General features: G+C 37.4%; 2 protein-coding genes across 3 annotated transcripts; one reads left to right on the top strand and one right to left on the bottom strand.

The window, feature by feature from the left end:
- Positions 1-14,793: 14,793 nt before the first annotated feature.
- Positions 14,794-37,327, top strand: CHFR (checkpoint with forkhead and ring finger domains). 2 transcript variants are annotated; one of them, XM_072415705.1, is made up of 18 exons: positions 14,794-14,917; positions 16,686-16,818; positions 18,319-18,418; positions 19,648-19,757; positions 21,490-21,549; positions 22,133-22,300; positions 22,966-23,121; positions 23,500-23,650; positions 24,854-25,008; positions 25,522-25,684; positions 26,605-26,744; positions 27,340-27,459; positions 27,673-27,756; positions 31,421-31,491; positions 32,386-32,473; positions 33,547-33,654; positions 35,349-35,421; positions 36,934-37,327. In XM_072415705.1, exons 2-18 carry the CDS (start codon positions 16,698-16,700, stop codon positions 36,974-36,976), a joined length of 1,911 nt encoding a protein of 636 aa, XP_072271806.1. In that variant the 5' UTR covers positions 14,794-14,917; positions 16,686-16,697; the 3' UTR covers positions 36,977-37,327. The 2 variants fall into 2 exon arrangements, with proteins under 2 accessions (XP_072271806.1, XP_072271807.1); XM_072415706.1 differs by lacking the exons at positions 14,794-14,917; positions 16,686-16,818; positions 18,319-18,418 and having other exon boundaries at positions 19,658-19,757; positions 21,479-21,549.
- Positions 37,328-40,016: 2,689 nt separating this feature from the next.
- On the bottom strand, positions 40,017-67,269 carry LOC140333797 (uncharacterized). Its single transcript, XM_072415704.1, has 7 exons — positions 66,926-67,269; positions 54,612-55,558; positions 48,362-48,428; positions 47,509-47,605; positions 45,597-45,739; positions 43,044-43,277; positions 40,017-42,582 (listed from the first exon to the last, which is right to left on the bottom strand). The coding sequence occupies exons 1-7, from the start codon at positions 67,115-67,117 to the stop codon at positions 41,917-41,919; spliced, it is 2,346 nt and encodes a 781-aa protein (XP_072271805.1). The 5' UTR covers positions 67,118-67,269; the 3' UTR covers positions 40,017-41,916.
- Positions 67,270-72,089: the final 4,820 nt, after the last annotated feature.

Here is a 72,089-nt window from a genome sequence, read left to right as displayed (position 1 = left end):
AGGTAAAAGAAGAACAAGAAAAAAACAAAAACGAACAGAAAAGTACAAAACCGTAACAATATACATAAATATTATAAATTGTGTTCTCTAGTACACCACAGTACTAGTGAAATCTATAAAGAAAGGAGACTCTCATCAGATAAGGGCAAAAGAAAAGACAAGAAGAAAGGAGTGGATCCTGGGGATATCATACATTTTGGGGTACAGTTATTGCTATTTAAGCATCATGTCCCCCCTGATGGGGGTAATTAACAGTGTCTTGGAACTTGTTAGATTGGCATAGCAGATAGAACTTTCAAGGCACCCCGATTGCTGGAATCTTGTCAACCTGAATATAAAGCCAGGCTGTACGGTGTTCCATTATTTGAACATCCTTAATCCAGGAGTATCCAGTAAAGGTCAGAGAGTCTTGTGTCAGGAGGGGTCAGAGGGGGGAAGTTGACTGCCTGTTTCTGGCAATGAGACAACTGGATGCAAGACACGTTTTTCTAACCTAGCCTATTGTTCCTGGCATTGTTGAGCCTGGCTCAGTGGTGTCAGATTCCAAATATGGTATTATTATTAATATTATTATACAGTATTTATATAGCGCCATCATATTACGCAGCGCTGTACATAGTCCACAGTCATGTCACTAACTGTCCCTCAAAGGAGCTCACAATCTAATGTCCCTATCATAGTCATATGTCATTATTGTGGTCTAAGGTCAATTGTTAGGGAGAAGCCAATTAACCTCACTGCATGTTTTTGGGATGTGGGAGGAAACTGGAGTACCCGGAGGAAACCCACGCAGACACAGGGAGAACCTGCAAACTCCATGCAGATAATGTCCTGGCTGGGGATCGAACCAGGGACCTAGCGCTGCAAAGGCCAGAGTGCTAACCCCTGAGCCACCGTGCTGCCCATATTGGTTTTGCTAGATTGGCTCTTGTTTTTTAAATAATGACCTCAATAACTAATAGAACATGAAAATTAAGCAAAATTAAACTAGATATGCCTACATATACAAAATTAAATGTTTAAAATACTTAATGTCAATATATTCTATATTCAGTATATTTACAAAACTAATCACAAAGAAGTCATTGAAATACTCAGTTTGTATGATTTCCTTTTATACTGATGATCAGGACAATCACGTTGAAGGCTCCAGCAGTAGTCTGCCATCATGTGTCTATCCCATCTGCCCTGATACATTTCTTCCATCACCTTTGTATCCCGATGGAACCTCTTTACTTGTTCCCCACAGAAATTGCCAAGGTTTTCTGGAATTTTTTGGAAATGGCTTTGGGGATAGTGTACTTTTGTGCTCATAGTAGCACCCACATGCCAGCCACCATCAGATTTTTTTTTTCTTACAGCACGAAAAAAAAAAAAATGCTAATACCAAATATAGTGACAGAAAGGAAGACATTTAGGTTCTGACTGGATGAAGAGTTGTAAACAAAGATGATGTGAACTCATTTGTGAAATTCATTCAGCCAATCATGCAAGAGGTCAGCTGAGGACAGCTGTCCTTGGCCTCCCTAGCTGAATGAAATGGCAGGAGCTCCATCCACATATACAGATTTCACATCATTATTTACATGCATCCAGGCAAGGGGCAGCCTTGCTCAACTGGCCGAACACATGACAGGAGCTCCACCACTGGCCATAGCTCCTGTCAATCTGCAGCAGAGCACACCCTACAATGGATGAAAAGCAGCCTTTGTTGGATAAATAGGTCATTGTAGATGCAATTTAGACATTACTAGATAAGTATATAGTTAAAAAAAATATAGTTTCCCTTTTTCCACTCACCCCCCTCATGTCTCTTTCAGTCCTCCCCTACCCCCAGCTGTTGGGGTAAAATCTAACACTCTTCTGATCCATTCAATTATACTTTATTGTACCTTGGTTTACTGTACCTAGATACATTTTTCTTAACATTGTTTTGGGTAATGCAGTACTAGTTGCCTTTTATATCAGGCAAGGAAGTATGTTATAAGGGGAAAGGATTGTTGTCTTGTTATACATTGTCATTTTTATCCTGGTAAATTATTATGACAAGTTTTGTGAACTTATATTATTATCCTTGTACCTTCTTTTTCTTACTAACTTGCCACTGTTAGAGACAAGTGGGAGTCTATTTATTGCCAAAAAGGAAGAGGACCACAAGCTTTTTTTGCCCTCTGACATTATTTTAGCAATCTGGATTCCAGAGAACTTTTTATAATTAGGATGGGGGGGGGGGGTACACATGCTTGCAGCCTCATTTCATATCCAGAAAGGTCCCAAACCTATTAAAAGGTCTTCGTCTGAATGGCCTACCATACCAGCTCTGATTGTATCAATGGAGATGCAAAGGATCCACACTATTCCATGACTTCTGCACAAGCCCTAGGAATGTCCAGACCCCTAGCCATGCTATATTCTACAATTACATTTTGGAAAATACAGTCTGCAGTCAGTGTATGTTGCCAAAAGTTAACAAACATACTGCTTTCCCATCAGGAGAATCCTGGATTTTTTGAGTGATGGTATATTGAAAGACAGGAACTTTTTGAAGAAATTAGTTGAAAATGAATCTTTCACCCCATAGCAGTTTCTACAGATAAACACTTTATCAATCACATAACTTGTAATCTGAATAACCTCGTACAACAAATATTGTGCCAGAAAGGCCTTCCAGTGAGCATAGTATATACTTTTTACTTAATGATTTTTCTGGAAACTTTTCTATGAAGTTTAGAAAGATATGGGGAAATGACCTCAAAACCCAATTCACAAACAGTGGCACAAAGCGTGCTTTTCGGTACATAAATGCTTTTTTAGCATCAAAATTTTGGAAACGTTTCACAATATTCTTACACATTGGTACTCTACCCCTGATAAACTTCATAGATGGTTCCCTGAGAGATTTGATATTTGCTGGAGATGCCTAAAGATTTTAGGAACCAGGGAACAGATTTGGTGTGAATTTTCAATAATTCAACATTTCTGGAAGCTTATGCAGCAATACAGCTATCGTATTCTTGGCTCCTTTATACCCTTCTCCATTACATTTTGTATAATAAATATACATAAGGCCTCCCTTACCTTACATTTATTAAATGCTGTTGAAGCCCTATTCCCTCTACATTGGAATTCCCAGACAATTCCTTTTTTAGATCCTGGTTTAACAAGGTCTAAGAAATATATCAAATGGAGAGCTGTAGACTCAGATGCTATAGATAACTTTAATCAAACTTGGTCAATTTGGGTATTATTGAAATACTCAGACTCTTATAAGAGTCCTATCAGACAGTCATAGACTATCCATAGGCTGAAAATCTTCCCCTCCACCACCCCTCATTCTATTTTTCTTTTGTTTTGCTTACATTTTTGCTCAAAATTGTTAATCCAGCTCTTTCTGTTGAGTTTCAACTCTGTATAACAATCCTACAAGAGTGTTGTACTGGTGACCAATGCCAATATAGCAAGGCTGTCCTCTTTAACATCTGTATCACATCAACTGATTTCCAAACTACATAATCGTGTGGATCTGGCCTAAGATTCTCAAAGAATTTTGCTGCCAGTGTCATTTGCATTTCCATGCCATTGTTTCTCAAGGGATCTTTGGAAAAATCTGTGCACCCCACCAAGCTACCACCTCCTGGGGCACCACCATGGTGCTTTACTATCCACCTGGTAAATAACAGAGATTGTGATCTTTGCTGTAGCTGACTTTACTGTTTGAAAACCCCAGAAATTACATTTCTCAGCAACACTACAGGTTACAGCACATTGTTGGTTTAATTCAAAAATTACCAAACTCATTACCAAGCATCTGGGTTTGTTTGTCACACACCACTGAATATTCCAATGGCCCTGGGGAACAATTTTGATCAAGTTTTTTGTTGACTTCGATTTTTAAGCTTATTTACTCTAAAATAGGTATGCTGATTCTAAAAGTGCAGTTGGTTTTCTTCTATCACATCAGTTTTTTTCTCTACCGCCTAAATTAATGCGATTACTGTAGCGTGGTTTTGTATGGGCTATTCATTTACAAGCAAGACATTGTGGTCAGAGGTTGTGCGCTGCTCTACATAGTGAATAAGCAACATTTATTTTTCTACTTACACACTTACTACTTACATTTCAGTGACTGTTACTTTTGTATAGTGAAAACGTCAGGATATAACAAGAAAAATAAATGTAACAGAGTATCCTAGTCTACCATCGGCTATAAGCCCAGTGGCTCATTCAGATGAAATCCTAGTGCCGGTTTTCGTTACACTTCCCTCTCTTGAAGAACATGATTATGGTGATGAACTAAGTGACAACAATGATGAAGAGCTTGAAATTGAAGAGGACTCTGTTCGTAAGGGATTTGATCAGCATGAGTTGAGTGATTTGGCACGTGATTTGGGACTATCAAAGAAGGCTTCAGAACTCCTAGCATCACGACTGCGTGAGAAAAACTTACTTTAAAAAGGAACGAAGGTATCGTACTTTCTGACCAGAGAAATTGCATTTCTGCAGTACTTTAGAACTGACAGTGGCTTTGTGTATTGCCATAACATACCTGGTTTAATAGAGGAATTGGGAATTCCAATCTATAACTCAACTGAATGGCGACTATTTATCAATAGCTCGAAGAGGAGCCTAAAGTGTGTCCTCCTTCACAATGGCAATATATTTGGGTCAGTCCCAATTGGCAATTTAGTTTCTCCTTGTGAAGAATATGCAGACATAAAGAGAGTCATTGAGTTGTTGCAATATCACCAAGATGTCCTTAAAATGGTATGCTTCCTACTTGGTCAGCAATGCGGATGCACCAAGTATCCCTGTTATCTGTGCATGTGGGACAGCAGAGCTCGTGAGAGGCATTGGGTGGAAAGGAATTGGCCTCCAAGATCTGCCAGGTGATCCAAACATTCTACATGAGCCGCTTGTTGATAGAAAGAATATTATATTCCCGCCTCTGTACATGAAACTGGGTCTAATGAAGCAGTTGGTTAAAGCTCTGCCAACTGAAGGAGACAGTTTCAAGTACCTCATTTTGGTACCTCAAAAATAAAGGCCAGTGTGTTTGATGGTGCACAGATTTGGCAGTTCATCAAAGATGAACAATTTATCAGGACAATGTTATAAGTCAAAAAGAACGCTTGGTTATCATTCAAAGCCATTGTCAAGGACTTTCTTGGAAAAACACAAGCAAATAATTACACAGAAATTGTCCAGAATCTCTTGGAGAGCTACAAAATGCTTGGTTGCAATATGAGCATCAAGGTGCATTTTCTGCATAGCCAACTTTCTAACTTCCCGGAAAACCTTGGTGCAGTCAGTGATGAGCAAGGTGAAAGATTCCATCAAGATTTGAAGGTCATGGAAGGACGGTATCAGGGCAGATGGGATTTTCATATGATGGCTGACTATTGTTGCAGCATCCGGCGGGATTGTCCTAACACTGAACAGTCCAGGAAAAGCTATAAGCGTAAATTTTTACCTTAACCGCTTATCCGATTAATTTTCAAATGTTTTACTGTAAAGAAAATGTCATAGAGTAACAATAAATTCTTTGTATGAACAAAATAAGTTTAAATAAACAGTACATTCAAGTTATTTTATTATTTTTTTATTGTATATAAAATTTGTATGTTTTTTGGCAAAATTGGAGGGTAGCCTGTATCGTAAAAACTGGATGTGATACCAAACTGGGGTCATTTCTGGATTTACCACCCAAAAATTGGTAAAAAAAACAAGTGTAAGATCTAAGTCAACAAAAAATGTGTGTCCCCAGTATTATTGCTTTGCAGAACCAACACCTTGTCCCAGCCCCAGCTGACTAGCACTGCCTGTTGCATGTAATATCTAAATACATTTATCTATACAGTATATATAACAGTTCAAGATTTTTGTCTAATTCTTCAATTTAGCTCTGAAAAGATGCTGATATGTGCATATATATTGTAATGATATATCCTCCACAATATACACAGTATTTTGTCACTGTTCCTAGTGCCTAAAAAGCAATGTTTGTATTGCTGTGAAACTCTCAAGAGAATAACTTTTTGGTTATTCCTTTTTTTTTTCTTTTTCTTCACATTATTAGATGTCTTCTTAGATGTTGGATTTCAGTTTTGTCAGCATAAGCTTCACTGATAAGTTTGTGATGCAGATGCTACAAACTGAAAAAAATAACCCGTATGCAATAGTAAACAACATTTCTCTGATTCTATGATTATAGATGTGTTCAATCAGTGGGAAAACGTCAGCATTCAACCAGCAATTTCTTTTGTTCTTTTTCTAGAAGAAAAAAGTCCACATCAAAATAATAATCATAAATGATTTTTTTTTTACTAGAAACCAGATCACTGTACAAATTATTTTGAAGCATGATTTAGATGCTGTGCTTTGCCTTCAAATCCCTACACAGGAATTGTCCCACTTACATTTCTGACCTGGTAAAAAAAAGTACTCCCCCAGCCGCTCTTTCTGCTCCTACAATGACCTACTAATGTCTTTCTTACTCATAACCTCATCAAACGCACGGATACAAGACTTCTGGTCGTCCTCGTCCTATTCAGCTTGCTCCTACCTTCTGCTCATTTAAAAGAGCACTCAAAATCCATTTTTGCAAACTTGCCTACCCATCTTCTTCTGTCTTTTGAAACCATCACTACTTCCCACTACTACATATCCCCCTCCTATTGTGTGTAAATTCCCCCACCTACTAGATTGTAAGCTCTTTGGGGCAGGGTCCTCTCCTCACTGTCCTATCACTGTCTGTATTCATCTTTCATTTGCAACCCCTGCTTAATGTACAGCGCTGTGTATTATGTTGGCGCTATATAAATCCTGTTTAATAATAATAGATGATTGTGTCTGTATTATCATTTTCTGATGTGTACTTTGCATAATGACCACAAGATGGCAGCAGCACTGCATAAGTGATTAATGCAAACTGGAAAGATGTTTTAAACTCATCAGCATTACAATTACAGATTGGAGGCTCATAGAAATATAGAAGAGAATGAAGCTGTATTTGGAAAGATGGACTGCTTCATTGAAATTGCCTCTCTTTCTTTCTAACACTTGGTTTCTGTCAATAACTAAGGTTGTAAACATCAAAACATACTGTACATACAAAATGTAATTAATCAAACAAAGTCAATACATACAAGTTTAAATGCAGTGATCAAGAATGAGTTTGATGATGAGATGTTTTGACCCATCAGAAAAAGGTTAAAAAAAGAACAGTTACTGGTTGGTGCTTTCCCGATGTCCAAAAGAGGGGCCATAAGAAATTAGGAGGTTAAGTCTGAGCAGAACATTTACTGCCTGACTAGAGGATTGCTGGCTAGGTTGTTATCCAGTTTTTATGTGATGAAGTGTTTTAATTATATTATTGTGGGCCTAGAATCTTTCTTTCATATTTTGTAGTAGATCACCCTGTTAACAGACTTCCTTTGCTTTTGAAGCAAAGTAGTAATCACTTTGTCTGACAACCCTTTGTTTTTAAGAATCCTCCAATAAGTAACCACGATAGTCACAGCTCCTGCAGATCAGATTGTAGGATATGATGTTGCAACAGGAAATTTTACCTGATTGGTATGAGTATCTGAGGTCCACCATCTTTCTGAAGAATCAAGAACCACACTCTACGTAGCTCAAGTGGGGTAATCAGGATGATTTTGCAATATTACATTATTTTATATTACTTGTAAAAGGACATGCTACCAGAACACATCTAAGCCTATTGGATTTCCTTATGGTTTCAGAGTACTCTGAATAGTGACAATAACATCTACTTGAGAAGGCCCCTAGCTGTGGACTGAGCTAAAACGCTTCTGAGCATTTGCCCCTCTTGTATCTGTTATCCTGTGAAGCAATGTTTATGTTATATTTTTAGGACAAGTTTTTTTTTGGGTCAACCCCACTTTGCTTGGACCAGAGAAGAACTGAGGTGGAATTCCACAAAGCTTGCCCTAAAAATGTAACTGCTAAATAAAAGTCTGACAGACAGTACTTAGCTCTGTTGTTGCAAGTACATTGGTATGGCTACAATTACCTTAGGCCCCTCCTGTATACTATTTCTCCTTCCCTCGCCTATTCCCCCTTCCTTCTCCTCTGCTCTCCCTCTTCTTTTGACCAGTTTTATCTTCCAACTTTCTATCTCATCAATAATCCCAGAGGACCTCTGGTAAACTTTCATTTCTCTGCAGTCATGAGATTTCACAATAAAGTTTCTCTATAAGTATCTGTATGCATACTGACTCAGGAACAATTGTATTATACCCATTGTTTATGTCACATGTTCAATATTGCCATGATTTTTTATGCTGTGTAAGCCAGTGCAGCTCTCACCTACTTGACGTTACCCCCCCCCCCCCCTCAAATTTAAATATGAGACATGGTGTTGTCCAACAGCACTAGCACGTGCTTTCAACAGAATTTTAGGTCTAAAGTATCAGTTCCCCTGCAATTTGCAGTTCTCTCTTGTGTGAAAAACCCAATGTGGATATTTTTCTCTGGAAACCTTCCAAGGATGAGCAGCCCCATGCCCTGGACTCTGTGGTAATATTCAGTTGTGTAAGGGAAATTCACAATCTTCCTTAACTGGGTAACCTCTTTTGGTTCACTATTTTAAGTGTTTTTATGATCTGAAGTGGCCTGTGGCACTTTTTATAGCTATTTTGTTTAGATTACCTTCTGAAGAGGTCTGGAATGAAAGTGATCCCAAACAACTCCCAGGATTGCAGATGTCATAAGCCCCTGCAGAGACAGAATTTTAGGTTTAGATTTTTACAGTTTACAAAGATGAAAATGTATAAAGAAAAGGTAACACCACAAGAACAAAGCGGCTTACAACACAGGAATGTACATACTTTAGAAATGGAGAAAAGCTTGTTTAGCAGATGCAGAAATGAAAACCTAGTGCAGCAATATAATTCATATCTTGCATGAATATACATTGTAGCTGCTGTGTGTGTGACTTCAGCAATGATATACAGTCCTCTGCTTCTTCATGAATGTATGGTGTAAGTGAAGGTAGTCTTGTCTCTGAAATATTATACCCATAATTGACCAGGAATATTTATCTTAAAGTGCAATTTTCTTCTATTACTTTAGTTCCTATTAGATTTAGTTTATCTTTTAAATCTGAAAGACCTTCTTTAAAGTCAGATAATTTATATAAGTACGTCTCTGTCCTAACTATGCTCTGTGATTGTAGGGGTTGGGGGGAGGGGGTTAAAAACGGTCTAGTCTGGTGCCAGCAACGAAGGCTTATGTGGTGTTTTCAAATATTCCATAACAGAACAGAAAGCCTGAAATATGGGTGTGATTTTGTGTTTTTGGGAGCACATAAGAACTGTAAGTGTTTGCCCCCCACAACCTTGTCAAGACATGGCTGACATAGACGTTTCTTCAATGTGCTAGATGACCTCAAACATTTCAAGTGACAACCTCAAATAGGGTGTCATGTTTTTGCCCTGTACAGTAGATTTGGCAGACCATTAAACCTCCCTCCCCCTTCCCAACACACACCAGGCCACTGTCCAAACCAAGGATGTGAAAAATGCCTTTCATGAGGAACCCTATGAGTAAAGTCGGGTTGGTATGGGGTATGAGGCTTGGATACAACACCGATCACTGGACTACAACTTGACAAACCCACTGACCCCCCCCCCCCCCCCCCCCCCCTCCCAGTCCAGGTAAATAATAATAATGAAAATGTAAATGGCACAGATTACTGATACTTTCTATTTATTCCCCCCCCCCCCCCCTTTCAAATTTTAGAAGAAGCAAGCAACTCAGTGTAACTTATTTAAAAAGCTAAATCTTATGGACAGGGGTACCTACCTTTTTTTTTTTCAACCCCTCATCAGAGTTTCTGTAGAATCAATAACCTTTCTACCTGGTCGTACCCCTATCTGATTTACAACCACCTTGATTCTTTGGTACCTATTAATAAAGAGGATGGATAATAAATTGATCTCTGCACACCACTGAAGACTCTTTACTTCACTTCACTTTAGTTGCAAACTCATTTTACCCACAGTAAAAAATAAACTTTCTGTGTCCCCTCCAATTACGTCCAAGTACTACTGACAAGGTATCACTTAGTGGCCATTATAATAAAAAAACTAAACAAAAACTCCCCTACATATCTTACATCATGCCTTATTCTGACGTATAACAGATGAAAAAGTAAGCCCACAAATACAAATAAAATGACAGGAAATACATTTTCAACAGAACTAGACTTGGTGAGAAAGAATTATGTTTGTAAGCAAAATTTCTTTACTTGTGTCAACAAATCAGAACTCATTCTAGCAAACTGTCTAACACACTTCCCCAAGAGATTCTCTCTTCTCACCCTGTGAGACTAAACAGGAAACCCTATGTCAGGCTCCACTAAATTAGCATCAACTTCTGCTTTGGAATCTGTGGTAGGAAAAATCTCACCCTTTTCCTCTCCTATTCATTCTTACACACTTTCATCCCCACCCCTAGGTGTGAAGAATCAGCCAGCCTTTCACTGGTGGCCTTCAAGCTGGATCCTCCTAGGTATTAATTACAAGCCCTAATTAGGGATACTATAGCAACATTTCAAATCCTCATTATTGGAAACATCCAGATACTATATTATTGGACATTAAATCCCATCCCTTCAGCTGCCGTATTAGTGAACTTGCCAATATGTATACACTACAGCAAGTAGTAACTGTGATCAGGAAGAGGAAGAGTCACTAAATTCCTTTAGGTAATAGGTGCAATATGGAATGGACAGAGGGGTGTGGGGTACACTATTGAATGGTCAGGGGGGTGCAGGGTACACTATTGAATGGTCAGGGGGGTGCAGGGTACACTATAGAATGGACAGAGGGGTTCAGGGTACAATATAGAATTGACAGAGGGTGCGGGGTACAATATGGACCAGAGCTGCTGAATTATAAACTCCAGGTATAAAGTAAGTGAAATCTTTACCACCAGCAGTTTCACTGAAGAATGAAGATGAAATCAAACCTACACCAAGGCCTAAATCTTTACCTAAATTGTTCTTCTTTTAAAACTAAATTAGGGGCAAAATAAAAATTATCTAGGTTCAAGTATCATTGTGTATTTAGTGTATTAGTGTATTTTGTCTTGAATCTTGGTGTTCTTTATCAATATCTACCCTTTACCTCTGTGCAAGTTTCCTTTAATAAAGGCCAGTCACTGCTGTTTCCTCTGTGGGAGTGCCTGGCCATGTGTCTGCCCCCCTGTAGTCAGTGGACCCCCCACTACTTTACTATCTCCACAGGCTATGCTCGACCCAAAGATGATTTGGATTCTTTTGGGATTGTAATTTATATCTTATATGTCTTTTGAGTATCATATTAACGTGAAAGTTTTTGTTCCTGCAGTTCAGCTTTAAATGAATATGTATCACAATGTAGTTCTAATGTATTCATCTATTTACCAAAAAATCTAATTTAGATACTGCAAATGTAGGGCTACCTATTTATTTAAAATTATAAACACGCAAAGTAAAGTAACCAGGACAAGACTGTTACATTGCAGTAAAAGCCCCCAAATTACTCATCCCATTAAGACATAACAAGTCATTCATTTCCAGGTAAAAGTACACAGGGAGTATGCAGTAAATGAGATCCAGGATTTTTGTAACTAGAGTAGCTATATCAGCTTCTACTGACTGGCACAGCGTAAAAATACAGTTAAGACAAATTAGTCAATGCAATACATTCCCATAACATTTCTTTCTTAGGAAGATTCAAGACAGCACCTAATGCAACAAATATGCAACATAAATGTATCCACTGCCTGGTCACAATAGATTGTCTTCAATGACACACAACCATCTGCTGACCATGGAGAAGATATACACTTTGTAGAATAAGATGTGACCCCTACCAGACTTTACATGTGAAACCTAACAATAACATCATGACTAAAGTGTCTAGAAAGAACGCTAAAAGGTTTTCTCACTCCCAGTGCAGAGATCTTATTAGACACTCTTCTAGTTTAGGTGATTGCAACAAAAAAAAAGGCTACTTTTAGAAATAGCAACTTTAGAGAAATCTTGTAGGCCAGTTTGAAGGCATCCAAAGCAAGAAATTAAAGTACCAAAGCCATTTTGGAAACCATGGTCATCTTGTATGCTTAAGACTCAGAACTGCCTAGAAGAACTGAACTCACAGGTCTCAGATGGCCCAGCAGGTCTCACTGAAAGCCATAATGGCAGAGATGTGACTCTTCAAGGTATTCAAACTAAGGCATGTGTGCAGGACCTTCTGAAAGAATTTCAAATTATGTGGTGTAGCCACTGCAAAATCAAGGGCCAGAGCAAAAAGTTAAAACTGTTGTAGGTAATAATAGTGTGTGCCTTCCTGGTTTTTAACTGGGTGTCAGCCACTCTCAGAGAACTGCCTAAATTAATTCACATTTGTCTCCTAATATCCATGCCATCAGGCATAGTTTATCTGGTTCCAAGTGGTGCACAGGACCTATTGAGAAGAAATCCAGGTGGGCTGGAACCCAAAAGGGATCCCTGATACTCAGCTGCCTTAGAAGTGGGTACTAGATCCACTTGGGCCAATATAGCACTATTGATAGATCCAACATCTCTCCAAACTTGTCTCAAAACTTGTATATTAGCCTTTTCTGACCCCAGACCTCGATGACATGCAAACCTTGAGACAAAGCTGACATGCCCAAATTTTACCCAGGACTATTTGTGGAGGGATTTGCTGCAAGTACTCTCCTTTTCCTTGATATAAAGGGCTGCAGTAGTATTTTCCATTCTCAGAAGACCTGGTTTGGCACAGATCATTTGTTGTAAGGCTATGAAGTCTTGAAAGGTCACCCTCAGTTGCAGGACATTGGAAACTAATAACCTCACTGAGCAGGACAATACTTACTGACTTCAACTTCCATTGTCCCCACCACCCACCTAAGAAGGAAAAGAAAATCAAAATTCTTCTTGACCACCAAAGATTGCTGTCTTTCATGCTGTACTAATAGAAATGTCATAGTTTAGATCAATGGTGGCCAACCTTTTCAGGCCAACATACCACTAAATTTAGCAGCTCCAGACTGCACATGTGTGGAGAGCCAGGTGTCATTTAAAGGGGAAGAAACTTCCCCTTTAGTGACGTCATGATGCCAGAACCCGCCCACTCTCCCATCACAGGTCTGAGCCTGCAATGGAAGAGTGGGCGGGTTGTGTCTAGGGACAATGCCCACTTCCCTGAGCCTGCAATCCATATGGGAGACGTGGTCCATGGCTCTGCCGGTGCATCCTTCCCCTGACCCCTCTTGGGGGCACACCGGCCAGAGCCGCGAACCACTGGTTGGTGACTGGTGGCTGGTTTAGACCTACTTTAGGTCCAAGAAACCCATCTGTAAGATATCTAACCTCCCATCACATCATGGGAACATCAGGACAATTGTGCCAACAACCCTGGAGGATTGAGATGAGTGACTCTCCCCACTCTTGTGAGGATAATGATCGCCAGGAGCTTCAACACTGGAAGTGATACCAAAGTCTCACCTGTATTTATCTTGTCTGCATCAGGTTTAGGGTATAAGAACCTATGATTAGGAAATGGAAGGTATTTGGTACCATAGGATACTCCCTGGATCTGGCCATTCCTCCAAACTGGAAAGAAGAGTGAAGGGTAAGTTTACCAAAGGGTAAATCCAGCAGAATGCCAGTACAACTCACCATCCTACAGAAAAGTATATATGTAGGTGTATATAGTTACCTACCCCCAGCTTCTGCATTCCTCTGTCCAGGGGTGAGGTGGGGTAGGCCCAGGTGGGAACGCAGTGACTTTTTTTTTTTCGAGAATGTGCATGCATGCCCACTCCTATTTTGCAAAAATTTTTTTGGTGTTCTGTTGCTCTGGGTGGTGTATCCCCCCCAGTGGGGTCGGGAGAGGGACCCTGCTGGGGGGACGCATCGGCCAGAGCTATGGACCATGTCTCCTGTAGGGATCTTAGGCTTGGGCGGTAAGTTGTCTCAACCCACCCAGTCCCACATCGTAGGCTCATACCTGTGATGGGAGAGTAGGTGGGTTCCGGTATCATGACGTCACTCAGGGTGAAGTCTCTTCTCATTTGAGTGACATATAGGAAGGGGTGTTATAGGGCTGGCATGGGCCGTGCCCCCCTCTTCTTTTTTTACAACTACACTCTTGGCTGAGTCCTTTAGAATACAGAGAAGGAAACTACAACAAGCAAACTCTCATGTCCATTACAAGAGCATCTTTCATCTGCTTTGTTCTATAGGACTCTCCCCAGAATTGCTGAGACATTGCTATCATTTGAGTTAAGCAGGGGGAAGACTGGACCGGTCATTGCTGCATCGGGGGAAGCCGCCATATTTGCTGCTGGTTCCATAGCGGACTTCCGGAGCACATGATCCTCTTTGGCCATTGGATGGGCGCTAATGAGGTAACTTCTACATGTGTGCATTGCCCCTGCACTGGCTATGTGTGTGGCCCCAAGCATCGTAGAGCTAAAACAAAAAGAGGCCAGGGACCAGGGCATTATTTATTTATGTTTTTACATTGCATGTTCTTGTATCAGCTTCACATTCTGCTGACTTGTTTCTTGAGTTTAGGACCACTTTAAGCGTCCCATATCCCAGTAGGTATGTTGGAACATTTTCAGTGGCAGCTCGCATTATTCTTAGCATGCAGGTTCCTTTTCCACCTCATACCAATCATTCAGGTACAACTAGGACAACCTGCTAGCATGCCCTCTTCAAAGATGGACTCTCCGCCTCCTTTGTAGACCCGCCCATTACACGAGGAGGGGCGGGGGTCGATTGGAGACGCCACGTTCCCAGCAGGCTCCACCCTCTGATCAGCTGACGCTGCCTGGCTTGTGTTGTGACAGGGAGGCGGCTGCGGATGAGACGGCGGAGGAGGCAGCAGAGCTGGTAATGTCTCCCGGGACAGGGGCCGGGGATGGGGCAGACTGGTGGCAGGACGCTGCTTCCGCTCTGGAGCTGTGATAAAGTGTCAGTGCTGTGTGAGGGGAGGACAGGCCCAGTGCAAGAGGCACAGCAGCACCTCCTCCCTATATACTAATGCCAAGGCGTATACACAGTGTGGCTGCCCCCTTATAAGAAGAGATGTCTGCCCTGTACACTGCCATTGTCCCGGCATTTCTAATACAATATGCCCCTTGTCACTTCCATCTGCTGCATGTTCTACATTGCTCGGAGCTCCAGATTCTGAGATATGTTTCTATATCTGTGATATGTGCTATTATAACTCTGATATAGGTTACTCTGATACATGTGTCCCTATAGCTCTGATATATATGATATTATAACTCTGATATATGTTATTATAGCTCGTATATGTGTTATTATAGTTCAGATATATGTGTTATAGCTCTGATATGTGTTGTGTTATTATAGCTCTGATATGTGTTGTGTTATTATAGCTGTGATATATGTGTCCCTATAGCCAGGAATTTGCTCCCCTAACTTTACATGTTGTCAGCCTGATCTGTTTGTAGCTTTTGTTTCCTGAGCTCTCCCATCCCCAGATCACTTTCTTCTCCTTGCTACGCCCGGTTTGCTATGTTTTTGTTCTGTCTTGTTTCTCTTCCCTATAACTACTCCTGATTGTCATTGTTTGGTAAGACTGGAATTTACAGACCTGATGTTTGCTAAGTTCTATTGGGAATGGATCAGGTGCCTGGCTGCAAAGTCATTTATTTCAACATAAAGGATCCTGATATCTTCAGATATTTCCATTGCCCTGATCAGCACAGATTGTATTATTTATTATTAGATATTATATATGTATTGTTCTTGTTTTTCCTTCCACATCTTATTTGCACCCAAGTAGTGCATTTCTTCTATTGTGCGCTGTGATTGTAGGTGCAGAGGTTAAATGTTCTTTTTGTTCAGGGCAGAAATGGAATCAAACTGCTCAGCACTACATTTTCCCACATACATAAGAACATTGCTAAATCCCTGCACCTCCCCAGCATGGACTCAAATTCCATGGCACCTCATCACCCAATCATACTCCCACATTCACAGCTGCCACCAACCCCCACTCCCAGACTGGAATAGCAAAACCTGGGAGGATAACACAACAGACAATGATGTCTTTGCATGCCTGCTGCCTAATGCATCCCTGGGCATACAACTAGTATAACTGATGGTGGAAAGCATGGAAAAATAACCTCACCATTGTATCCTTTGTGTCACCGACATCTTCTGTGCTTACTACGCTCTACTTGATTTTAGTCAGTGCTCATTTTTCTTTCATTTAATATACTAAACAATATGGATTTCTGTTTCAAGTGCTTAGATCCAAATGAAATGTAATAAAATAAACGGGTAGAAGAAACTTTCAAGAATGAAGCAGGGAATGTATTGTTCATCCTATGGCGTGCTGAAAAACAGCATCGTCTCATTGGTTAGCAAGCATACATTCACAATAGATATTGCAATATTTTCCCTTTGTTGCATTAGGCTTATGGCAGTGTTTCCTGCCAGCTAAGGGTTAATACTATTGTGCCTGTCTCTAGTACCTAGGATGTCAGTTCCATGGAATAATAGCTTGTACTCCAGTCTGCTTGCTACTGTTGTGTCTGGTTGGTGGGGAGGGGACCTCTCTAGTCTGATGCATAACTTTGCTTCTCCCTGCCCCCAACTCATTGTGGCTTTTTCCTGATTGTTTCAGATGTGAATTGAGATGGAAGGCTTAGGGGAGAAGAAGCCTTGGGGGAAGCTGAGCCCATTGCTTGGAGCGGAGACAGAGGCTGCTTCTGAGCTTTTCCTGTGTAAAAAGGAATGGACAATTGGAAGAAAGAAAGGTAATTGTGAAACAAATAAAACCCAGCGAAAAGGATATAAATGAACGGGTGCACAACAACTTTTTATATAGCAACTCTCCGCAATTTTCTATAAAGTATGTTGTCTTTTCTGAACCTGTATGGCTGCCTAAATGCAAACTAGCTAATTTCCTAAACCAGACAATCGGAATAAATTGTTGTCTAACCCCTTTTGCTTCTGTGATGAATCTGACAGCTGCTGTGACATGCAGAGGAGGCGTGGCCCTTGAATTCCTTCACATGTTTAATGAATGTTATCTCCTTACAAAAGGTTGTTTGTTTTTCTCAATAGAAAAGTAAAGAGATTAGTTTGTTACCATTTCACATGCAAATAGGACCTAGTGTTTTTAAAAGATTTGTGATGGCCATCTTGCATGTCATATTCTTTATTTTTCTTTATTATGGGTCCGTGCTATTATTTTCCGAAACACCCTGAGTTTTTATTATTTTTTTTTTATTGGCCCATCGCTCACCTTTTAGCAATTGCTAGAGAGCAGCTCTGAAATCCAACTAGGTCACATTTTACACAGGCTGACTGGATACAGGGACATCAATGTTGTCTGAGTTTTAGCCAATTGGGAAATTATTATCTAGGCATTGCTATGGAGCTGTGATATGAGAGAAAGAGATCAGGAATAGCTTACAGCAGCCGCAATTCACACATACAATATGATGGCAATGGCATGCTTTATTAAACATCTTACCCACATCTGTAAGCTTCTCTTCCAAGAACCTGACAAGAGGATCACAGCAAGATTCTGACTCATTTTACTTGCAGTCTATTTCTTTCTTTTCATGAGTGGGGACATTACACTGGCTTTTGACTGTCATGGCTCTCTAGAGCCACCTGAGTGGCTGCACAGTGGCCAATTTAGTGGCTAATCACAGGCTGGTTTATTGCACATTTAAATTTAGATGGACTTTAAAGCACGTTTCGGGGTAAATTAAGAAAAATATACACAGTGCATCTCTGCGTTGCATGCAAATTTGCCCATTTTTTTGTCTTTTTTAAAAAAAAATGCTTCATGTATAAAAAAGAACTTTTGATTAAAAAAAAGACAAATGACCAGACTTTTCAATTTTAGCTCACTTTCACTGCTTACCTATAATGGTATTGAGCTGTCATTTGTTAACAAGATTAACTAGGTATGTTCTGTTCAGCAGCTGAAAGTGCAATAATGATATGAAAGGTGCAGTAACTTATAGAAATCAGATTTTGGGTTTCTTATAGTCAAATCACTTACAGGTCAAGATTGAGTGCTTTGATTACTCCACTTTTCTTATCAAGCCTTCAATATGAACATCTGAAAACATCTATAAATAGCTTTATTAAGTGATTAACTAATGACAATGAACCACACCGAACCACAGAACTCCTTTAGTTGATTGAGGGAGAAAGTAATTTGAAAAAAAGTCCTATTTTGTATACTGAACACTGCTCTGTCATGTGTTATACGTCTCATCTGTTATGTATTCCTACAGGCTGTGACCTCTCATTCCCTGGAAACAAATTGATATCAGGAGAACACTGTAAAATCACAGTGGATGAACAGTCTGGCCTTGTTTCATTGGAAGACACTAGGTAACTCAGCATGGATTGCTTTTTGTAAATGAAAATGGTTTATTATGCTTTATTTATTTAGCGCCATTATATTACGCAGCGCTTTACAAAGTCCACAGTCATATTACTAGCTGTCCCTCAAAGGAGCTCACAATCTAATGTCCCTACCATAGTCATATGTCATTAATACAGTCTAAAGTCAATATAGTGGGAGGCCAATTAACCTAACTGCATGTTTTTGGAATGTGGGAGGAAATGGGAGTACCCAGAGGAAAACCCACACAAACACAGGGGGAACCTGCAAACTCCATGCAGATAGTGTCCTCACTGAGATTCGAACCTAGGACCTAGCCCTGCAAAGGCCAGAGTGCTAAGCTCTGAGCTACTGTGTTGCCCCTAGATAGTGAGATGGTTCAAGCAAGGGCCCCAAGAAACAAGTTTTGTCCAAATTCAGAAATCATTTAAGATGTTGTTGTGAACATAGAGTGGAAGGGATTCAGCAGTAGCATAAAACAGCTGGGCAGGGCTGCCACCACTTTTTTTCCAAAGGATAATTGGATTTTTCCTCTGCAGGGAAATGTGCATGTAGTATGGAGATGTACTGCATATAGTTACACACGTTGCCACATATAGCTACAGCAGCAAAGCATTTGGCTGCTGAATACATAAATTACTTGGATAGAGTTTAAATTCAGGTGTTTATCCCAAACAGTAATGGGGAAGATGTCTTATGTAAATAACTTTGTTTTAAAATAATTTTTGGTACCAAATGCTCTAGTTACAGCACCTAAGAAAATGCTTTAGTGCCACGCCTAGTGCTTTCATACTAAAATCTCTAGAGTTTACAGGAAGTAGGGCAAAAAATCCCCAACTTTTTAGTTTTTAGGTAAAAGCACCTATTTAGGAAAAATAGTCAGCCAGAAAGACAGAGTGTAATATTTTGCAGAGAACTGTTGTATAAGATTTTTATGGGTAGCAACAGAATTACTAAAAGATATTTATGATCTTGGTGATTATGAACAGGTAACAATCTCACACTGGGTTTGCCTGTTTTAAAAGTTGAACTTCGTGCAATGTAATACTCTGCATAATATTGCTGAGCTGTATAAATTCATAATAATGATAATATAAATAATCCGAATAGCAGAATGGAAAGTTGTTGATTATATAGTTTATAAATGGACTACAGATACTGTTATGCTACTGTCAGTATTGACAATGTTAATGTCACCCTTATAAACTTTTTACAGCACAAATGGCACTGTGATTAACCAGCAGAAGGTGGTCAAGAAACAGACATACCCATTAAAGAATGGTGATGTTATCTATGTTGTCTATAGGAAAAATGAGCCAGAACAAAGTAAGTTACCCATATATTTTACATATAATGCTAAAATTTTGGTGATAGTTGTAAAATGTATGTGTAGATTATATTGAGATAATAAAAATCAGTGGTCCCCAACCTTTTTGGACCCACGGACTACTAAAATTACTTTCTCCAGACCGCGCTTACGCAGGGAGCTGGGTGTCCCTCAAAGGGCAGGAAACTTCCCCCACAGTGACGTCATGATGCCAGAACCTGCCCAGAGACACAACCCCCCAAATACCCTGAGCCTGCGATCCATACAGGGGATATGTTTTGCGGCTCTGGCAAGTGCCCCCCCCCCCCAAGCAGGGTCCTTCTCCTAACCTCACTCGGTGGAGGCCAGAGCAGCAGATCTCCAGTTGGCGACCGCTGATACAAATAATGTATGAAAACTCTTTTATTCTGCTGTACCCTACATACATCTTTTGTTTTTTTCAACATATTTAAAATAAATGAATTGTATGTGTGTGTGGTACCTTAAAAGTAAATTTCTTATAGCCTAAATTTTACTAAGCTTTTTTTGTTTCTTTATGGAGTCATTGCATCCCAAGTCTTGCCTGCGTGTAGGTTCTTTTCTTTTGGTCGAATATACATTATGCACTGTTCTTCTTGGCACTAGGCCCAAGCACGAGTAGGCACCCAAGGTATAGGGTCTAAGGCAGCTTCCCAATGACATGGAGCTAAATTAAAGATTGGAAAGATGTACTTTAAGTTGCTAGAAGATGTGTGAGATTGAAAAATGTTCCAAATAAAAATGTTGTGAAGCGTAGCCTACCTACACTCTGAACTTTATTTTGGCTGCTGTATCAACTAAAACAATATGGCCAAATTACCTTTTTATCCAAGACTTCAAAAATTTTAGATTGGTTTGTTTCACTTTGTCCTTAGTTTTTTTTTTTCATAATTGTTGTTAATCTAAATATGTTTCTATAAACTTAGTCATGGTAAGCTATCTTCACTAGCAGCATGCCTTCAACATAAATCCCCAGTTTTTCCAATCATGTTGTAAAAGTAGGACAAAAAAAAATGATTACATTAAAAACTTTCAAAACATCTAATACCATTACTTGGATGAGGTGGCTGGAATTGTTTTTTGTGACTCCCTTTTGTTTGCAGAAGGAGCCATGGCTGCTGCCTAGCCTGTGCTACATACATGTATGCCTTGATTTATTTCAGTTGTATCGATGTCAGAGAGGTTAGTAGTCTATGGACGAAGGATACCAAAAATAATTTTGGTTTGAGTTGACAAGAACATTGCATTTCTAGAAAGACAACAGGTATTTTCTATACTTTCTGTGACCATCCTTAGCAAAAAGTATGAAAACAAAAACAGCCACCATACTTAATTGGTAAACTACCATAAGTTCTTTTCCTTTGTTTTTTTTTTTTTATAGTTTAGTTAGGAACTTTATTGGAATCGTAAAACTTATTGGATCCTCGTGTAATTTTCCAATATGTTCTTTAGGAAGCTACTAATTGTTAGAATGTTCTTTTATGCTGTGTAAACTTTTTGAAGACAAAATGTATTATTGGAAAGGAAACGCAAAACAGCTTTGGGTCCTGACATCCTCCTGACATTTTTTGCTATATGAATATGATCAAATTTGTATTTTTTTTCTATATCGAATCTTATGGTCACTTGCATGTGATCATCAAGTACGGTACGTGTTTTCAGAGTAAGGTGATGTTGTAGTTGTTTAGTTTTTAATTGACAGTTTGTTTACAGATGTTGCTTATCTGTACAAGTCCTTGAATTCAGCACAAGACAATATGCAAGAACAAGCAGGTATGTCATCTAAAACTGTATTTAATCATTTAGTAGAATAATTGTATTCACTAACATTCAGTTATCAATCCTAATATGTATTCAAGGATTTTTAGAAGTAATTTAATAATAGTGCAGTCTCTTGTTATGGGCACCTCCATGTAGTGAAACCAATGGTGCAGATTTTACCTCTCATATTCCACATGTAAATAAAAAATTTCCGTACACTGTTGCATCCTACAATATTTGGTAGGTTCAGGCAGTGAAATTATCATGTGCCCCAAGAAAGTATATGCATAAGCTAAATAAACAGTTCATTCTCTCCATGAAGCAATTATCTGTAAACACATTTGATGTCTATGATCAAAGTATTTAGTGTTTTTGGATAGTTTATTTTTTGTGAATTAATGTTTTGGTTAATTTAGCAATGTCGTTAGTGTCCCCTTTGCAGTGGTTTATGAAGATAACCATAATGGTGGCCATGCACTGACTGGTTAAAGCAGCCATTGGCATTTGCTTCTGTCAATTGCCCTGTGTGTTATAATCTACGCTGTGCATTTTTAATATATGTGTATTGTTTTGTACACCCTTGTCTATTTTACAGATACCTCAGGGATAGCTGAGGAGACACAGGTTTTGTCTCCACTTCTTGATTCTTCCTTTACCTGTGAGGAACCTCAACCTTCCACCTCCACTTCCAGCCTCTTTAACACACGCACTACCTCTGCTAGAGAGCCAGATTCTTCCTTGAAAGTTTCTTCATCCATTGATGGTGAGAGGCAATGCAGTAATATATATATTTTGTAACTAGTGCTTGGATTTCACATTACATTTCAGACCAAAGAGCCCTGCAAACAGTGCTCTCTGTGTGCCCTATGAGCCTTAGGAACCCTAGGTCCAATTCTATATGGGGATAAGCCTGTGAAGGAATCCGCTAAACTGCACAAAAAGAAATGCAAAAGTTGTTTGGGATTCCAAAGTTTATATTATTTTTTCTTCCACATTGTTTAGACATGCCATTCTATACATGCTACAATGAATTATTGGGAATGTTAGGTTTATAAACAGAACTTTGTTGCATATTTAGACCAAGACTGTCTACTTGGCAGTTTGATCATATGTGTTGATAATTTGTGGAATATGATGACACAAGTAGTTGGACTTTTCTCTGACTATATTTTCCAGTTTTTACAAGAGGGTATAGGGTTTTTTTTACCCCCCCCAAAAAAAGTATTTTCCAAAATAAAACCGTAAAAGTTATATGTAGGAGAAATAGTTTTATAATACCTCCCTGTCTACTAGACATTGCATAGTATTTTAAACAATGGTGATGGAATAATTTTTTTTCTAGCATATCTTTTTGTCAGACTGTGCAGTTTGTGAATAATAGTGAACTTTATTTATTTTACCGACAAACCGTGTTTCATTTTATTTTAGACACTGTCCCTGCTGTGATAACAATGAAGAATCAACCTGAGCAACAGCATAGTACAGAATTTGATGGACCGGGCAAACACACAGGAAGGATCTCTTCTACTACAAGTGATACTGATCAAGATGGCCAACCTCCTCCCAAAAAGAAACTGAAATCTGGTTTGTGTTTTCTTACGGTGGTTGGCTGGTTAACCTAGGGCTCATTCATTTTTTGGGCAGAGAATAGTTGTTCTGATTGGAGTCAATTTTGACTCGGATTGGTGTTATTTTGACCTTGGATTGAAACTGTAAATCTAAGGAATTTGAGTTCTGATCCAACATTACTATACCTATCTGACCATGATAGTAGGTTGCCAGATGATGGCATCCATTACAACTGCTGGTCAGTGACATCTGTCCTTGTCATGTGGCTGTATTGGCTTAGCCCTAATATACCCATCATTGGCAGATGTAGTGTGTCTCATTAAAAATGAACAATTTGTACTGTTCTGAGTACCTCTCGTAGAGAATAAAATTATATTTCTATTTTTTTTAAAGAAATGGAACGTGCAATTAGTCCTGCCCCTGCACCATCCATTAATTCTAAAGGCACAACAGAGGATGCTAAACCATCTAGCATGAAACCTGATAAGATGGAAGAGACTCTGACCTGCATCATCTGCCAAGAGCTGCTACATGACTGTGTCAGGTAATAAAAGAACAGCAAGATACATCTATATTTTTCGGTTTCAGCGGGAAAGTTTTAATGAATGCTGCACTCAACTCTTTGCCCTCCTGAAATTTTGCATGGGAGGAAATAGTGTTGTGTGTTTTTTTTTTTTTAAGGACCTGCACAAATAAGTCAACAAAGGATAAAAGATGTGAAATCAAAAGAGAAGCTTTTTGTTTAAGTTTTATGGTAACCGAGATGTAGAGTAAACATTCATAAATAAAGCAATAAAAGAATAAACCACTTCTTTGGAGAGCACAGGCCCCACAACGAGAGTGTGAATTTAAACAATCTGCATATGAAAAAAATAGGATAACTGTGTGGAATGGGGTGGTAAACAGAATGAAAATCCAGGGTCCCCAGATTAATAACTTTGTGTGTTTTCTCTTATATCATGTGTTAGTTTATAGACAAGCAATTTGTCTTTATTCAGATGCTATTTTTTAATAGAAGGGAACTGGGAATGCTTATGTTTTGAAGGATTAGTTTCTTAACAAGGAATGCAGTAACCTAAAAAAGCCTTTTAGTGTATACAGGTAAAGACAAGTCATCAAAACATACCCAGAAATCATACCATGAGTTACAGGAAATAGGCCATTTGATAGCCCCAGTCCAGAACCTCCTAATACTGGGAAAAACCCATTCGCCAAGTGAATGTTTCTTAATCTTATTGATGCATGTTTTTTTAATTGGTCAAAAATAAATAGATTATCTGTGTTTTTAAGCCAGTGTTAATTTAAATTTGTGGTTATTATGGAATCATATATGTGATAGACTGTCTGTCTATACCAGCAAAAATTATTTCTTTTTTTTTCTTCTCTGTTTACCCTGGGACCATTCTGTACATTGCTGTTGATCCTGTTAGTAGACCTATTAGATAGGCACTTTTTATGGGGTAACAATATTCCTCCTGTTTCAGTGAAATCATTGCAGTGTTGTCTCCATTGCTTGTTGTGTAGCTACTTAAAAAGTAGTATAGTTGATAACCCTGTGAAAAGTTATACCCAGACCCACCCACTCCCAACTGTCTAGCATGATACATAAAAATACACTTTATTTCTTGCATTTGCCACTTCAAAAGAGATAAATTACGTTTTCAAAACATTTACAATTTATTACTCCGAATAGGTAGTAATAACTAAGGTTTGAGCCGGACTTTAATTTTAATTTTGTTTTTGTCAGTTTGCAGCCCTGTATGCACACATTCTGTGCTGCCTGCTACTCTGGCTGGATGGAGCGCTCCTCCCTCTGTCCTACCTGCCGATGTCCTGTGGAACGAATATGTAAAAACCACATTCTCAACAACCTAGTGGAAGCCTACCTACTCCAGCATCCAGGCAAGTTTTGTAAACACATGGCTTGCAGGGCTAGTATGATTTTATAATAAAATCAGCGTGGAAAACTTGAAGAATCACAAATGTGTTAAATGGTACGTGTCCCTCTTTGACTTTATCTTTGCTTACTGAAGTTTTAGCTGAATGTGGAGGTGGGACATGGTTCAAGACTTACAGACTGAGGCAGGCCTATTCACTTGAAAGACAGAAGCCTCTATCACTCTACTAGGACATTCTGCTCAATCTTTGTTTTTGTCACCAGGCAGCTGTATGCTCCCATGTATGCGAGGCAACTGATTGGTCTCAATTTTTGATGCAAGGAGCACTAAATGGATTCATGATAACTTATTATCTCAATTATCACCTGCCTCCCTTTTTTATGACTAATGGAAGGCATGTCAGCAGTAGATTGACTGGGTATTATTATTCTTAACAGAAGGGATCTCTTTATGGATCTTGAAGAGGGTTTAGCTGTACAGAAGGCATATTTATTTTTTTTTTTGTGGCAAATTACAGAAAAGTGCCGCAGTGAAGAAGACAGGCGCAGCATGGATGCTCGCAATAAGATAACACAAGACATGTTGCAACCTAAAGTGCGCCGATCATTCTCTGATGAAGAGGGAAGTTCGGAAGACCTACTTGAGCTATCTGATGTTGATAGCGAATCCTCAGACATCAGGTTTGTGACATGTGGTTTCCGTAAAATGACATGTCATGCTGCTTTTTTTTTTTTTCATACTGTTGCTTTTACTGCATCATTTATTGCTGTTTTTTTCAAATATTTTTGTTAAAGTATAAGTAGATAGCAATACTTTTTATTTGGATAGTAGGAAGGGTTTAGACATCTTGCCAAGTTTTTACATCTGTCTTCTGTCTACTGAATTCACTCTCTCTGATTGTCCTGAATACAGATGTCACTGGGAATTAAAGGGAGGATAAATCCAAAAAAATCTTCTGTTCTGAGCTTCAAAAGCAGTGTTTTAATCCAGTAACATCTCATTATTGAGTCTATTGGACAGGGAAGAGAAATCTCTCTAATGACACACATACCTGAAGAACTGACAGTGGTCTTCACCCCCCCCCATCCCAAAAAGGAAAGGAAATTGCCTTCAGATATGCGGTAAATGACTGATAACTTCAAATACAAGCCAGCATTTACCAATTTATTTTACAAGAAAAGGATTGAGACCTAAGGTCAGGCAATCATTTTTGCATAAAGTGGTTTTGCTTGATTCCTAAATTTTTGTCCAATTCCACTGCTACACACTGTAATAAGCCAGTCCCAGTTTTAAAATAGTTGCTATAATAGTGGTTACATTTAGTCATAAATCAAAAAACTCAATATGGTTTATTACTATATTGTAAGTAATGCCTGTGAATGATTTCTGTACAGGTCAGTGTTATTTATAGCTATTAGTACTTATAAATTAGTACATTTAAATGGGACATCAATAAATACCCTGTAAGGAATGTCAGAAAATATTACAACACACAATTGTTTCCCTGGACCTTTAGAATATAGTTAGCCTTAGCATGTAGTTATGGATTCTATATGTTCTTTTTAAGTCGTTTGTCTTAATTTACATCCTCACCCTGTAGCCAACCCTACACTGTGTGCCGGCAATGCCCAGGATATGGTAGACACAATGTGCAGCCCCCCCCTTATCCGCCACCTCTTGAGAGCGATGCATCACAGTCTGCAGGGGATGCCCCATCTACCTCTGCTACATTTACTCCAGGTAAGTGTTTTACTACTTTATCTCCCACTGAATTGTAACCCTTTCCCCATATTACTAAAACATATTTCTTTTGGAGAGATTCTCTGACACTTTTCAACTTATTGGTGTCAAGCTGGTCATTCATGGAACATATCATGGAACAATAACCCTGTAGCAGGTGGTACAAGGACTAATGAATAAAGATTCCCCGTTAGTGGCTATACCTGAATTGTTAAATAGACAGGAGGGTTCTTTGATCTGGGACGATGGCTTGACACTGCAAAGTTTGTTCCACCTAACACATGTCTATAATGTTATATAGCTTGGTGGATTGTTGATTTTTTTTTGTGTGTGTGTGTGTGTATTCTCTGTTAACATTTATCCTGAGTGTATGTTTGTCTTAATCATCAGCATTCTTCTCAAGCCAAGATGGATTTGCTATTGTGTACAATCAGTGGGATCTAGGCCAGATTAGTCTTTTGGTGACCAAAGAGGTCTTCGACATTGATTAGTGGATGACTAGACCAGTATGCCTTCAGCTATGTTTGCAATGTAATTTTATTGTGTAAAAGCTGTCCTGTGAGTTTTTGACTACTGCTCTTTTTTACTTCACTAGCGACGCAGGAATATGTATGCTCTGCCCAAGGAAGTCATGTGATCTGTACTTGCTGTTTCCAACCAATGCCGGATCGAAGAAGTGAACGGGAACAGAACCCCCATGTGACACCTCAGCAATGTAAGCTGTAACTTCTGAATAAGTAATATTTTGCTTATATTTTAGTGTGTTTTTTTTTTATTTTGTGACAGAATGTTGGCTTCTATTGTTGCTTTAATATACATTGGATCGTCCAAATACACTAATATATTTACTAAAAGGTAGTTTGCCCTTTCCATGCAGTCTGATTTCTAGTTACATGTACTTTCCATCTTACCATTTTGCTTTTTTTAGGCACTGTATGTTTGCAGCCTTTTTGTCACATGTACTGGGGATGCACCAGAATTGGCTGCTTTGGCTGTCTGGCTCCATTTTGTGGTAAGCAGCTTTTGTATGTGTTCTTTTGTTATGATCCATGATAGTTAATTAGAATTACATGGGAACTCCAGGGGAAAGGCTAAATACACACTTGAAATACCTATGTTCGCCACCTTTCCTGCTATAGCATTTGTTTTTCCAGTCTTGTGACTTACCTTTGCTACACTTCTAGGCTAAACAGGTGAATCCTTTAGTTTACTGGTTCAGCACTTCAACTTTGTAGTATGTTTCTATGTCATTTCTCTGTCTCCAGCCTGTTCATTTTAATGTATGGATTAGCAAATTCACTTTTGCCCGAAAAGCAAGGAAGCTGACCCAGGAATCACTTTAACTGACTTATAAGGATTTCTGAATCCAAAATAATTTTTTGACTAGTATAAATGTGTGTAGCACGTGAATGGCTGGTAGAAATGAAAATATCTTTGGTGAGTAAAACAGTAAATATATATTTATATAATATGTATATATTTAGCTGTTGCCTTGGAGTTTCATGTCAAGTGAAACTGTTCACTTCATCGTGTAATGCACAAGAGAAGTTTTAATTGCGTATGTTGCCACTGGATATACAGTTAGGTCCATAAATATTTGGACAGACAACTTCTTTCTAATTTTGGTTCTGTATATTACCACAATTAATTTTAAATGAAACGACTCCTATGCAGTTGAACTGCAGACTTTCAGCTTTAATTCAGTGAGTTGAACAAAAAAGATTGCATAAAAATTTGAGGAACTAAAGCCTTTTTTAACACAATCACTTCATTTCAGGGGCTCAAAAGTAATTGGACAATTGACTCAAAGGCTATTTCATGGGCTGGTGTGTGCAGTTCCTTCATTGTCATTATCAATTAGGCAGATAAAAGGCCTGTAATTGAATTTGAGGGAGGGTGCTTGTATGTGGAAGATTTTCCTGTGAACAGACAACATGCGGTCAAAGGAGCTCTCCATGCAGGTGAAACAAGCCATTCTAAAAAATCCTAGAAAAAACCCATCTGAGAAATTGCTACAATATTTTGGATATGAGTTAAAAGAATGTATGATTGCACTTTTAATCCCACCAGAGTACAGCAATAGCACAAATCTCTGGACTGTGTGGGGATGATAGGTCATGTCCTTTGGCAATATAAAATCCTTTGTAGATTTTAGAATTAGATATTTAAATTGTCCAGTAAACCTGCCACGGTAGCCAGACCCTCCCCCAAGTTGGTCTCACTTCATTTAGGTCAATGTGATGTCCCCTACAAATACTGTACGGTAAAACTTTTGTTGTTAGCTACCAAGCTCTTTAGAGACCTTAATCCAGGATCGGAATGTCTTGTTAAGTGACAAAAGTTATACCATTTGAATATACTTTCCCTGCGTACTTTTTGCAGTCTGAGATTGCAATTTACTTTCCTTTCTCTTTATTTTGAAATTCCCTGACTATTATCAGGAATATTTTTGTATTCCATTAAGTACCCTGCCATCTTCTTCAAAAATAAATCTTATACAATTTAACTGTAATTGACAAGCGTATTAGCCACTCTCCAAGCTCAATTCTTGAGTAAATTGAGGTGTAAATTCCACTCTCTCGTTTTCTCATGTCTCATTAAAACCTCACAATTGCTTGTTTTACTATCTCATCCTAAAACTTGGTAGTTTATTTTTTTAATAGCTAGCAAGCTTTGTACGTTTTCACTAAAGTATACAGATTACCTTCACTTATGTAGGATTAAAGTTTTTAAATGTGGAAGATTAATTCTGTTGTGTATTATGAATTGTGAGTTGTCTGAAAAATCTTTTAAAGCCAAGCAGATTTAATTTCCCACTACAAAACCAAGAAAATTAAACCTGTTCAAAATGGTTTTCATTTCAAGTACTTGTAGTAGAATCTTGTATTTCAATGGATGGAGTTAACAAACATTTTTGTTCACAAGGCAGTTTAAATGACTGAACGGGCTTCCCCTCTGAGCTGTTGGATAAGAGTGAAACTGTCAATTACCCGAGCATTTACTTCCTTTCTTAACTGTACCTTCATTATGACAGCTTCTCTTGTCTCATCAGCATGGCCTACAACCAGGCACTGCATGCAATTTCTGCTTTGACTAGGAAAAAATACAATTAAAAATAAAAAGTCATAAAAAACCAAAGCAGTAAGGTAGCACTATAATAACAGATGAATAATAGATGCATAGTTTACATGCTTCAATTTGAAGTATTGGATGACATAGCAGACTTTATAAAATAGTATAGCATTACATGTCAAAAAAGATAAAATGAGTTCATATAGAACCTCTTATTTATTTTTTATTTATTTATGACTATTTTGTAGGTATTTTCTGTCTTTTGAGGTAATTCTATCTTCACTTTCTCTGTGGTACCCCAGATAGAAGATGAGGGGTAATACCATCTGAAGGAGGTTCTAAAAAGAGTTTTGCTCAGATTTGTGCTTTAAACCAATATGTACAACTGTATTTTGACATAAACTATGCATTTTGTAGCCTGTTAACTTAGGTCGTGTGTGTGTGTGTGTGTGTGTGTGTGTGTGTGTGTGTGTGTGTGTGTGTGTGTGTATATATGTACAAAGCATATCCTTTTTCTGCTTATGAGGAATTTACACCACCTTCTATGTGTCCCCTGTTTGTACTCCCTTTTTAAAGTAACCGCAGATCATTTTCAGACATGTACATTGGTTTCCTGAAAGTTTGTAAACCTTTTAAAATGTTCTATATTTGAATGTGATCTAAAACATAATCTGATTTTTCAACAAGTTCTAAAAGAACAACAAATGAAACAAAAATAATTATATTTGGTGTATTTAATGTGAAAAATGACCCAATAACGTACAGTATCTACATCTGGCAAAAGTAAATCCTTAATAAAATCATATAGTTTGAAGGTGAAATCAGAACGTTTTCTATCAATAGGATGACAATTGGGTATGAGTGAGTGACCCTTTTTATTTAAAGAACAGTAATCCAGCAAAGCCTGATCACACATACAACATATTTATGGATGTGTATCATGGCTCAAACAAAGGAGGTGTCTGAGGATCTCAGAAAAAAGTTATTGATTAAAGCGGGCAAAGACCCTCTCTAAAGAGTTTGGACTCCACCAATTAAGAGTTATTGCAGAGTCTGTTTTAGGTCTCTTTCATATAAAAATATAGAACATTTTGAAAGATTCACAAACTTTCAACTACAGGTTGACGTTCAAAAATCTGGCAACCTCTGGACCTAAAGAGTGCCTGATTTTCGAAAATTCTGGATTTTTTACGGTTATATATGCTGTATATATTTGACAGAAAATTACTAATTGTACAGCCCTTTAAATGGATGCTGAATCCATAATGGGGGCTATCCAGCAGCAAATAAATGAGAAGGAATGAGCAGGAAAGCACGTGCAAGCAAGACCCAACAGCACCATCAAAAAAAAAGGCGCCTCCAGAAAACAAACAGATTTGAAAATGCGCTCTGAAATCCATGCTGGAAATCTGAAGAAACTGGATTATGAATGGCCAGGTTTTTTAATGTCAGCCTGTACCAACTTGAATGGTTCTGCTTGCATAGCAGTTAGTCTACTGATAACATTATTACTCTGACTCAGATTTATAGTTGGCCTGTCACAAATGTTTTTTTGTTTAAGAACACTGATTGATGGTTTTTGTTTGTTTGTTTTTCTTCTACAGAGTTAAATCTTGGAGACAAATGTTTAGACTCTGTTTTGAACAACAACAATTATGAGTCTGACATTCTAAAAGTAAGTTTACAGCAAAATTTTGATTTGTTGTGAATCCCCTTTTCCTTTTTTAGTTGTTTTTCTAATGTATGATTGTACATTTGGTTATATTGGCTCTACAATAAATCTGCATGTTTTTGTACAAGTGAACTGCAATATTTTGTTTTTCAAAGATTGTGCTCATAAGAGAGCACTGTTGTTACAGTAATGCCATCCCTACATTTAGAGCTGGATAGGGGAATGTTTAGACATCTGACAGGAGGAAGGGGAGTACAGAGTAACCATGTCAGCGTGACAGCCACATCCCGATGATAAAGTACAAGAGGGGGAATGAGTAACAAAGTTTTAGTAGCTAAAACCGTAACCATATAAAGTTTGTACTTGGTAACACACAAGCTTCCTAATGTAACATTTCCAAGCACTTAATAGGCTACTTGTCCGTTTGTTTGTATTTGACTAAAAAGAACGTTGTGCTTTCTCATGACAGGGGAAAGCTTTGATCTCAGATTAGATAGCAGACTTTGAAACATTTCTAAAGCCACAAACAGGTCTGTGGAGTTGGAAATAGTTATTGTATATGTGGAGTCAAAGTCTGCAAAAAATGTACCATCTCCAGCTCTTACTACACAGCCCTGGCAATAACTGTGTTACATGGGCTGGCAGTATAAAAAAACAGTCATTCTAAAAAGCTCACTGAACATCATATCATTGGTGAATAGGAGGGTGTTGTTTTTAGACATGTAAACATTTTTCACCAGTGGTATGGCCTTCTTTTTGTTATTCATTTGTGGTCTTGTGTATCTGTGTAAGCTTTTGCTATTCAAATGTGTACTGAAATCATAAGTAAAAAAAAAATTAGTAAATAATTCTTAAACCTCATTCCACTTTCTTCTTTATTGGTGTTTTCTTTTACAGAATTACCTGGCATCCAGGGGTTTAACATGGAAAGACTTGTTGCATGAGAGTCTTGGTGCAGTTCAGAGAGGAGTATTTATGCTTCCTGGTAAATCTAAACATGAATATAATGGTTTCCTCAATCTGTAACTGCAACACCTAACCACACGATGGGGCTACTGCTTTAATATCCATTCCCAGAGGTTTCAAAACTGCTACATTCCATGCTAAGAGTAGAGTTTCTATCTGTTTAGATATAGGCATGGGGGTGTCAGGATTTGTTTGTTTTATTATTACCTTAGGTTACTAGCACAATTTTTTTAGTGTACAAAATGTAAAAATGTTTTTACTTTTAAGAGATACCAATCCTATTTCTGATTTGATTATCTCCTACCATGTTTTTTGAAGAGAAGGGCTTTGCAGATGCCATCTTCATTCTTAGGAATAAATTATTAGCAAGTGACTGCATCCAGTAAGTATTAAGTAGTAATTCTATTGTCCAAAATGAAAACAGAAGTATGTGGGAGAGATGTTTAATTAGGTACTGCAGACATACTGACATTTTCAGAAATTGCTAGAACTGGTTTAAGTGCAGAATAAGTTAGCACTGGTGATGAATATAACTGTCTCTGCTAGACTTTTTGGTTTGCTTTCTGGTCACTTTTTTATTGATCATAGAGGTCCAGGACGTAGGTGAAACCATCTAATAATAGACACAGGGTCATGAAAATATATCAGTTTACATCTACAATAAAGCCAATTCATGCACCGGACATGGAGATGTGGAGCCACATCTTTAGGCAGTGTGTAGCTTAACTGCAATAAAAACATCAAACATATATGCACAGGTGCAGTTTTAAGAAATGGAGAATATATGAGGGATTCAGATTATTGTAATAAATAAACATATTAGAAGAGTATTAGAGTTTATTATTAAATGTTTCAAAAATCTAGTAGATATAAATATATATCAACAATTTTAATACCTTAGACTAATGCACACATTTATGAAGCTCACATTTTAATAGTAGTGACAAAACAAATGTTTTTAATGTACAACCTTGTTGTGGTGATTAACATCTTCCATAGTTTTTATCCTTCTATTTTTATACCGTGTCACTTGTAGTGAGCTGACTCATTTAGGAACTGAATAACATATTTTTTCTTTTCTTGTGCACACAGATTACCGGATTAATGGATCTACTGTTCTCTGCTACTTCTGTGGTCTACGTAACTTTAGAGATCTAACCTACCAGTACAGGCAGAACATACCACCTGCTGAGCTTCCAGGTAGCTATGCCAGAAGTTTTCATCTAAGATGTACCCAACTACCTTTCCCAATTTACACATTTTATTCCAATGGCATATTGGGTGAAACTTAGTATTAGACATTTTCAGTGCCTGATGTGGAAGCAGACTTGTTTAGAGATTGTTAGGAGGCAAGCTCCTGTTAGATTCAGGTTAGCTGATTGGGTTAAATAGGGAGTTTTAAGGTTAGCTGAGAGGTAAGGTAAAGGTAGGTGCCGAAGAGATAATGTTTAGGGTTTTAGTTAAGAGTTTGAAGTCTTTCGTCACATTAAGGCAGGTTCAGACCAACAGCCAGGATCAAGTGATCCCAGACAGATCCTGGTGACTGGCAACTTGCAACTAGCAACTCTGTCAGTTGTACTGCAGCTCTGGTTCTTGACCTACTGGGCGGTTAATTTCTGTCTGCTTTGATGTCTAAAAGCAGTACATTGTTTTTCATGAAAATTTATTTTATAGTACGAGTATATAAAAGTTTGAAACACAAAACCATGTCAAAATATTAAATTCAATAAATGTAAAAAATATATATTTTTATTTTTAATTTTTTTTAATTTTGTTAAAAAATACATAATATACTCTTTTACTATACTATATAATATACTGTAAAATAAAAGTTCATGAAAGAAAATGTACAGCTTTTATAAATCCCATTGTATTGCATTTAATATAATTATTTTGTATTGAATGCGATACAATTGGATTTGAATTTCTCGCCCCGGATGGAACGTCCGCACGCACCGATGTCCCTGGGAACTCCCTGGTGACTCATCGAGTGCAGAGAACGCCGGCCAGAGGAAGAAAGAAGACGCAAAGGATGATGGAAGATGCCTGCGAATCAGGTAAGTTTCGATTTACTAATATTTCCTATAGGTTTAGCTACCCCAAGTCGGAGTTACGGCTTCCAGCTTCTTTTTTCTACCCCGAGTCACATTTGGGGTTACCGTTTAGGAGGTTAAAGAACCAGCATTTGCAGGTTTCACAGCAAGCAGTAGTGAATGGAACTGAACCACCTACTGCCACCCCCATCTATTTTTTTTTTTTTTATTGGCTTGCCGCAGGTAAACATTATGGGCCTGATTTTTTTAAATTTCTCCAAGACAGGAGAGGATACATTTTCATCAGTGAACATGCGCGATCCAAAAAACCTGGAATGGATTTGGTCCAGGATTGAAAACATTTTCTTACAAATAAATTACTTTAAGCATTCAATTCCATTCCAGGTTTTCTGGATCACCCAGGTTCACTGTTGAAAGTGTATCCTCTCCAGCGTTGGAGAGCTTTAATAAATCAGGCCCTTTGTGTCATGAGGAAGAAGTAACCGCAGAAATGCCAAATAATACTTTAGTGTTGGTGCACTTATGTTCATTAACTGCTCCATTCTCTGGTAGGAATTTCAATGTTTTTGTCCAAACAATATAATATATAAATGATCCCTCCAAGTGTGTGCTACTTTCCCCACCTCTTAGATTGTAAGCTCTTTGGGGCAGGGTCCTCTCTTCCTCCTGTGTCACTGTCTGTATCTGTCTGTCATTTGCAACCCCCATTTAATGAACAGAGCTGCATAATATGTTGATGCTGTATAATACTGTTTAATAATAATAATTTTGCTATTTGTCATGTTTTAGTAGCTTCCCTTGTAACAATATTTTAAAATAAAGTTTTTGTGCTCTTTCCAGTGGCAGTGACATCACGACCAAATTGTTACTGGGGACGAAACTGCAGAACTCAGGTGAAAGCCCACCATGCTATGTGAGTATTTTAGTACAGCAACAGAAACTAAGTGTCTTTTAGGTCTCACATATGATTTAAACTGCCTTTAAGTTGTACAGCGCTGTGTAATATGTTGGCGCTATATAAATACTGTTTAATAATATTTTTCTTTCTAATGATTCGTTTGTGGCTTCTCACTCATTAAGACAATGCAGTGCACCTTGCTTGTATTATGCAGAATATTTGAGGACCTCAGTGTTCTCATTTTGGTTGTGTATCACCTCTAAATCACATAGGTAAACAGAGTAAGAGAGGTGGTGCTCAGAAGCAGGGCTGTGGAGTCCGAATTAATTACTGTGTATCTGGAGTCAGTAAAACTGTATCGGCACCACTGCCCTGCTTGGTGGTCTATCTTTTCAATGTGAATTTAAAGTACTGCTGCCTCCTAATATAATAGGTATAACTCCTCCTAATAGGTATAACTTTAAAAATATACAGTTGTACTTTGAGGGACACCAAACATGTAATGTAGAAATTGTTAAATGGGAAGTTGCAGGCCAATTATAAATGGGTGACATGAGGTTACAGCTCTAATAATTACCTATGAATAAAGGGGTTATGCTATGACATAGATACATTTCAGGATGATTTGGGGGAATATAAAATATGTGATTGTGTAAACTGTACACTATTGTATTGGGGGTGAGTATCTGTGCAGTGCTAAATGACAAAAACATTTCAAAAATGTTCTTATAGGAGTCTGAACATTTATGGTCTGTCCATATTGCACATAGGTCAAATTTTTGGAGCAGATTTGATGTTTCCTATGCTGTTGCTAGTAAAGTTTTACCAGCAGAAAAATCAAGGGAGAATGTATTGAACTTTTTTCCTTACTAAATTTTATTTAGCAAAAAAATGTAATTTTTTTTTCTTTTCATTTTAAGTGCAGTTCTTAGTCTTTTTATACTTGCTGGAGGAAGTCAAAGTTGTGAGAATATTACTGGAAACATTTTGGACAGCATTGTTAAGCCAGTTAGAAATTTAGTTCCTCTACCCAATTAGGGGCGGAAAACATACTTGACCGAACTGCATTACTTTATGTGGTATAAAAAGGATGGGTCACAACCTGGCTGTGCTATCTGATAAGTCTACTGGAATTAAGAGAACCAGCTAGCTTTTTTTTTTTTTTTTGCAAGCTGTTTGCACATATTGCTACTATAAGCACAAATATTTAAGCAGAGGAGTACCAAATGGACACAAAAAGCTTTCAGGTGGTTTAATGTTCCAGCATCTACCCAAATTTGAAATGTCACAATTAAGTTGGAATGTTTTTCCCAAAGCCAGGGAGGGCAAGTTCTGTGAATGATGTTTTTTTGTGGGCATTAGATACCCATAGGGTAAAAGATGGCCTGGGGTAGAACAATCTCCAAATTAATGCTTATTGGTCAGCTGCAGGGTTTAGACTGATGGGATTTAAATTATATTTGACCAACTAAATATAAAAATTCAACATTTGCAGTCTTATAAATAAATGTTTGTTTTTTTCAACAGGAAGTTTAACCACATATGTGAACAAACTAGATTCAAGAACTGATACAGCTGGGGAGACTGAAGTTTTCTTGGCCTTGGGTTCTGTGCCCCATCTCTGAGCCATCAGAGCCTTGTCTGGCCAGCAGTTTGCGACCTCACAGTGTCATTTGCAGCTCTCTGTTCTTAAGTGTTACATGACTGGGCTGCTTACACTTTTATTGTTTCATGAGAAATGCGTGTAGCACAAGAGTGGAGTCACCTTAATAAATTCTGACTTATGGTTTGGAGGCAGTGAAACTGCTATCTTTATGCAATGCAAGATGCCTTTCTTCCAGTTAAACGAATATTCATATTGGTCTAACAGCTTTTTGTTGTGCATTGCTATTGTTGACAAACAATATACTGTTGTACATGATGCTTTCGTGTTTTGTTTACTTATTTATAATACTTTTTAGCTACACTACTTTGCATTTCAGTTCTGTCTTCATTTGTGGTCTTTTCAAGCAATAGACAACCATTTGTTAGATGATAGGAAAATCCTGGCCTATACTGAGGTTCCTGTGTATGTGACCTGCATAGCTGAATATTGTTGCTTGTGGAATGTGCCTGCAAGACACTGAACGTCCACTTCAGGGACAGCTGTGTGTTTGTGGTGTGACTTGTTTTATTTCCATCTCATATCTTTTTTTGAAATTCATGTTTCAGGAAATGCTTATATTACATTGTAGCAATTACATTAAACTGGTTAACAAATTTGCTGAATATTGTAAGTCAAGGGTTAAACGGATGATTTTAATCTCTTGTTCTAGAGAGATTTAACCACTTCTTGGCAGTCATCTCATTTGCAGCTCACTGAATTCCTTGTGTTACTAATAAGATGACTCTCAACAATTGGTGAATAAATCTCTCATACAAGAGATTAAATTTGGACACACAGTCCTAGATTACAGTTGGCAAAAATGCATCATCACACTCCTGGCATCTTGTTTAGTTAAATAACACGAGGGGTGACTTCTGACATGTTATGCACTGAAGAGCACTTATCAAAAAGTCTCTTTAAGAATCTGCTCTGGCTCCAGTATAAGGCAAGCTGACAGTTGCTCCCTTTTGCCATTTAACTAAACGAGAAGATTGCCAGAGCCTGAATTCTTCTGTTTTATTTTTTTTTTTTTTTATTTCCTCTTTATTTGCCAAAGTATGCTGAGCCAGAGCAGGAACCAAGGACTTTACCTTGAACCTACAGTTCCTAGCCTACCTTATAGTTGGTTATTTAGGAGGTGGGCAAAATAACAAATTTCCCACATAGAGAAATCATGATGAGGTAGGTTTTGCACAGTTACAAGCAAAGCTACAAATTAGCTAGATTCATATAAATTTGCGAATTGGCGGTAGGGATGTCAGATATGTATGTTGCATTGCATATCATTTTATGGAGGTCCATACTTACAAAATGATTGCACAGGAAACCATTTAATAATAACAGCATAAGCAGCTATAAATAAACTACATAGCCGAAGTGGTATATTCTTACAAGTGTAGGCTTGGCAGCAGGGATAACAGCTTAATGCCAATAAAGCACAGCCTCCAGAATGAGCTGGATGGGTGTGACGTGTTATTGCCATCAATCTATATCTGACATACTGGAGATCCATCATGGTATAGACAGCTAGTTGAACATTATAAAAAAAATAAAAACAACTCATTTCTTCTTTATGTGCAGGTCAATCAAGCCCCCTCTATACCATCCCTAATCAGTAGAAGTAAACATCTTTAACTTTTAAGCTGCGTACACACTTCCAATTTTTATCGTTCAAAATGAACAACGAACGATCGATTGGGCAAAAATCGTTCGTAAAAAAGGTAACCAACGACGCCGACGAACGAGGAAAGTCGCTGGAAACGAACGACCGGACCGGCGGATCGGATTGGGCGACGATCGTTGACCATCGTTCATGTGTACGATCGTTCGTTGATCGTCCATGGTCTGAGCATGCGTGACGAACGAACGTTCGTTCACTTCCTGTCGTGCACGTCACTCCCTCTATCGCTCAAACGATCGTATCTATTGTGTGTACAATATCTACGAACGATCGTGTCGTTATCTGTATGTGCAGGATCGGTGCTATACGATCGTTCGTAGATATCGTGCAGGATCGTTCGTCGTTCGTTTAACAACGATAATAATTGGAAGTGTGTACGTAGCTTTACTTGAGGTTCTTGAATGCAGAGGGCAATCAATTTTGCTTTTATTCTTCTACAATACAAGATAGCAAAAAAAGACAGATGATTTCCTAAAGACAAATGGATTATGTTTAAGTTCAATGGTTCTTGATGAAAGATCTACCTGGTGTGTATGGCATTCCAAAAAGAGTCATTTACACAAGTGCATTTTGGACCAAATCTATAGTTTCCAGTAGGCCTTCAACAGTCTATTTTTACCATTTATATTGAAAATTTATCTCTAACATTTTGGATGTAGTGGGTAAGGTTAGAACCCCATGTCCTGTTATATTTATGGCTAGCTGGGATTAAGATGAATTACCCCCTAATTGTTTATATGACCATTGCGTTATCAGGAAGATAAGAAGTTACTGATTGAACAGGGAACTCTTCCCAATGAAAACTGAAAATTCTTACTACTCTGGCCCTATCCTAAATGTCACATATGTGTTAGTTTGTCTATAGATCAATAATGCAGCCATTTATTCTGACTACTGACGTGTGTTCTGGGATTAGAATAACCTTTCACATAACAGGCAGTCATCTAATATTTTCAGAAGCAGGGCTTAACCCCTCAGTGTTGGAAAATTATTTTTTTTTTTTAATTATCTGCTGTTCATTACCAGTAAGGAACCCCACACTACATTTACACAGTAAAAATTTATGTAAGAATGCACCAAAAGCAGTGCCAGCCTCCCCCCACATACATTACAAAACCCAATTTATGTGCTAGAATAAACAATGTACACCAGGTAAGCACATGCCACCCTATCAATGATGTAATTATTGAAAATAGGTTCCACTTTAGCACCCATTAGAAGTTGTATATCAATGCAGGTCAATACCAAAGTACATAAACTGATATATATATATAGACCACAACATACACTGTAAATTATTTTATTTAAACCACAATACAAAAAGCAGCTAGAAATGTCTTTGAATAAGGCGATTGATTAAATCAGATATCCACAGTCTATTTTCCCATTTCTCTGCCTGTTTTATTCTACAAGCATTTGTCAGTACAGCCTACAAAGCTAGAATAAAATGCATCATTATAGCATAAAAGTGGTTCCAGTTCCTTCTTTTTTTTTTTTTTTTTAAGAGCACCTAAACATATAACGCCTAATAATACATTTTTACCTTGGAATAAGTAGAGCTGTCAGCCATTATAAGTCTATGTTCTCTACAGGCCCATACATACCCAGTCTGATTATGGGCGCTGCTGATAAAAACACAGCAGCAGATTTGGGGGTAAATACTTGGCAGTCATCTAAAACTTGTCTGTGTGGATACTGATCGTTCAGTCTTTTGGTGCTGATTTGAATCCTCATTTAACAAAAACAAACATTCTCTCCTTGTAGAAGGTAATACTTTAATACAGAACATTGCACCAACTCATGCTGCAAAGAGCCACTTTCAGAAGACATATACATACAAAACTTTTCTTGTATTTTACAGTACAATATGTTTGCACTATATAAATCCTGTTTAATATTAATCTAAATTAAGCAGAGTGACCTTTCTCAGCTATGCACAGGTGGCAAATAATGCAAACATTTTTATTTTATTTTTTTATCTCATGAGGAACATATTAGTAATTTTATCAGCAAGTCATAATAACGACCATTTTCAGGAAACGGCTGGCTGGCATTTTGGCGCAACAGAGAACAGTTGTACATGGTTTTCAATATACAAAAATTTATTGCAGGCAAGTCTTCAAAGCTCATTTCATGTGCCATATCTGTTCAAATAACCAATGCTGTAAACTGTTACAGCTCTGAAAATTATAATGAAATGTATAAAATAGGTAAAGAAAAGGAAGAAAATCTATCATTAGGAAAAATAACCCTGAAACATTAGTTATTGTTGTGTGTATTTGTGCAGCACTGCTATAAAAGTTGATTCCTTAAAACATTTATTATTTACAATATTAATGTATACAATAAAGCCTTGGTCAATGATTAATAGGCATTTCAAATGCCATTGTCTAGCATAGTATTAAGGATGGCAATACATGAAAAGAAGCAGCATAGTTAGAGGAGCACAGTGTGCAAGTGACCAAAGTACATTATTTGCAGAATGTTCCTCCAAAAAACAGAGAGTGAACAGTGGCAGCTTATAGGGCTGCTGGAGTTTTTATCCCAGTGTTTTATTGTGCGTTTTAGAAAGGCTTGTGATATAAACTTCACTTTCCTATGTGCGTTACAAATCATTAACAAATGTTCTTGGTGTTTACTTGTTGATACTCAATTCATCCAAACAAAAAACAAAACAAACATAAGTATAATTTAGGAGTGTGTGAAATGAGCAGCACCAAAACTCCCTTGTAATTTCATCTATTGCTGATTTTTGCCAAAGCAGATTCTCTTTTACTCCATGTGTGTGGAACAGCTGCATAGCATGCAATAACTTATCATAAAAGGGGCATGATCGAGAACTGGTATAAATCTGACAAGTTGACAGAACTTAACACTGTCCATTAGGAAGGAATGAAGGCACATGTGGATGGAAAAGGAGTGGTTTACAGCCCAATGCGATGGAAAAAAAGTGTTAAAGCTGGCACTTACTTTCCTTTCAACACAGTATTTGGCACTGTATTTTCTCCACTTTTTTCAGTGCTTTACTTGGCAGTCTGGTATAGAGTGAGCACAGGAAAATCTGTTGGTCAGGAGTATATGGGATTATTTAAGGTCATTAGGTAGTGGTGGCAAGACTTCCCAAATCCTTTGAATGTGTTTCAGGGTGTGTAATTTATAAAGTCTTTGAGCATAAAAAGTTCAGTCATTCTGTAACTAATCCTATTGGTGTGGATGGAAAATTTGTACACATCGCAGTGCTCTGTCTACCAACAACCTTAGTACACTGACTGCTTAAGTTTTGAGTTGAGCCTAAAGACGATATATTTTCCATGCGCTGAACAGTGGAATCTCCCATTGAATTTATTCCTGTGCTTACATTGGAGCAAGACTTTATAGATGCTAGGTCATCTTCTGTGTACCCAACATGGTTTTTAGACAGGCACTCTGTGACTGGACTAAGTTGGTCATCAAGTACCAAAGGCTGCTGGTCATCTGCCTCTTCACAAATAACAAAAACTGTGCTTGGAGTCTCAAAATCTAGCGAGAGCTCTTTAGGTCGGATTCCATTGCCTGCCGTTTTGGATAAGCTTGTAAACTCCATGGCAAATGTCGGACAAGGGGTGCGCTCCTCCTTCATACTTAGAGACTTTTGGTCACAGTCATTTAGTAAACCAAAGTATGGGCGTGTCCTTCTGAGGTTACACGGTGCAAGTTTTCTCTGGAGTTTTGCAGAATGTGTAAGAGGGTAAGAAGCATTACTGTCAGAGGAGTCTGAGAAAAGATGAGTGGAATGTTCACCTATGTGTACAGCAGAACCAACTCTCCTAGGATTCTTAGGATTATGCATCTTGACAGGTGCTGCGCAACACTGTAAAGCCCAGAAATATTGAAATTATGTAAAGTTTTGCAATTTTATATTTTTAACTACTTTTAGCAACTAGGAATGCCACATTCAAAGTATTATGTTTTATCTGTCACCTCGGGGCTATATGGACAATCTTAAAAAAATTGTCTGGTATTAAGGGCATCTCCTAATATATATTGATGGTCACTAAGGAGTGAAGTAAATTCCCAATTATTTACATTGGGAAAAGTCTGGATCAGCCTTTCATGACCTTAATAACATGAGAGAACCTTTGGGATAATTTTCAGGTCCTAGGGAATCCCTTCTATAATTACTATATTACCAGCTCACACAGTATATGGATCACTGGGAAGAATGCTTCTCACCTTGCTGATGAGTGGGAAGAATGTCACCTTTACAGACCTTACAGATTGCAATCAAAGTGTAAATATTTAAAATGACAACATATGATTTTAAGGACTTACACTGTCTACCAGTTTGGTGAAGGAACCACTGGAGGACCGGCTTCGCCATTTCATTTGTAGTTGAGGCAAGAGATTGTTAAAGGTACGTGAGCTCCAGGTCCTATGTCTGGATGCATCCACTTCATCTACTTCACTGGTTTTATCATCCCCACTCAGATCGACACTGGTGTAATCTGAAGTTAGCCAGTCAGATACTGAAGCAGGACTAGTTACACTCCTTTTTAAGTTTCCTTCCTGCAAAACACATCCATATTGGTGTAAGACACAGATGACATTGGTAGCATGAAATCTTTGTACTATGTCTATGTACTATTCAATTAACACTGATTATAATATAATATATACTAATTATTATGAATATCCAATAAACTAATCCAAAAAAGTATATAAAATCTGTCACGTGGAGAAATAACTGTTTGTTGAGATTTTTAAGTATAAACTGAAAATGCGAAAATTCTTAGGGCTCTTTAACACTAATGGCGTGGAACTGCATGGTTGTCCCCGGGCAAACAGTAAATGGCAAACCGCACTGTGGGTGACTACAATGGCACGCGGCTATGGCCATTGTACAAATTTTCAGAGAATAATCACAGGGCCAAAAGAGACTTGTCCCTTTGGGTAACTGCACCACAATCTGCCACAGCCGCAAGCAAAACTTGATGCCCAACCTCCCCCATTCACTTGAACAGTGGGGGTTATGATCATGGCTGGGCCCCTGGCAAAATGCTGCGAATCACTGTGGGTCTAAAATGGTCCTAAGAGTGTAAATGAATAGATTTAATTTTTGTGCTCTTCATTTGCATTCATTGTACCAGCAACAATACTCAGCAAGAAAAAGCAAGAGGGTAAACCTCCCAAAAAGAGGTGTAGACAGTAAAAAAAAAAAAAAAACTGTAATAAAAAAGAATTCATTTGGAGAATATGCCAGTTAAACAAAAGGGGAAGGCTGAGGATGTTTCTGTGTGGTGTCATATTTACTTGCTCTATGGGTGAGAAAAAAATGGGTATCAGACTGCAGCTCAATATGGACAGATGTAAGTCAAGTGTTGGCATCAGACAGCCAAATCTAATCTCCATTGAAGGGGTATGAACCAACTACACAAGAGTAAGAACAACAAACTACCTTACACAAAGTTATACAATATAAAAAACTGCAAACTAAGCTAGGTGACTAGATTTAGGCACACTGTCCTCCCTCCCCTCATTATGGTTAATTAGAAAAAAAAAACAAATGATTTTATCTAATCTGGAAGGGCATTTATCATAAAAAGTATTCCAAATGATTGCAGAAGGTATTTGCATTAGGAGAACAGTGTGTTTTGTAGTGATAAAGGAATCCCACACACAAGAAGCTTACTATGAACATAGCTAAGTAGCGTGAGAGCAATTCTATTTATCTGGGATTTGAGTAATATTGAATGAACAATCATCTTACCAGTTAAGAACATGTTATGCTGTTCTTTCTTAAATTGCATGTCATAAGGAGGTTGAGAATATAGGATCATACTAGATTTACACAACATGGGCTTTTATGTTAAATACGTATTTATGTTAAATAAGATCAAAACCTAGATTATACTTCAACTAGAAATTCTAACATTCCCTATTTAATACTATTAATGCTTTTATTGTTAGTTAGGTTCTGTAACAATAGAGACCTACCAGGGCTCCCCACTTCCATACAAAAAACATGCTGGGGTTTAACCAAAATTTCAGCTTCTGCAATTAAGTGTTTGAAGAATAGTTTATTTGTTAGTCTATGAATGAAAAGTCATTGTGGTTGTTTGTGGATGTAAGATTATATATTTGTAAATTCATAAAACTGCATCATTAGCTGAATTGTTGGTGCTGGCTTTGTAAAATACTGTAGTGTCATATTTTCAGACATATTGCATATGCAGTCAAAACAGTATAAAAATGTAGCACTTCACAACATATACAAGGTACATATTATATTACATTCAGAGGCCAGAAATGTACAATATACATATATATTTGCAAAGTAAATAAACCATTTTCCTTTTCCTGATTACTGGAAAACTGCATTAGGTGATTGTACAATGAATACTTTTGAACTTACTAAATTAGATCAAATATTAAATTGTGTTCACTGGGATGGAATGCAGGGATATTTATAGATTGATAACAAGATGGCCGTAAATAAATCAGACTGCATATTGGGAACACGTAAGGTACCAGACATACCCCGTGTCCAAGCAGATAAGACTGTTCACCTCGATAGATCAGTGGGATAAATAGCAATCAGATATGATGACATACTATAAATGAGCAGATATGATATTCAAAGTAGAAAAGTAGTAATACGCTTGGAACTGTTCATGTAAAGGAAAAGAAAGCAAAAAGTATTCAGAGTAAATAAGTTATAGGAAAAGATGAGAAATGTAAAATAACTAAGGATAATCTGTTAGCAAGTCATTGAAGTGGTAAGCTAAACATTTAATCTTAAAAGGAGCATTCAATATTTGTTTATACCAGGTGAGATCAACCATTTTTAAATGTCTAATAGTCATAGTTTAAACACCATATACTGACCTGTAGTGGATATGTATTAAAAGTGAAACATTCTGTGTTATCTCCAGCTGAGATAACAAAAACTTCATCACTGTGGGAATCAGTCACTGTGATTGTGGACGAAGTGGGATCTTCCTGATGCATCTGCTGAGAAACATCTGCAGCTACAGTACAAGAAGAAAAAAGTAAAAAGAAAGATGTTTGCCCTGCAGCCAGACATTGTATTTCAAAAAGACAAGTCAAGCAGGGAGCTTACACAATAATCATGCAGAAAGCTTAATAAAAACATCTAGAACGCCTCAGATTTCACTGAAAACAATATCTCAATAAAATTATGTTATCCTCTTCAGTTCCTGACAATAAAACTAGAACAGCAGAAAAGCACTGTTAGATTGTTCTATTCTATAGTAAGAAAACATGGACACAATTATAAAAATGTTGCATTCCCAGTTCTCTAGAACTAATAAAATAACATTTTCCTATTTAAATGCAAGAAACCCCTTTGAATATACAAAATAAAAAATGTTAGGATTGTTATGATATAACATGAACAGTCAAGTAGTTATCGGTCTAAAAATGTTGTCTTTGTGCATTAAGGTTCTGGGCTCATCTACCATCTAGGATGCTGCTTGTATGGAATTTGTATTCTTTCCTCTATGTTTGATGCTTTACCAGTACAATCTTGTGTACTAACAATGTGCTAAAAAGTTCACAGACATCCATACTAATTTTGTGTGTCTAGGTCAACCAAGAAGTAATAAATTATTGTAAAAAAACAAGTAAAATGTGTCAAATGTGGAATTTAATAAAGGTAAAGCTTCTTGCCTAATTTTAAGAACAAATTGGTGCAACGCATGAAAGCCTATTCTACCAAATGCCACTAAACTGAGCTATGCATACACCAACACCTCCAAATAAAAAAAAAATGGCAAGCTAAAAAAAAATTAACTTTCTGTACACTCCTATTTATTGTACAGTGCTGCATAATATGTTGGCGCTTTATAAATAAAGGATAATAATGATGCATCATTTTGTAGTAGCATTATAACCAAGGATGAAAGACAGGTTTCTGGTAGTGGATTTTAGGTGTGATTGGTGTAACTGTCGATGAGACTTGTATGGACCAGTGTTGTAATCCCCATCACCTCCACTGCCAGGTTAGATGTAGTTGTAGTCTGCTGGACAAGGGTAACCCTGTGGGGAGGGATGCTTACTGGAGCTTGAATTTTTACAAGAATCTTATGTCTGTAAGCCGTTTAATCTCATCCCATGGTTTATTAATCACAGGGAGAGAAGCTGAATTATTCTACAGAAAACATACGTCTTTAATATAATTTTTAGGGGTAACAAAGCACATCTGGTATAGTAAAGCAATAAGCAAAGTGCCAGCTGAATACCATGTACTCACTTGTGTAAAAAAAGTATTATTTAGGTTATTTCCTAGTTTTTGCAGCAGATCCACTGCTACAAGCCACCAAAAATGGTGAGCATTCAAATAGTTTCACAAAAGCTGATATTTGTATATGGAAATGTACAATCCCACCCACAATCGATTTGCCTGTCATGCAAAAAAAAAATAGAGGCAGAAGAAGTGTACTAAAGCTCTTAATACCCAAAAGTTAGCTCTTTCAATAAGGGGTGCAGAATTGGTTCAGGACACTAAATTGGAGTTCTCAGGGTAATAATACTTGGTACTGGAAGTTGCCTACTGTGCATGTGTGTGATCACATGACCCCAGGACAGGAGTACTTTAAGTTACCCCCTGATTTTACATTGCGGTCAGAACACATTCTGTGGAACAATGCAAACAAATATTTATATTTGCGTCTATGCTGAATGGAATATTATTTTCCTAAGATTGGTCAGCCAGGAAACATCTGTTTTTTGTTAAGCCTACACTTTCTGTCAACCTGTTTGACTGTACAAACTGTACCTTGACTGGTAGATTCCAGTGCCCTATTCTGAAAATCATCTTCTGCCACCACCAACTGTAATTCACTGACATCCAAGCCTGTATTTTGAATCCCATTCTGAAAACAAATGCACATTAATAATACACATTAACTACTTTAAGCAAGTGAGAAGGCATTTTTTTAAGCTGGTAACACACAGCATATACTTTTCTTACATGTAACTCCAATAACTGCAACATTTTTCCATACTAAGCTGATATGTATCAGTTAAAAAAAAAACAACATTACTAGAATATGTTCTACTTTCTTGGTGCCATACTATTTCTCACAAAATGTTCTACTTTGGGGGTAGGCAAAGCAGGTTGATTGCAACCCATTTAATACTGTCAGGGCTGACAGCAAGGTGACATGGGCAAGCTGACGTGTTCATTGGTAAAATGTAAGGGGGGAAAATGTTGATGAAGGAGATAAGAAATTGGGGGGTGAGTTATGGAACAGATATACAAGGGTACAGCTATAGAACATGTGCAGGGTGGGTACTAGGGTTCCCTGCCAGTTAAATTGTATTCAGCCAGCCTGGACCCAGACAGAATATAGCTCAGCCAGACCATAACAAATAATAATAAAAGACAAGGAACTATACATGTGTGACGTTTCTATTGTTCCCCAATTTTAGACTTTTTTTTAGATCTCTAGAACCTCAGAACCTAGACATAGCTGTTACAAGGATTGTTGATTGTATAAAACATTACCACATGCTCTATAGCTATTTTAAACATGTTTATAGTCAAATATCTGACCCTTGTCTATTACACCACATAGAAAATCTATAGCACTTGTAAAAAATAAACAATAGATTTTTGTCCTACTTACCACCACCTGTGTTGTCGCCTCTCTGATCTGGTTGTCATTTTCCTGTCTCTTGGGGCATATCTTCTGCCTAGATAGCCAACACATAACACACTGTCATTTGTCTAAGTCGAATATCTATTAGGAAAAGAATTAAGGCGGATATGTTTTTCTTTCCAGCATAATATTCCTGCATCACATTCCAATATATAAACAAAAACATAAATCTTTATCTAACATTTACACAACATGGAGAAATGTACTTCATTGGAATTTCCTAAAGCTTATGTTTCTATTCAATCCACAATGGCTAATTTATATACACCTGCAACATTTTATCTAAATTACAAGACAACAGTAAATGGCTTATTAAAAATAACACAGAAAACAATAACATGCAACATAACGCATTCTTATATTTAACACTAAATGTACTGAAAATGTATGTCAGGTCAAAATTTGTTTTAACTATGTGTTTGTGGTTATCCAGCAGCAAGTCTTACCTCGAGCAGCAGGCATTTATTGAACCCTAACGTACACAAGGCCCAAATGGCCATTCTCTCCTTTCTGTTTGAAAAGCTAATTTTAAGTAAAGGCTTGCCTCTGGATTACCATTCATTTCCTGTCAAATTGACCACAATTTATCAAACAGGAAGGGAAGAAAAAAAAAAGTAGAACTCATTTAGTTTATACAATGCTAAAAATTAAATTGTAGTTACTCATCTCCACAATGCAGCCCATTTCTGCTTTTTGCATTACTTTAGTCTAAAAACGTCAGAAAAAAAAATCACATTTACTTCACTAGTAGTTGAATTTAGTATGTGAGCTTGGGAACATTATAATAAAGGAGTTTGTATAAGGTCCTGAATCGGTAAGATTGTATATTCTATGCAAAAAGAAGATACTGAAAAATAGACTGGGAAAGATGAGATTCCATTTGTGGAATTTGTTGAGCTTTGGTCCTGCACAATGACATTACCCACAGAGAATGAACGAAGGCATTCTTTCAGACAACTAATGCTGGCCAAACAAGGTTAGAATTTCTGGCTAACTAACAAATGACCCTTTCAGATACAACACACAGTAAACAAGACACAGTGTCCAGTATCAATTTGTGGCACTACAGATGAGCCAGAAAAGACAATCAATGGCAGAACAGACTGTGCCCGCCATATGCCTCCTTGGTGACCTTGCATAAACCCAATGGCTAGTGAGAAAAAGACCCAAACAACTGCAAAACACCAAAGTGAATGCCTTAATTTCAGTTCTGTTTTATTATCACAAAGTAACTATATTTCAGTGTCACTGACGACCATAAATTATTGGCCGATACTTAATTCTGACATGTGCACAAATTCAGATCATGTATCTAGGAAAAAACCTGGATTTTTGGAATCTAATATCATGCCAAATAAAGTATAGCACACAAAGAATATACAGAGAGTTTTGATTCCTTCATATGGGGAGACAAACGTGGGAACCCAAAATTCTCCATATATTACACCTATTACATCACTGAACACTAGATGGACCATTTTATCTTGGAAAGCATTGCACATCTAAACAATATTGTTATAAAGTTTACAAGCAGTTTCTTATTTTATGTTGTCCTGCTAAAGCTGGCTTTACCCGACTCTCCTGACATCTGACACCCTTAAGGAATACTTCCAAGCTTCAAGACATCTAAAGTACTCCTGGCCATGTAATCCTTTATAATAGGCAGGTAATAAGCAATAGCTTAATCTCACCTCACCTTGGTAAACATTCTAAATTGCCCACTTATCCCATGAAAATCTATCTTTGGCTGTTCACAACCTCCTCTTGTTTGGCAATATTAAATCCTTTCAATACTTCAAGGATAACTGGGACACCCCTTCACTTGAGTTCTAAGTTTCATAACTTCCCCTTACATCCTTTCCCTGACTGTATGACCATACCACCGCAAGCTTCAGACCTCTTCTTTTCACTCACACCACTGACACCTACAAACTTCCACACATGTTTACATTGGAAGAAGACTTGGAAGAAACCTTGGATGCCCTGGAATGGGATAATATCTGAAGGGCATCTGCAAATTGCTTAAACAACTTCTTTGTCCAAGAGCACTTCTGCAAAGTACTTTTCTTATGAAAATAAATAAATAAACATATATATATATATATATATATATATATATATATATATATATATATATACACACACACACACTGATTTAGGGGTTGTAATACTCAAACACACACAGTAAAAAAAAAACAACAACTCAGGAAACTGATCTTACTCTGATCCCTTCTAAACAAAGAGATATTTAAAACCCCATGGGATGCCTTTCTTAACAGACCCACCTCTAACTTATCTAAACATAAAAAACTGTGTGGCCTTTGTTTTTTTTGGCAACAAAGACAAACAATAATTAAGGCTATGTATACACACAATGGTTCTCGTCCAATATTCGGCTCAGGGCTGATCAGACGAGAATCTTGCGTGTGTACAGCACTCACCATCCATCACCTGAACGGCTGTCCTGGCAGATCCACAGACGATGGACGACGAACGACCTGCAAGTGAAGGAAAGAGTGCAGCGAGGTGCCGCTTCGTCGCTCTCCCCCTTCCCTTGCCAAAGAGAGGAAACGGTGCTGTATGTACAGAGCTCCTTCATGCATCGTGCAGTCGTTAGTCGTTGGAAACGATTGTGAAGGACCCCTTCCAACAACAATTTTTGCACGTGTGTATGTAGCCCAAGGAATGGGGGCAATCTACACTTTGCAAGGGTAAAAAAAAAAATCAGGACAATGGACACAAAAAGATAACAGCAATCGTAAATGACAATCATCCTTTCTCAAAATATGGTTCCCATAATAAGATTACCACTATAAAAAAATGCATCATTAATAATCAATTAATCATTAATCATTATTACTAACACTGTAACTGCTTAAATACTGCCGTGCACTAAATACTGTCGTGCACCCCCATCCCCTTCCTATCCTGGACCTGGAACTAATTTATTATTTTTATTAAAAAATATATATTTTTACAGCACCTGTTTTGCTTTACAGAGTACATTGCACAAATAATGAACCTAAATGTCGCTCAGACGTGCTATAAAGTATTTTGGAATGATTAATATGTGCATTTTAGACAGACATCATTCTTTACATCTAACGCTTGGACAACCTATAAAATAGGTCACATAAAAATGTATATTGCTGGGGAACATGAACCTAGCAAGCCAGAGGTCACACCAGAGTATGAGTGGTCAAACAAGCACTTTTATTTGGACAACATTTACAACTGTAAGTACCAAGAGGAAATATTTCTCTGCCCTCAACACCGACCAAATGTTAGGAAATTTACTTTTAAAACAAAAAAAAGTTACTCTTAGATATCATACTGTCTAATGGTATTTCAGGAGAATATTCTCATGAGATCCTCAGCTTTCCAAGAGGGCAAATGGCAGAAGGAAGAGAGAAAATCATCACCTAGACAAAAAGACTGTAAAACTGAATTTAAGTTTTGGGGGATTTTTTTTTTGGCAACCATAAAGTGGTTCCCGTTGTTTAAATAATAGGTCAACTTTAAAGATAACATGTAAAACATGAAAACTGCCTACAAAGCGTTACTTGCTTACTAGATACGAAAATACGAATTATTAATGTGCAAGGTTTCATTTAAACCTCACTAAAGGAGTACAAATATTTTATTATATCTATACAACCTATGTTGTACAAATAAACATGTAATAGTCATGAAAGGGTTCCCAGTGCACTGCAGATTAGCTACAGAGACAGTATATCAGTATTCTTCTTATTCTAGTCATATCAAATACATTCCTGGAATAAATAATGTTTTTCTTAATGGAACTGATCAAGCCATCTGATTTCACCTTGAGCTAGGGATCTCTGTAAACAACAAGCTTTTTTCCCCCAACATCTGATAGATGGAGCAGTAAAAAAAAGTCTATACCCCACTTGCTAGATGAAGAAAACACATACATAACACACATGTTATATTTTGTACTGCATTATCAAATTATTTCTTTAAATGTACAAGTTTAGTCCTGACCATAAAAAAAAAAAAGCACAAAACCACTATACATTTAGGCCTCTATTTATAAAACAGGGAATCTGACATTCCCTTAATGGAATTAATTACTGTCATTAAAACACATGGACCTTTGAAGATTCACATGAGGAAATGTCAGATTCCCCGTTTTATAAATAGATCCTCTAGATTTCAAAGTCTATTCTTAAACAACATTTTTGCTATGAAATAAATTCTTGGGGCCTCATTCTGCAGCTCAATGCCAGTGTGTGTTGGCCACTGTGATTATTTAACAATAAATCATGAGTTACAATATCAACCTTCAGTGATATTGCAGCATTATAACACATCTCAAATTGCTTGCACACATGGTAAAATTACAAATGATCACATCAATATCACAAAGTACCAATCTCTTGTATCTTCCCAATATCTGTACTCAAGCTCTGAGTACTCAATTAAACGCGTTTCGCAAAACATAGTCAGCTTCAGATATTTACATCCCAGATGGCAAGAGAAAACTCTTCCCACACAGATTGATATATTGATCACATTGACCAATAAAGAAATCATGCATACTATTTCAATGATTTAAATCTTGAAATATATTTCCAAAAAAAATCACAGGTTTAAATTTTATCTCGATGTTTACTTACACTTATCTATATGTTTACTTGGGAGAAAAACTGCTTGCACACAATACACGCATGTGCACACATACATGCATGCATGATCTGGTTACAGCTCAAATGACCCACACATAGATTGATGGATATTTGAGCTGTGAAACAGGTGCATGCCGTATTGTTTACTTGATTGTAACAACAATCAAATGAAAACTAAGACGATAACATATATTACATTCCTTGAATAAAAAGAACAAAAACATTTTAGCAGCATCATTTTAATGCTATGCTATATTTCCCAATGGTACTAGTGACCCAGCCTCCTCCACAACCCAACATTTCCCATCATGTCCTCCACCTTAACTTCCAGACTCCTTTAACACTGATTGAGATTATAAAGTGGCTACCCGCTTGGTGTACTATTGTTTTTCCTTACTATGCAGTACCATATTAAAAACTACCACTTCCTTTATGACCTATTGTCTTTTCATTGTTCCCTTTTTTCAATCCTAAACCCTGGTTTGTAACCATATTGTTCTGTTTCTTACCCCCTCCCCCCACACTTTATTATACTGAAATAAAAATTTAACAAAATAACCAGAACAGTGCCATCTTACTGTAACCACCTTATACATAATGTATATTTTAGGTCTGGATCTTGGTAATATATCTAGACGTTGCCAGACAACTAGCATTTTCCGAAGATCAGTGATAGCAGTCTGCATATACTTTTAATATGATAGGTATACTTTTACTCAAATCTCAGATTACCACTACATTGTTATGTCATTTTCTCTAACAAGAGAGAACTTGTGGTTGCAGTGAATATTTGTCCTGAGTTCAAAACTACATTGTTTTGTAAAATTAAATAACAAGCAGCACGAATTATGCAACACATGGAAAGCACAAGACAACACTGTTTACTCATGAAGCCTTTCCTTGCAGTATCAGAAGCAGCACTGAAATAAATGCAGTCACACTGAACACAAGAACAAAGAACAATTTTTTCACAAAGCTGGGCAATTCAAACTGAGCAAATGGTAGCAAAAATCCCTGAGGATAAAAGATTTACCTTTGGCAAATACGGCATACTAATTTAATGCTATATATTGCATACACTGCAGATATTGGATTTCATTTTGACATAAAAGTCTATTTATGTCGATCCATGTAAAAAGTAAAAAAAAAAAAAAAAAAAAAAAAAAAAAAAACCTATGAGTCAATGTACTATGACAACAAAACTTGGCCATTTCCAAGGGAGGATTTTTTTTAAACAATAAGTTGATACATAGATATAAAAAGCTTGAACGTTCTTGAAAAATAAAGCTTGGTCATTGCCCCTTCTACCTGTCAGGCACTTTGTTAATGAGTCCATTGATCACAATACAGAACCAATATGAAGGCTCTGGCAGGAGAAAAAATATAATGTATACAGTTTCAGCTGTCTGTATTCAATAATCACAGTAGTACACCTTCATATTGTTTTTGTCACAATATTGTCAGTTTAAATTGCCAACAATTTTACATTATTTGTACAATATATTAAACATAACCATGAACAAAATGAACAGCATCACAGTGGGTCAAGATTAAAAATGGAATCTTACCTAAAAGCCAAGCAAAGCACCAGCACCAAGATGAAAGTAAAGGAAATGGTAGCAGCAACCACAGCTAGCAGCACAATATTTTCTCTGCTGTGGCTTTCCTGAACACCCAAAGCAGTCACCAGCGACTCATTATGGTAAGTAATAAGAAGGGCAAAACCTCGGCCATGATTAGTGGTTGTGATTAGCTCCAAAACCACCTCAATTATTTCAACAGGTGACCCAAAGGTAAGATTTTTGTTTATTGGAGAATTTGATCCACAAAAGCGTGAGGAATAAGTGATAAGGTCGGTGATGTAGAGGACATCCAGCGGGCACACTTCCAGTACTGGAGGCAAAGTAGTAAAGGAGTCAGTTTCAAAGTGTATAGATGACGATGTTGCATCTTCACTCACCTGCTGAACAACAGTGGTTGTTATCCTAGAAGTGAAGGATGCCAGAAGATTCATAGGCTTGTTGTAGTCTTGGGAAGAGCGATCAGAAATTTGTGTAACTGTAGACAGCAGCTCTGTTTGCAGTGTGTCTGGCCAAACACTGGAAATATTTTGATTGCTGGACAGATCTTGAGATTTCGATGGAGACTTTATTCCATTATTGCTAGTCTCATCCCATCTCTCAGGTGTAATAACTTGGTTGCTGGCTTTATTGGAGTGTTCACCATATTCTGATGGAACCATTTCCAAGTCATTTGGCAAAGTAGTTTGGTCCATAGCTCTTTTTTGAGCTAATTGGTAACCCAAGTCAGATGATGGAAAGCCGATAGCAGGGTCACTGTCAATTGCGCTCTCATATATGTCAAAGTCAAGGGTTTCTATCTCTATGCTGGAGCCAGCAGGCACAAAGATCTGCCATAAACAATGTGAACCGGGAATGTAGTTGTTGGGGAAACCTGGAGACAGAATAAGGTCTCTACCTGTGGGGTTCATGATAGCACCACATCCATAATAAACCTAGAACATAAACAGAACAAAAGATTTAAAAATTGCATTACACATCATGCAAGTCCACTGTAAAAAATGTGTACAAAAAACTAGCTATATTTCAAAATAAAAGGGATATTTCTATCTTCAGGCAATGTTTACCACCATTCAAGCTGTCAATTTAAATAACTATAAATAATAACTAAAATAAATGTTTGCTATAACATATGAGTTCAATGCAAATCTCTTTATGAAACCTGTTTTAGCTTGTGTTTGGCAGCATAAAATAGAAGAACTGCACATAATCAATTTGCATTAAAGCTACATACTTGAGCTGCAAAAACAAACAGAAAGAACATAGATCACGCCACAAAAGAGCATTCCAAACATCTGATGAGTGTTTAATTTAAGGAAATTTCTCTTTCATCTAACAAAAATAACTTTCACTGGCAAAAATGGAAACAAAAACGCAGAACTTAAAAAGACATCTGGATACCATCTACAATATGGGGAATGCATTTAAAAAATAAAAACTGTCAGAGTTGCTGGTTATCTGCTTAGAGTAATGGAAAACTGGCATTACTACAGAGAAAAAGAGAAGGAATCCTCACATTTTACCCCAGATAATACTGTTCCTACTGTGTTGCGATGAACCCAAACATGCAAAGTGCACAGTTACAAAGCCAGCAAGAGGAACCTATGGCTAGCTCGGTTTAACTGGACAAAGAAAGAACTAATTTAAGCTGTGCATTTACAAGGAACAGCAATTCAGCAAGAAAGTGTAAAGGATTATTTGAATGAACATGTTTAGACTTTGTAGCTAATACAACAATTTACCCTGTGTTTGAAACAATTACCTGCCAATTTCATCCACAACTGACATCTAATTTTAGAGGAATTTATTCACTTGTTGGCCTACATCTCTTGAGAGTAAAATACTTGGTCAGTAATAAAAAAACCTAGTGAAAGAATATTGCTACTAAAGTTTTAGGGAAAAGACACCAGAAAAATATGGATATGGTTTAGTCTGGGATGAAGCAAAACAGAAATGTGCACCTTAATCTCTGTGCACAGGATCTCTGTTCATCTGGATAATTAAGTGAGGTTCCAATGAATACCACGTTAGGTTTAATTACTTAAACTATAGACCAGAAATGCCATGCAATATATCTTGCAATACTCCCTGCTCATCCAAAAGAAGAATGGAGGTCCACAGACAGCCTTGTTGTGCTTCTGCAACACAGATCAAAGTGACAGATTCTCTTGACAACCTAAAATTCTTGCAGATGTCTTGCACTCTTCTATGGAATGCTCGTCTGCTGGTGCCTTCAGTAGAAAACCCTTTAATAGCCCAATGTGTATTTTTTTTTAGCTTACACAGGGCTAATACTAATGACAACCTCGCCCAAACAAGACACTTATTGGGTCTTGGAATTGCCAGGAAAAGGAGGAGGTAACATGTATTACCAGACACAACCAATAACTCATTCAAATGTTAACTTAGATACTGTACTAAGAGAACATGAATGATTGTTGCTAATCACAGCTTCTAAACATGCTAGTTGTCTGGCTGCTATGCCGATCCAATGGCTTCAATGATTTCTGAGGCAATGGCCTAGAAGTATATAGACCAAGAAACACAACTGCTGTTTGTTATACCACCTCAGGTCAGTTTATTTGGGGATACCATTGTTATTACCTAAGATAGCACAGTTATACATATATAGTAATTTTAGGTTTAGGAGGCTTTCTATTGGCAATATTGACTTATATATATATATATTGTATATATATATATATATTGAAGGAAGCTAATGCTACCTTGAAAATATTTGTCTACAATCCAAGCAGATTGGTTTGAGAACCTTTGTCCGTGATAGGAATGCACTCTTTACATCTACTCTTTACTCTTTTCTACTGTGTAGAACTTATGAAAACAGAAGTTGAAGTCCCTATGTTGCCGTGACTAAGGGACCATGCACGCCTCCAGAACATTAACTTTTCAAACATGTGACAGTTCTTTTACAATAAAGCAAGAATCATGTACTATACTGTCTTCTGTTTTCATAGTTGGTTAATCTCCTAACAAAGTTAAAAAACTCTTAGGTTTGTTTTGGGGAGTAAAGAAGTATTCAGCTTGTGATAGTGTTAAAACACTAGAGGGTGTCCATCTAGGCCAGGGTTAGCCTAGGACATGGAGAAAACCTTTGAAAAATAATTGGACACTGCACATATGGGTTTTTGTGGCCCATTTGCCATTTATAGATACTTTATACACAACTCCAACCCCCAAAATCTACATGATGGTCAACTTATCCACTCCAATTCTTTGCAAAAAAAGGAGCTTGACAAAGTTTCCCCTATATTGCCCTATATAATATAACTAAAGATCTCTTGGCTAGATCCCCTTTAGATGCTATTGCAGGTTTTCAAGTGGCTATGAATTTGATGAGACAGCTCTTTTTTTTTTTAGGACATTGGGCTCATATTGGACCTAAAAAACAACTTTATATAATTTCTAGATTAATCAGATTAATACATACTTACATCTAACCATCAATTACTTAATGAATGATTCGGGACCATACAGAAGATAAATTCCAGCTTAAATCTTTACCTAACAAAACACCACCATACTGACCCGACTATACCAAGTACCTACATTCATATTCCCAATTTATATTCTTTATTTTAAATCCCATTCATAACAAAAATGCCTAAGGAATTACAAGATTAGAGAAGACCTTCCACTCAGTAAACATAAGTGTTTTGAATGTCCTTTACAATGTCAAACCATCTCAATCCTACTCAAAAACATCAATAGCCTTTACATCATTATTTCTAAATGTATCTGGCAACAGAAAAACCTTATCAAGCTAAAGCTAAATTACACCTTTCTATCAGTCAGTTGGCCCTAAAATGCCCAACCTTTGCAAATATACCTTAGCAAGCTTGGCACCACACCTTAGAGACTGGTTAAAAAAACTTCCTACGATCCTTATACCTCCTAGTGATCCCTTACAGATCTTCTACATTCTCCATTATACAATATTCCCACTTTCATTAGGACCAAAATGGATACACAGGTATACAATGTTGGCTTGGCAGAAAGTGTGTAAAATGAAATCTGCTATGTTTTACATTACCCTGGGCTTTACATGAAACAAAGTTGTTTACGCTGTGGATAGTCAAGGGTCTTAGACTACATACACGTTAGATGATTCTCTTCTGATTACCGTTTCAGTATCAGATGAATATCTGACGTGTGTACAGCGGCTGTCTGTCTCGTTAATGGATCTGTCCTTGTGGATCCATGAATGACCGTAATCCAAGTGAAGGGGAGAGAGCGCAGCGGGGTGCCACTTGCTCATTCTGCCCCCTGCCCTCTAAACAGAAAAGAACAGAGTTGTTTATAAAAAAACGTGAAATATTTAAGCATGTGTGCGTACCCCTATAACAATAATACAATTCTCACAAGTTCAAGTCAGCTTTGAAATACTCTCTTTTTACATCCTATATTATACTCAAATTTAAAAAAAAATATGATCTCCTGGGGCGAAACCAAGCTGTTATTCAAAAAAAGCAGCACATGTTCCTCCACACCTAACAGTTCATACCCTTGATGTGTGGGACTACCACTACCTCCATGAAATCTCAGAATCAACACTTGGCAAATGTTCATGTTAGGGCTTACCTATTGAACAAAACTTGGCTTCTATTGATGGAAAACACCAGAAAAGCCATTATCAGTGAGTCGTGGTAAAAAAAGCTTAACATACATATAATACCACAAAAAATAATGACCCATTCCACTTCTTGTTCAAAGTGTGATGTAAAAAAGACCTGACCTGGATCACCTATGGAAGGGCCCAACAACCTAACATACTATTCAATGGCAAGCCAACAGCACAGAAAAGTCCACACATTCTCCACTTTTTTTTTTTTTATCAGCGATAGTTTATAAAAAAATAGTGCAACTGCAGAGAAGTATAAATTTAATTTTAAAATTTTGTCCTCCTTTATAATGAAACTAAAATCACAATTTTGCACAATGCAATTCCAAAAAAAAAAAAAAATAAGTTTAAACAAAATTGGTAAGGGGATAAAAGGTAGAGGGTTTTTTTTAGCCTAGTTAGTGTTATTCAATAGTTAAAGGGTTAAACATCAAATGTAGTTTCTTTTCTGCACTTGTAAAGTTGTTCAAATTAACACTAAATGCAGATCAAAGGTTATTTGATCTAAATTTAACATAAGGCATCCTAAGGGGTCTACTATTAAATCTTTTTGCCTAACTTTCACACATAATTCACACAACATTCACATATAATTTAAACATTTTAATAGCATTAAAAATAAGAAACAACAGGTGAATTCTGGGTGAAAGTTGTGTAAATTGGATTAAAATATCTATAAATAGATCCCAATGTAATAACAATGTTAACAACATTGCATTTCTTTGTGTATGTGGCATGTCCAAGGTCTGCAACTGGTTAATCTACATATTTGTTCCATTGACAGGCCAAGCAACCAGACTACTTAGCCTGAGGTCAGCAATGACTGCCCACATATTTGTCTAAAGCTACGTACACACGGCAGATTTTTATCGCCCGATAATCGGTATCGGCCAATTATCGGGCGAAAATCTTCCGTGTGTACAGTCGGTGTCGTCCATCGTCTGGACGACCGACCTGCCGGATCAACGGACGATGGACGACGGCCGATCGTAATGAAAGGGAAGGGGAGAGCGCGCAGCAGGGTGCCGCTCCGTCGCTCCCCCCCTCCCCTCTCCATAGAGCATGAACGGTGCTATATGTACAGCATCGTTCATGCATCTTGCAGCCCCTTGTCGTTGGAAAGGATCGTGAAAGATCCTTTCCAACGACAAAAATTGCAAGTGTGTACGCAGCTTTAGTAGATTTTGGTGGTGGAACCTTGGCACTGGCATCTTTCGGAAAAGAATACATAGCCTTGAGATCTTTGTATTCTGCATTGTGAGTAAGCAAGAATTGAAGAGTTAGGCTGCGTACACACATGCAATAATTGTCATTGGAAACAAACGATCCACGACAGATTGATAATTGTTAAAAAAAAGTGCACAACCAACAAACGAGGAATCTTGCTGGAAACAAAGGACCGTCCCAGCAGATCTGATTGGGCGACGATCGTCAGTAATCTATTGTGTGTACGGTCCTGCATTGTTTGAATGATCGTTCAAATGATCGTATCTAGTGTGTACAATATTGGTGGATTATATTTGAACAATTGTATCGTTACTGCATGTACAGAATTGCGCACAATACGATCGTTCAAAATAATCAGGAATAATCATTGATCGTTCGTTTTCAAACAATAATTATTGCACATGTGTACCTAGCCTTAGGCGTTTTTATGACTATGCAGTTCAAAAGACACCAAAAATATAGTAAACTCCAGTACACCTCTCCCTGTCCAATGGGTGGCTATTATTCAACTCACTCAGCGGAGCTAACTGCAGTATGAGGGCTGGAAGGAAAATTTCCACTGAGAAAAAAGTATTTTATATTTCAATATTTATTATTTATAGATTTTTTCATAAAACCAAAGAAGTACAACCAATACAAGGGAATAAACAAATACAAAAGGAATATGACAAAAAGGCATATCTCATGTGGCTCATGAGAACAGGCATACCAAGGTATAAAGAATGTTATAAGATAAAAAAAAGTAATGGTTAACCTCCAATTTCCAAGAAACAATCATATCTCACATGTGTCCACAAACTAGTCCCTTGTATTGTATGAAGAAACAAAACCAACATGATTTTACAAGAATTAAGCTACGTACACACTTCCAATTATTATCGTCGGAAAACGAACGACGAACGATCCTGCACGATATCTACGAACGATCGTATAGCACCGATGACTGTACACACGGCAGATTTTCGCCCGATAATTGGCCGATACCGATTATCGGGCGAGAAAAATTTGCCGTGTGTACGCAGCTTTATTCATCAATCCCCCGCGGTAGACTGATGATTGACTAATCGGGAATGACTTCTGTTCACAGATATAGAAGAAAGTACAGCAGGGTGTTGCTCATGCATCCACCCCCCACCCCCCATCTCCATAGAATAGAAGGGAGCTGTGTGTACAGCGCTCGTTCTATTATCTGTCACTGGAAACAATGGGAAAAGTAGTTTCTAGTGAAAATCATTTACAGGACTTAAGTGTGCACATCAGATTGTGAACTCCTCTGAGAGACAGTCGGTGGCATGTCTATTGACTATGTAAAGTGGTTCATAAAATACCAGAACGTTATAAATACATTTTTACGTTATATATTCAAAAGTTTAGTATTTAGTGTTTAGTATTAAATGTCTGAAAAGTGCAAGCAAATACCTGTTGATCTATTATTATTATTATTATTATTATTATTAATAATAAACAGGATTTATTTAGCACCAACAAATAATGCAGCGCTGTACATTAAATAGGGGTTGCAAATGACAGAAGAATACAGACAGTGATATAGGAGGAGAGGACCCTGCCCCGAAGAGCTTACAATCTAGTAGGTGGGGGAATTTACACACAATAGGAGAGGGATATGTAGTGCTATGAACACTGAAATAGATTACCTTTTCGTTCTTGGGTTTACATCCACGTTAAAAAAAAAAAAAAAAAGAAAAATAGTCTAAACCTCAGGTTTTATTATACCATTTGGTCAAAGCATCAGCGTTTCACAACAGAAAAGTGTGAATCTCAGAGGAATGACATTTCTCAAAATGAAAGTGAATACTTTGTATCAGTTGTAATTATGCACACCCAGTTCACCAGGTCAGAAATGGACATCAAAATGTGAAAATGTACCAAAAATAACATTTCTTACATCAGCAGCAAAACAAAGTGTCTAATGCAAACCATTTTCACTGGCATGTCAATATAATAGTATAAATAATAATCATGTGTAGATTAAATAAGGGAAATTTTGCATTTCATGTAATTGGATAGTTCAATTGTGCAGAGATTCTCAACGCCTTCATTCAGAATGTGTTGATGGATTTTATACCATGAATGGCTTTTTACATAGTCCATAGTCATCTCACAGAAGAGAATCCAAAGAGTCTATAATAGTTATATGTAATTAGTAAAGTCTGAGAGCAAATTTGTGGGGGAAATCAACGAACATACTAATTTTTGAAAAAAAAAAGGAGGAAACCTATAGAAGGTAAACGCACAAACTTCATACAGATGATCTAAAGTCCTTTTCTGCATACTTATTTTTTGTCAGCTGGGCTCATCTCGTGTTTTATACAGAACACAAAAATTTAACTGCTAATCTTTTTTTAACAATGTCTATAACATATTGAATCACCTCTAAGTTGTTTTTCCCCTTATACAAAGTTTTCTTTACCTTTCATTGGCAGACCCCACATGCCTTTCATTTTTTGGGTTGTCTGTATTTGTTCTTTTTGGAGTACTCAAAACGATTTACATTGTGGTCTCAAAGCCCTCCTCAACCCAAAACCGACCTTTTATGCCATTTAGTTTTCTACAATTGCTCCCAAACTACATCCTGTGCAGTTGACAAAGCCAACAGTGGGTCCCTGTAAAAAACCAAATTGGGGCCCCCATGGTGGCTCCTTGAGACTGAGGAGGTTGTGGGGTCCTCATGCAGTGGCAAACTTTGCACCTCTCTATGTCCGACTCCTGTCGTGCAACTAAAAACCCTGCCCACTCTTAAGTACACACATGGTTTCCACCATAATGCCAGAAATATGGGAAATGCAGTCTGTCATCTATTGTTCTTTCCACTTTGGGTGTCACATTTGGTTGAACCAATTACTGGTTGAATAAACTGATTATATGAAATAGGTGTTGTGTAGTATGCAAGCACATTTAGCCCATGAAACAGTTATTTAGTCTATCACCTTGCTTCTATAAACAGTTTGTATTCACTTTAAAAATGGATTGGTACTAGAATTTACCTTGCTTAATTGTGGGTTTTGTTTGGCGTAAAATGTGGCTGTGCTAGAAACGATTACCATACTGCAGTTGTATCCTATGGATAAGGCTACACACATGGGATGATTCTTGCCCAATACGAACAGTCAAGCAAGAATCTAACATATGTATACAGAGTGCCTAACATAGTTTATGGATCTGTCCCGAGGAATCCACGAACAACCAACGGGTAACGACTGCTGTACAAGTAAATGTAAAAGAGCACAGAGGGGTTTTGGCCCTCTACATAGAACAGAACAGCACTCATTCGTATGTCTGTCACTCTTTTGTCTCTGGAAATGATCACAATAGATTGTTTCCAACAGCAAACTTGCATATGTGTACGCAGCTTAAGTATTAAAAGAGAAAGTACCAGTGGTACCAGTAAGATAAGAGAAAGTCATTTCATGTTCCAGGAGATTGTATTTTACCCTTATATCTGCCTGAAAGATCCAATAACCCCATTCTGTGTCATCCTAATCCTGCCATTCAATGAGACCAGTCTGTATTGCGTGTTTCACTAATTAATGGAAAGTAAAAATAGTTTACTAATTAGACAACATTCTTTACTAATTGAGAAGTAAATGTGCACATTTTTAACAGTGGACAAAAAATAGATTTTTACCACAAAAAGCGTTGGAGATACATTCCATGTAAATTGTTCAGTTTGGAGGTGGCCGCAGTAACATAATCTTGTACATATCATTAATGAGGACTCCACATGGAATTTCTGCATTTTCAAAGTGTAAAGTAAATTTAACAAACAAAAATGTACAGAGGAGGTCCTACCTTTTAATTCCTTGTGGATGTTTGAACTAAACACAAGTTCCCATTCTTGCTTTAGTTAATGTGACCTAGACATTTATTCCTTACATCCACATAGAAAAAAAGCTTTTTTGCTTTTTTTAAATCTTCTTACATGAAAGAATGAATCTATTATGGCAAACACACAGAAATACTTACTATACTAGCAGCAACAACAAATACATGGGGGAAGGGGGAAGTCAACTATCTCGCCTGTCATCCTGGAGTAATTATCCCCATTTGCCTAGTCCTGTTGTTTCTCCCATAGCCAGACCTACACAAGGCAACCAAATCAGATAGCAAGAATGTCATCAAAAATACAAGACATTTATAGCCAGCATGATTGTCAGGTTTAATACTGCATGGTAGAGAAGACACAGTCTGTATAAAATAAACACTTGCTTTCTTGTGTATGTGTTTTTTCCATAATTCACATCAAAAAGACATTTAAACATGGAAGATACTCTTAACATACTGAGAACCGTAGACACAGCTGTGTTGGTACAATGTTGTGTTTATGTAGACAAAGTTTTTTAAGTGGCCATTCTGTAAAGCAGCTGTGTCCACAGTTGCCATGTTATATTAAGCTGTTCCTAAAGAGAATCTGTCATGTCATTGTCAAGAGCAAAGTTTAGAAATGTGAAATGTAATGAAGCCAGGCAAAGAACAACTTGGTATTCTGCATTTTTCTCTTAAATATTTCAGACATTTGATTCATCAAGGCACAAAAAAAACATTTTTTTTCCTAAACAGCAATATTTTTTTATTCTGTATAATGTATGCATTATATTGTTTTTCTTTACTCCCATCCACTGATCAGGACAAAGCCATACTACCAAATATTGACATAGCATTTAATACAGAAAAAATATAGGAATGCCAAACTGAATGCATCCTACCACCAACATATTCGATTGATTCTTTTAAATTAAAAGCTTTGGGTAGGCTGCCCCTATTTATTTCAGTGTGTCTGTGATTCAAAGCAGATTCAATGTGAATGAAATTGCCATGTGTGGTTACTATACCCGTGTAGCTTAGCAATCAGCCAACAACTGTCTTGTCTCCTGTCAAAACATCACATCCCATTGTTTACCAAGGCCGCTAGTCGTGAACCTCTTAATTACTTCAAGGCTACCTAGATGAGTAAGATACATAGGTTTTTGTGCCAGAACCTAAAAGAAATAAAACAACTACAAAAGATTATCTGCAAGCAATTACAACAGGATAATTTTTTATCAGAAAAACATTTCTTTGCTGAATATTCCAAAAACAGCAGACTCTTAGGTCTTGGATGTATTTTATTATATATGTGCTCAACACAGAAATCTTTTTAGGCCGGGTGGCAAGAAATTGTAGGCGGGTGGCAGCCCTGGTATTGTGACCCAACTCATTGATAACCACCTAAAAACAGCGGGGTGGTTGCTGAAAAGTGCCAGGTGGTGCACCCAGCTAGGGGATGGGGAGAACACTGTATTTATGTATGTATGTATGTATGTATATATATATATATATATATATATATATATTTGTATTGTATGTTTTTATGTATTTATTTTTTAAAATATTCTCAAGCTGACCATGTTTTTAAATTATATAATATTGTATATTTGTTGTTTGTGTTATTACACAAGATATTTGTGAATGGAAAGCCTTCTCAAATGACAGCTGCACCATTCAGTGTCACCAGTTGAACTAAATATTTGCAGCTTGCATATATAAAGCTCAAATTCTCCTCCTAAATAATTATGAAATGTACACAAGCCAGATTAAAGGTCTGAATGGGTGATTAGGAAAGTTTGCGTTGATGAAGAAAGCATGTATGTGTTAGTAGCCCACCTCAAGCTCTTTAGCCAAGCAATGCACTTTTAATTAGATTGAGCTGCAGAATCAATGCAGCCCTGTGTCCTCAAATAACTGGACTGCATTCCAAAGGGGGGTGCACTTCTCTGGCTAAGGTAGGCGTGAAATTGATTAAGAACAGCAGTCATAGGCAAGCAGGAGGAACAACTGGCTCAGGTTCCAAAATCCCTCATCTCCATGCATGCACTCACATTCACATATAGTATTCGGCATCAACATCAGCTTGTGCGCCAAATGGTCCCACTTGAAAACACGCGCAGCCTTCGTTCACACACGCTACAAATGAATTGGATATTGGCCTCCATGGAAATCAAAACATAATAAGACAAATGGCATCATGAATTATTTATAACTCTGGTTAAACAAACTCACCATATGGCAGTGTTTTTAAGAATGCTGCAATGGAATTTTAAGGTTTCATATTTGAAGAGTGCATCCATAGAATATGGAGTGTGTGCATTTACCATTTTGATAGCAAACATACTTCCTTTTGGGTTATGAAGATATTTACTACCAGGCTGGGGGGGAGCATTTAGGAAAACTGTAACATGAAGCTGCCAATTTTCTCCTTGTCTTATGAAATCACTTGTAACATCTCATTTTAAATAAACTGCAGCAGCATGAGTGGACCTTGTATATCCTGGCTCCAGCTATGCAGAGGCTGCACAAAACATGTCTATTCGTGCAAATGTCTGCAGGACCACCATTACCACCTGAAAGGTACACTACTGATGAGGAGACATGCAATTACCTCGCTTTCTGTTGCTGCATTCCACAGGAATAAGGTTGCCAGGAAAATCCATGTTGCACAAGCTGTCCTCATATCGGCATCTGCAGCTCCAAGACAGAGGAGTAAGTGATGTGAATGTCTGATAGACACTGGCTTCCCCACCCTGGACCCCTCTCTCTGGCTCAACCTTCCAATCTCACTCCCTCCCCACATGGGTCAATTACCTGCCGTACTGGGACAACACGCGCCGCGCCCTCTGCCGGCTGCTCGCGGAATCGCCTTGTTGATGCATTTCTATTTCTTCCTTCAGCAGCTCTCCTGCAATTACAAAAATGCAGCTACTGAGAGGAAGCTGCAAAAACTGAAGTGAAAATTAGGAAGTTAATTTCTTATCTGTAGCCTAGTTGTGCCACCTAATATTACCTGTGCTTCATGATGCCAGCTATTGTTAGCTTCCTAATCATAAAGAGAACCTGTCACCGAAGACATTGTAGGTACCAGCAAAGAAAAATCAAGTATTTTAAATTCTTATTTTTAGCATTTAAAATAAATTGATGAAAAATACATGTTTTTTGACTTTCAATAGTCCAGAATCCAAGCACAGCTTCTCCTTTCCTATATGTCATAGCCCTCTCTGCTTATCAACATGTCTAATTACTGCCTATGCTGGCCCAGCTTCTCTAGTCCTCTTCTTACCTTTTATGTAGCAGCCAGTTGAAGGGTAGTATTAGTTTCCCTCATTCATGTTTATGAGCTTTTGGATGTCTATATATGTTAAATGCACATATAGTCTTATTATTATTATTATTATTATTAATATTATTAAACAGGATTTATATAGCGCCAACATATTACGCAGCGCTGTACATTAAATAGGGATTGCAAATGACAGACTAATACAGACAGAGCATGGGATTGTACACCCCATCGCCACCTACCACCCCTTACTATATAACTAATAAACAAATTTGCAGCATATTGAAAAAAAAAAACAGAAAGCTGATTGGGGTAAAAGGTTAGGCCACAGCCCTTTCATTGAGAAATAAATTGAACTTACTTTACATAAATCAATATTCCATTTTTGAAACATACACCATCATTCTATTAACAGTTATTAAACACTTAGTCATTAAGACTCAAGTATAAACCCCAACCAACTAACAGCCCAGAAGTGGGTGACATTACCCCATGAAGGCTGACCTGCAAGAAGGAGAGAGAGGGCGTGGCAGAGAAACTGGACAGATAAAGTAGCTCCGTGTTCCTGAGGTAAAATGTGACAATCCCTCAGCTCCACGGGCATATAAAGGGTGGAGTGAAATGTCACTGGACAGTTGTTTTCCCTTCAAAAGTTGGGCTGCCAATCAGCCACATTATTGACAGCAAAACTGCCTAGCGACAGTCAACTTCACAGATTTTTCTGCCTGGCAACTCAGAATGATACCTGAAAAAAAATAGAGGGAGCCAGGAAGCAGTGCAGTAAAGACTGCCACCTAGAGGAAGGGGTTAGATAAAGCTTTACATGTACTTACTGACTGACAATAGATCAGAAAGAGGGGTGCGAGGGGCAATATTTCCATGTGTCACTCTTTAAAATTCATGCCCTGGCGGGAATAAGAAATCTCAAGAACTACAAGGGGAAATGAAGAAGGTTCAAAAAACTTTTCATAAACAACTAAATACATCAAGAATCAAATAACAGGTGTCTTCCACTTTAACTCACAAACTACTAAATACATCAATGAAATAACACGTTAGGGAGGGGCTGAGAGACACCTAAAGATTGTTTATATACAAGAATTTAGTTAAATTGATAAAGAGGCATGAAATGATTATATTATACTTATGAGATGATTATATTACTAATTGTAGGTGTTTGAAGCAATACAGGCTACTGAGGTTATTGGCTGGATGTACATGGATGTGAGTATGAGGTGAGGCCTAAAGCATTTATGGGACTGGCAAAGTTTATAGGTATAGTTGCACACTTGGTAGCTTATAAATATAGGGCACAAAGATTGGTGTATTATACACTATAATATGGTGAAATAAATGATATGCACACTTAAGGTGTTGTTAAGTGGGGTATGATTAGAGGTGTTTCGGACTCCAATGCAGGGGTGCACAATAGGATAAAAAACAGTTGAAGAAGTTGAAGAATGATTGCTATTTCCTTTTTATATAAGAACCCTCGTCCCCCTAAAATGGCGGTTTTTGATCTGCATTAGGTACAACATATGAAGGATCACTCAGTTGGTCTGGGTATCTGAACCTGGGAGCCAATTGAAAGAAATTCTGTGAATAACTATAAACACAATATGGAACTGCATACATGAGTGTTTGTGAATTGCAAAAAAGTTAATCAAAAAGGATTGTATGATTATGGCTGCTCTGTTCCTGAGGAAGCAGACTTAGTTTCCTGAAACGCGTTGAACGTTTAATGCCTATCAACATAAAACAGACCAACTATGTGAATGCAATGATCATTTTATAGATTTTAAGTAATTTTAACTGAGTTTTGAATAAATGAATTTTTTATATTTTAAATATAAACTTTGTATATTGAGTTTGATAGGAGAAGTTGAAAGATGCTAAGCAGAGTAAAGGGACATGGTAAAGGCATGGATACAGGGAAGTAAGCTTTGTGCGCTGAAGATAAATCTCTGATCTGCTCCTTGCTTTTAATATCATTCCTAGAAGTAAACTTTCTCAGCACTAAAACTAGAAGTGTGGATTTCCTGGCTTCCTTTTAGCCAAACGTAGTTAGATACTACAAGTTGCCACTTCTAAGCCTTGCTATTGGGATTTGCTGGTATAAGATCAGAGCTTATGTACCCTGAAGAGAGGACTCATGTCAATGGGTGCTGTTTATATTGTACATTTAAATCACAGGTCAAACGCAGGTCAGCAAAATCCCACTGACTTTCAATGAGCAGTATACATGGCAGTTCAGAGTTGTTTCCCTTTTTTTTCAAAGTGCTGTTTCTGTAGATGAAGCATGTCTTATTAAGGTTTGAAATGACAAAAACAGGTCAAATGCAGCATTTTAATGTCAAACACTGGGATCTCTCTTGTACACCTTTCACCCATGCATGTGGTCGGTTGTTAGGATTAAGCCCATCCTTCAGCAAAAGTAACAGAGGTCCCAGGCTGGACGTCACAGTATACAGTATGTGAGTACATTAGTAAATTTAATAGGTTTTATTGAATGGTGGAATGATCAGTGTGCAGCCAGTTTTCTGCTTATGTACTTTTTTCTGGTTTCTCTATAAATAAAATCATCAATGAATATATATAAACATAGTTATATAAAGCACAAATATTATCCTTGTATATAATCATAGGCAGTTGAGTGGCTTCAGATGGGTCACTGTGCATTCAGTATGATATGGGGGTCCATCTGATCTGATCTCATTTATTAAAATTCTTAAATGAGTTTGTCTGTCTTAAAGTAGAAAAACTGCATCTATGAATCTGAATTTCTTTTGTCCATTGCAGACTTGTCTGCTCTCAGTTTACTACTCCTATAGATAAAAATTGTTGCTAATGATAAAAGGTTTGACCAACCACTATTCCTCTCTGCCAGTGCCATTGCAAGTTTTTTCATACCATCTAGTGGATAAAATAGGGAACTACAGCAGCTGAATATTCCATTTCAACAGTATTATTATATTTATTATTATTGTTAATGATCAGGATTTATGTAGCGCCAACATATTACGCAGCACTGTACATTAAATAGGGGTTTAAAATGACAGACAGACACAGGCAGTGACACAGGAGGAGGAGAGGACCCTGCCCTGAAGAGCTTACAATTTATGAGGTGGAAAGTAGCACATATTATGAGTGACATATATTTTTCTCAAAATCCTGACAGCCAATGGTCTACAAAAAAACAAAAAAAACAAAAAAACAAAAGAGGGGGAGGAGGGATCCTGCTTTTGTCTGTGCATTGTAATATTATATATGTATATTGTTGCATTTGCCCATTTGATGTCTGCCTATTGCAAACAATTGCCCATTTGTTGCCCTTGTACTGTAGTGACTACTCATTTGTTGCTTCCTTTTTTTCATAATTGACCAGGTATTGTACAGTATGTATAATCATAATTGTCCAATGTGTTACCCACATTTGTTTCGTACCTTGTGTCAGGAATGCCAATGTAATGCCCACATTTGTTGTCCATACATTGTCACAGTTGACAGTGTACCATGGCTTTCCTGTATGTTGTCTACATATTACCACAATAGACACACTTACCTACATGTGTCATTTATTATTTTTCTATATTTGCTCATGTACAGTAACACTATGGTTTAATTATATGGCGCAATCTGTGTAAGTGTGAATTGCAGAGGTGCTTTGATGTCCCAGTAAAGCCAGTGTTTATTATTATTATTATTATTAATAATATTAATAATAATATTAATATCATTGTTTGTGTTATTATTTTTAGCTTTTATTAATCAAGTGCCAACATATTACATAGCACTGTACTATCAAAATCATCAAAACATGACTATTGTTACTGTGAACAACTTTAGATACTTTTAATTTACTCATATTGCTAACAGCCTTTGTGACTTGATATTTAAATCCAAATTCACTAAAATCAGAAAGTTACAATTAAATGATTAGTTTCAAATAATTTGCCAATCTTTGTATATCGCTTGTTAAAGTCATAGGCATTTATAATCTCCTTTGGATTGGTTTATAAAGCCCATTTAAATATAGCATGATGACACCACGGACACCAAACATATCAGTAGCAAGGAGAACACCAAGCCCTAAATATGTGAGATTTAAATAATGTAGGTTGTACCTTCATACTCATTAGGAAGGTCATTGTAACCAAATCTGGAACAACTGATTCTAAATCAGTGGATTGAAATTGGTGCTAAAGGTAGAGGTGTACTTACTCTTTACATTTAGCAAATCTGAATTGTCATTAGTTTACATCAGCCATTCTCAACCTGGATTTCATAGAACCCCAGGGTACCTCGATAATTTACTAGGGGTCCTGTGCGCTGTGGCTGACTGTCCTACCTAATGGTGTCTGCATTGTTCCAAGTTTACTGCCACTTGGGGGGGCCACATGCATGACCCCAAGGATCTATTTGCCTCTCTATAAGGATTGAATTTGAACCACTACAGTAAGAGGGACTTTAATCACACTGACTGTCAATG

Source organism: Pyxicephalus adspersus, chromosome 6 (assembly GCF_032062135.1).
Source record: "Pyxicephalus adspersus chromosome 6, UCB_Pads_2.0, whole genome shotgun sequence".
Lineage (NCBI taxonomy): Eukaryota > Metazoa > Chordata > Amphibia > Anura > Pyxicephalidae > Pyxicephalus > Pyxicephalus adspersus.
The sequence above is the reverse complement of the archived record's forward strand: the minus strand, read 5'-3'. Positions and strand labels throughout refer to the sequence as shown.

Bases quoted from the DNA above. Each gene is read 5' to 3' on its own strand.
- CHFR (XM_072415705.1), top strand. From the start codon at position 16,698: ATGGAAGGCTTAGGGGAGAAGAAGCCTTGGGGGAAGCTGAGCCCATTG. The intron at 18,419-19,647 runs GTAACTCAGCAT...AACTTTTTACAG, and splicing joins GTTTCATTGGAAGACACTAG to CACAAATGGCACTGTGATTA. The intron at 35,422-36,933 runs GTGAGTATTTTA...TTTTTTCAACAG, and splicing joins GTGAAAGCCCACCATGCTAT to GAAGTTTAACCACATATGTG.
- LOC140333797 (XM_072415704.1), bottom strand. From the start codon at position 67,117: ATGTGGGGAGGGAGTGAGATTGGAAGGTTGAGCCAGAGAGAGGGGTCC. The intron at 48,429-54,611 runs GTAAGATTCCAT...TTGGCTATCTAG, and splicing joins GTGCTTTGCTTGGCTTTTAG to GCAGAAGATATGCCCCAAGA. The intron at 42,583-43,043 runs GTAAGTCCTTAA...TGGGCTTTACAG, and splicing joins TCACCAAACTGGTAGACAGT to TGTTGCGCAGCACCTGTCAA.